We start from the raw sequence: 72,089 nt of genomic DNA, 5'->3' as shown, positions 1-72,089 counted from the left end.
ATTAGAATTTTCAAATCTGGACTCCTCCCCAGGCATTCAAACATAGATTCTGCATCCAGTGTCTGAAAATCTGATGTGTCTCTTGATTGCTTTTCTTCTCTTTTCATTCATATGGTTTTAGATTTTCATTACTTCTCATTCACTCATTTGTTCATTCAGTCAGCAAATATTTGAGCAGTTACCATGTGCTGAGCGTGTTCTATGCTCCAAGTGATACAGCATGTATGGACTTTATATTCCACTTGGAAAGATTGATAATAGTGAGAGAGAGAGGGGGGAGAAGGAAGAAAAAAAGGAAGGAAGGAAGGAAGGAAGGAAGGAAGGAAAGAAAGAAAGAAAGAAAGAAAGAAAGAAAGAAAGAAAGAAAGAAAGAAAGAAAGGGCCAAAGGTACTAGGGGTAGCTATTTCTATAGAATGGACAGATGGACAGAGGGACAAGTTCTCTACCATAAGGTAACTTTGGAACAAAGATATGGAGGGAACAAGGAGACAGGCAGGGCAGACATCATGGATATACTGTCTATGTAATGGTATAGGGCATTACACTTGGTTCAATTCTGTACTGTCACCATCCTGAGATTCTTAATGATTTAACAAAATACATTTTCATTTTATACTGGACCAAACAGACTACCTAGCTGGTCCTGGACCGAGAATGAGCTATGTGATAACTGAGGAGAGAGATCTGCAGGCAAAAGACACCAGTGAGCACACAAGGGCTAAAATGAACAAGGAACAGAAGGCAAGTCAACTGCAGTGGGGCAGGAAGAGGGGAGAGTGACAGGAGATGGCATTGGTGAGGTGGGGAGGGTGCCACAGATGGGCCCATGTAGGGACTTTGGCCGCCACTCTGAGTGAGATGGCAAAGCCATTGACCAGAACAGTGACATGATTTGACCTTCATTTGAAAACAATTATCCTGGATTTGAGATATTTGGCTATTATAGGAGTACAGTGTAAGATTTACCTATTTCCCAAAATAGGCTAAGAGCCATTTTACTAAAATTAGTTCCATAACTTATAAAGAAGCCTTTTTATTTTTTTAAAAGAAATCCAAAATGTTAAACAAACATATTAAAAACTTCATGAATATGACAGATTATCAACTCTCAATGGTTATACAGACTAAATCTTTTTAAAAATTGATTCCTTTCCTAGATGGTTTCAATTTTTAGATCCTCACAGCTGTAATTCCTAGCCACAAATATTCCTGCCCACAGAAATATCCTTTTCTTTATCTAGTTTTACTAGAAGGACCACACATTTCCTAGAGACTGTCTAATATTCTGCTGTACTTCAGTTCCTTTCCTTGAGAAAGAGAAGAAAAAAAAAATCACGCTCCATTGTTGAATAACACCACTGTTTCATGAAAGAAGATGTTTCTGCCAGATGTCCAAAGGAAAGAATCTTAATTCTATTGCTGGTTTCTATTTGATTTATTTCCGAAAACTTAAACATTATAAATTTCAGAAATGAAATCTGAAGATTATTGAGTGTTTAATATATGTAATAAAAAAAAAGAGATTTGATATAAAGCGTGAAAAGAAATTTCAAAGTTGCTGAAGGATGTGCCAGAGTGAAAGAGAAGCACTGGGGACATGAAGGACACTAGAGATTTATATTTGTAGTTATAGAAGTGCCTTTGTAACGTGGGGTCCGAGTGTGTCTTCCAAAGTTGATGGGAAATTATTAGGGGAAAAATAATGTTACCTTAGGGCCGTCTTATGCATGTGCAGTCCTTTTGGCAACACTGCAAGCACTTTCGTATCTTTCATCTCACTTTATCCTCACCATTTCTGAAATGAGTGAGGTGGGTCTTATTTTAATGTGCAGATGAAGAAATGGAGCCTAAAGAATTTAAATAGTAAACTCAAGGTCAATAGCAAACTAACGACATAACCAGGAGTCTAGACATCTTGACTCTTCGTTCAATATTCATTCCATGTCTTCACGCCTGTTCCTTTCATGCTAAGGAGATACAGTGGCAGCTGGATGTGCTTAGTAAAAATAGGCCAAAACGTACCTGCTGAACAGTGGTCACTGATGGGGGTACGAGGTATACAAAGAGATAGGAAAACACACACACACACACACACACACACACACACACACAGTTAAAAGTTATATATAAAAATATAAATTGGACTTCTTCACAATTAAAAACTTCTGCTTTGCAAATGATACTGTTAAGAAAATGAAAAGACACACCATAGACTGAGAGCAAATATTGGCCAAATACAAAGGTCTCATATCCAGAATATATAAATTGCTCTGCAAATTCAATAATGAGGGAACATCCAACCCAATTAAACATGGAAAATATGTGAAGGGACACTCTACCACAAAGTATGGATAGCTAGTAAGCCTGTGGAACGTTGCCCATCTTCGTTAGCCATCAGAAAAATGGGAATTGAAATCACAGTGTGATACTGGTACACACCTAACACAAAAGCTAAAATAAGAATATCAGACAATGCAAGAACTAATAAGCCTATAAAGTGACTGGAACTCTCATATAATTGCCGGCAGGAATGCAAAATGTGGAGTAATTTGGCAGTTTCATATAAGTTATCATACACCCAGAATTGCCACTCCTCGATATTTGTGTACCCAAAGGAAATGAAAACTTATGATCATACAAAGACCTGTACCTGAATGTTTATAGCAGCTTTTTCCACAAGTTGCCTTAGGGAAACAACTCCTATGTGCTTTAAGTAACAAATGGATACACAAACTGTGGCACATCCATGTAAAGGAATACTGTTTGGCAATAAAAAGGAATAAAGTACTGATACCTGCAAAACCCTGGATGAGTCTCTAATACATTCTGCTAAATGAAAGAAGCCAGACTCAAAAGGCTGTGTACTATATGCTTCCATTTACTTGATATTCTGGAAAAGGCAAAACAGATCAGTAGTTGCCAGGGGTAGAAAACAGAGGAAGAGGTTAATTGCAAAGGGGTATAAGGACATTTTTGAAGGTCATGAAGTGTTTCTACATCTTGATTCTGGTAGCTGTCACATTATTTGTAACTAGATGTGTCAAGCTCATAGAACTGCACATTGAAAATGGTCAATGTCATTAAATGTAAATTATGCCACACTCTTTAATTTTTTAATTTATTTGTTAAAGTTTATTTATTTATTTTGAGAGAGAAAGCACAAGTGAGGGGAGGAGGAGGAAGAAGAGGAGGAGGAGGAGAAGAGAGAGAGAGAGAGAGAGAGAGAAAGAGAATATCCCAAGCAGGCTCTGCACTGACAGTGCAGAGCCCAATGTGGGGCTAGAACTCATGAACTGTGAGATCATGACCTGGGCCAAAGTTGAACACTTAACCGAATGAACCACCCAGGCACCCCCTATGCCACACTTTTCTAAAGAAAGGAATATAAATACATGAAATCCAGTTGAAACCAAAAGACACAATATCTAGCTGATAGAAAAAGAAGAAAATATGGCAGACAATAAGAAAGACATAAATTGTATAGAATGTCTCAGATTTGACAGTAAATGTAAATTAGCAGTTGAAATTTCCAATTACTATCTTTGAAAGTGAAAATTAGAAGCCATTTGACTGGGATCAAGTCTATGTTCAAGTTTAAAAACTATGCATCGATGATAATCATAAGAATGAGATCCTAAGTGATCTCATAAGAGTGATCTCATAAGTGATCTCATAAGAAGGTCCTAAGTGATCTAAGTAGCCCTTAAGTATAATTTTTAAAATGAAATGGTAACTAAAAAGACGCCTTGACTTACTAATTGATTCAGCCACACAGAAATAATCTGAATAATCAAGCCTCCAGGATGTAAACCCCCAAATCTTTACTCAGCAAAGGCAGATAAAAGACAAAAAAACATTACCATTGAAGGCCACTCTTCAATTGGTCAAAAGGTATTGTTGGTCTTTAGTCTGGTAACTTTAGTCTTTAGTACTGTATGTGATTATTGCTTATTTGTCCTAAGTGTTTGATACTTTAAGTATTTGACAAGATGCCAGCATGGTAGACCTATCAGTCTTTTCCATATTTCAGGTCTGGTAGTTTTCATGATCCAGTCATGCTAATAGAACAGTTTGATCATCTTGTGGAATCTATTTCCTGGACTTGGTCTTTAATGCATTCGCTGATCTTTTATCAAAAATACAGAGACCTCAGGTTTTGTAAAAACAGTCATACGTTTCCGCAAAGAGAGGAAGCACTGCTTTGTATTCAGGTAATCAGATTTTAAAAATAAAAACGGGAGAATCAAAGAAGTACAAATGAATGTAACCTTGAAATGCCATTTTCACATCTAAAATAACAACAGTAAACAAACAAAAAACAATAGTTCTCAGGCCTGTCAATGATTATGATGAAAGTGGTACACTTACTTTTGCTAAAATGGCCTTAGAAGTTTCTAAAATTATTTAAAATGGAAACACTTCATGAGATCTTAAAAATGTACATTTTGATTAAATAATTCTCCATTTAGGAATTTATCGAGAGATCATTTCATGGGAACAAAATGATGCCTGACCCATATATCATTTCAGAATGAGCTAAAATAGCATTAAAATAGAAAGCTAATTAAATGTACACCATTAGGGGAATTCGAGAAAAAAAGAAAAGAAATTTAGAGGACTACAGGCTGCGGGGACCTCTGAGGTAGCATGAGATTTGGTTTTAGCTAGCTGTAGTCAGCATTGATGGGTGAATATCTCTTGCTTCCTCCCCATACTGCCCTGATAATGGTGCCAAGCACCATATAACAAACTATACATTTTATTTTCTTCTAAACTGTCTCCTTTAATTAAAGCAAAAGCCACCCCATGAGTGGAGGGATTTTTGCCTGTCTTCACTGTTTTATATTTTTTTCTCTGTGCCTAGAGCAGGTCCTGGCACATAACAGATACTAAATAAATATTCATTAAAAAAATAACAAAGCGGGAAGGAAAAGATAGTAAGGATTTTTTCATGGTCTGATTCTGATTCTGTTTCTGGTTTTTGCTTTTTACTCAGTCATTTGTTTAGTTGTTCATGCAACGAATATTTACCAAGCCCTCCTCTGAGCCAGACGTCCTAAGAAATGTTGGTTCATAGATATGAACTGGAGAGTTGTGATCCTGCGGGAGTGTGAAGTTCACTGCCTGATGGGAAAAATGGCCACGGGAGTGTGATCATGAGGGAGATCATGAGGGTAAGTAGAGGGCACCATGGGGATGAATACCTCAGAGAACTCACTGCCTCGGGGATTAGTGATCCTTAGGGATCAAAGCCTTGAGTGGTGAGGAAAAAAGCTCATTAGCAGAGAATGTTCCAGGCCTGGTGGGCACACATGTGAAGGCTCAGAGCCACAGAGCACGACACAAGGAAGGCCAAGGTGGCTGTGGCTGAGGGTGTGACCGTGGCAGGAAACACAGTGCTTGATGAGGGCATGGAGGCAGACAGACTGGAACGGGAAGCCCTGGAAAGCCCTCTTCAGGACTTTGGTCTCTGTCCCCAAAGTGACAGGAAACACTTGACGAAGTTTAGATTTGAACAGGGGAATGATATGATCATATTTGAAGTTTGCAGAGACGGTTGTGGCTGTAGCATTGAACATGGGCAGGAGGCGTTTAAGACTAGAGGCGGCTGGCCCCGAGGGTAACACAAGCGCAAGCTGGTGGCCAGAAGTCCTGGGTCCCCTCCTTGTTCTCCCAGATTCTCCCACATATAAAGGAACTCTCTGTATTCTCCTATGGGGTGGTTATAAGACGTAAAGCCTGCAAAGTGAGGTCAGTGTGACCTGCATTTTGTTTTCCTCATCTGACCTGGAAGAGAAGATCCTAGAAATGAAAAGGAGGCCCACATTTTCTTAGGAATCAGGTGTGAGCTGAGAAATGGCCTCATCCTCCCCAGTGGCCCATCTGGAAAGAGTGTGAAGATAGTTGTTGGATTCCTACTTTCAATTCCTTTGATCAGTTATCACAGCTTGGGGATGCACACCATTAAGTGATCCAGGTTTTCCATTGCTTTTACCACATAGGTTAGTTTGGTGGCAGGGACAGAGGGGATATGAAGAAGCTGAGGCTTGCAGAATTCTTCTGTCTGTCCCACACACGCCTCGGCCCTGATAACAGACCCGAGGGAGGCGGTTTCCCTGGGGAGTGTCCCAGGCTCCCAGGGGCGATGCTGGCTGCCGACTCCTCAGTTCTGCATTTCTAATCAGTGCCTAGCCTGCTGCGGTTTGGGGCCCAGCCTTTCAATTATTCAAGAATTGGAAAGTTATTTGTTGCCTGATACAGGATTTGCTTTTGTTCAACAGAACAAAATCCTGGTAGGTGAGATTCAGCACCCAGGGCGGCCAGGTCTCCAGATGCATGCGGGTTGCCGGCAGAGGGGCATTGCTCTGGGAAGGGGTCCGGTTCAAACGGCATATAGAGTGGATGCAAGAAGGAAAAAAACAAACCACAGAGATGAATAGCGAACATCCTGATTTTGCCTTCTATTTGTCCAGCTAGAAAAGTAGCAGAAATAACAGAAACCTGAGGCTGTGGCTGAGGGAAGAGGCAGCTTTGCAGGGAAGCGGCCCCAAGCCAGGTGGTGAGTGCTCTGAGTTCTAGCTCAGATTCCACCTGCTAACCTGTCCTGTGTCTTCAGGGAGATCATTCTCCTCTTTGGGCCATGTCTCCTCACCTGTGAAATGAGGAAGATGGATTAAATGATCTCTAAGCTTCCACCACACTTCTGTCTTCCAATTTTGGGGCAATGTTCAGGTCCTGGTGCCCACTGTTCCTAGATCCTCTGTAGAGGATGGAGCTGGTGCTGTTATAATCACTTCTGTTCATTGTCACCCATTCAATATTTTATTCTCTCTTTCAACAAACACATACTGAACCCTTGCTGCGTACCTGGGTGGGGGGACCCCTTCAGGGGATCCCAGACTGAAGGTCTCACGTGATGCAGCCAGATTATGAAGGCTGGTGGAATATTACTTCTACTTTTTCTCCTATGAGACTTTGAAGACTGGGTTAGTTCTAGAAGCCACGGGGCCCATTCACATATGCATTGGTTCATTAAACAAACATAGACTGAGCATAAATTATAAGCTAGGTGGCATATAAGGGAAAGTCAAAGATGAGTCAGGTAAATGGCTTGCCCTCAAATTTACATGGTCTTGTTGATGAGGCTGATGTATATAATAAGTAAACTATAAGGCAGATAAATGCAAGGAAAATTATATATACAGGGAATTATGAGGGCACAGAGGAGCAGTGCCACTGAACACTGGAAAGATTGGGGGCACTGCTCAGAGGGGCTGGGATCTGAGCTGAGGGTTATTTTCAAATAGTCATATTACTTTATTCTGATTATGAAAGTTATATACACATGTATATATGCATATATAGCTGTATGTAATATGTATGATTATGTGACACCTGGTCATCTTAATTTTCTTCTTCCTTGAAAGTTCTGAATTTTCCTTCATAAATGTGTATATGTATATGTATTTGTATATTTATATATAAGAAACAAAATTCTAAACATTCAAGAGAAGAAAACTGAGATGACCAGCTATCCCATAGTTCAGAGGTAATAACTAAAAAAAGATTTTAAAAAGGCATATAACTTCAGTATATATTTTTAGGAGATTTTTTTGATGTCTTTTCTGCCTTCTTTTTATTTTTTGACCAAAAAAAATCACACCATAAATACTGCTTTGTAAGTTGCATTTTTATTTGATAATATATCATTGACATATTCACATCAATAAATAAAATTCTTCTTCATTATTTTTAAGAGCTGTATATCATATTCTATTGTATAAATGCCTTGTTATTCTTTTAACTAATGCTCTATTGATAGATTTGGGTTATTCCAATTTTTCAGTATTGTAAACAACATTGTGATAAACATGTTTCTCCTTAGGACAAATTCTTAGAAGCTGGATATCTAGGCCAAAGGATATTTTAAGTATTGACACACATTTCCATATTGTGCTTTAGTTTAAAAGCAGAATTATATGTGTGTGTGTGTGTGTGTGTGTGTGTACTCACAAGTACACGTGTTTGCTTTAGTTAATATTAACTGAGTACTTCCTATGTTCCAGATACTAGACTAAGAACTTTACACACACCATCTGATCTAATGATTGTAATATTTCAGCCCAAACAAACCACTGGTCCATAAACTCATTATAAAAGATATTTCAAGAAAAATAATCCCGAAACACATTTAATTTGCCAACCCAAGAAACTTAGTAGTATTTGGAAGCAGAAGGATTAGCATATTAAGTCCAAAAGGAATAATTAAATCTTTGTATTAGCTTTGTTAAGATGTCAGACATTCTATGCCATTGGCCAGAGTCTATGGCCTGTAAATTTAAATCGCAATGGGGAAGTTGCTCAAGAAAAGTCTGTGATTGTGGCCATGATGAACATACAGCCCTGCAGTAAATCCACTACATTTTTATTTCTCTATGCCAGCTGATATTGCTAGAGTCTGTCCTAGAAATTAGGAGACCCTAGGTCTTGATTTGCCTAGGGTAGTCCTGTTGTCTTGAAATAAATATTGATAGTGCATTCTTTTGTTCTCAAAAGTATGCCAGTTTGGACAATAATTTACTTTGAGGAAACTTGTTGCGGAGGGACAGGCTTGCTGATGAGACAGAAGCAAGTGTGAGCAGTGGCATCTATAAAAGGTGCTCATTCCCTTATGCTCAAGGCAGGCATCTCTATCCCTAACTTTCTAAAGAAACATAATTCCCCTGCCATGCAGCAGGGTATCTGGTCACTTCACTTATCCAGATAATAGCTGAAAATCAGAGAAAAAGCCAAAGTATCTGTGTAGTAAGAATTAGTAAATCCTGTAATAAAGTTCTTGCCCTAGTCTATGGGAAAAATTCTTATTCAAAGCCTGTCTACTCTTCTTTTACTCACAGATCTCCCCAAAGCTTGGGTATCTTATTTCCTCCCCCCAGGTGATTAAAAGGATAGGTTAGAAAAGAGAACAAATGCCTAAGGCAACACTTCAGCTTCAGCAGAAAGAGAGCAAAAATGGCTTATATGAGAGAGGGAAGACAGAAAACTTAAAAGGAAAGGAAAGGACCGCCATTGCAACAGCCCGGGACCTTGCGATGAAGCTGGAGAGAATCAGCACAGGGGGCAGCAATGGGAGTTCATAATGATGACCTTGAACTATCAAGAAAGTGTTTTATGCATTTGGTAGGTTGTATTTAAGAAGGTAGCACAGCCTGAAACATTTTAGATGGGATCTCTATCCAAACTAGTTCATATTGTTGAAATTAGACTTATAAGAGGTAAATCTTCAGCAATCTGAACTCCTTGATTATATGGAATGACTTAACCTTCTGAGAGTCCTGGGCAGGGAAAAAAAAGTAATATATAAGGAAAGGCATTTAAGTCATGCCCTCAGACCTCAAATTCTTACTCATAATGTAAGTTTTTCACTCTTCCTAGATGCCTTTGCATTTTACAAAGGAGTCAAGTTCCAGTAATAGAATTCCAGGCACTGAGAACACAGGAGGAAAGTTTTCAGAGCCAAAGGATTTTTCTGCTTATCTATGCAGAGAGTTTGGCTTTTCTTCCTGTGAAGATAGTCCTGTAAAAAGGGTGGCCTTCTTAGCTGCGCATGTCCTTTAGAGTCATAAACTCCCACCTCTGAGGGACCCTCTGGACTTGAATCAAGTCCGTAAGACAAAGAGCAGAAAGTCAAACATGCTCATGGTCAGACAGAAGGCTAAGGGGTTCCCAGAGCAACTGAGGGTACTACTCAGAACTAATCAGAAACAAAATTATGGATCACTTAAGTGACAAGTGGTCCTAAGCTCTCAGAGTCAAGACCGTTGGGGTTCTGAGAATTCTGGCTGAATATCCAGCAGGCCTCTGCTCATTAATTCCATCCGTGGTGATGTTTAAAGTGTAATGAAAACTCAATGCAAAAAAATTAGAAGACTTGGAGCTGTTAATAGTTATCCCCAGGACACATAGCCTGAAGACAGAGGATGGAGGGAGCAGGAAAGAGAGATGGATAAGGCCACCTCCACTGCCGTGTTGCTCTCCTCATTGGTGCCCCACAGGAAACTCAGCCTAGACTGCAGATGGCTCTCTGGCTGGATAAAAACTCTAGATGAAAGGAGCACCATCTGCCCCATTGGAGAGTCAATCCTCCCCTCTACCTAAAGCCTCAGCTCAACAGAGGAGCTCTGAGGTCTGGGACAGACACTTAAATCTGCAGAACCATGATGCATCCCTGCATGACGTTCCCCAAAGTAATTCTGGTCTACATCTCCCTGCCAGAGGCTCAGTGCCCCTCCCAGAATGTCACTAATCCAATACCCACTCTTTCTCTGGGAGATAGAACCTCGGTTTCTAATGTCCAACCAGGAAAAATAGCTGTTCAGATCCAAACAGTTCTCTGTTGACTCTACTTGCTCTTTTGATGCTTTGGGGGTACCAGTTTCTCATTCTTTCCTGCTGGAGAAAGAAGGACAGCAGGGCCACAGGCAGCTGATTCAGATATGCAGGGACTAAACAAGTTGTGTCCCAGACTTGGGTTGAGGCAGGAAGAGTGGCTGCTTCCCGTGCATGATCTCTTCTTGTACATGGATATCTCCTTTATTAAAAACAGTATCTATTTTCTGTGGTTAATATTTATAATTCCATTATTAGAGGCTTATTCCCCTGTGGCTTGTGTGGGCCCACCTTATATGCCTCATCAATCATTGCACCTCTTGTGCTGCAAGAAAAGGTGTAGAGGGAGGGACCCCAGGGATGCTGGGGACCCTGGGCACCTGAGAACTGGGCCGGGGTGGGGGGGCACTGCGCTCCAGCTCAGGGAGAATGCTGACAACAGCAAAGACACATTCTGCTTCTCAATCCCTGGTGCTTATCTCACACAGCTTCTGTTCCTTTGTCACATGTTTTGTGAGCTGAATTGTGTCTCTCCCAAATTCATGTATTGAAGTCCTAACCCCAGTACCCCAGAGTGTGACTGTACTTGGACGCAGTCTTTAGAGAGGTAATTAAGTTAAAATTAATTCATTAGGATGTACCTTACTCCAATCTGACTAGAATCCTTGGAAGAAGAGGAAATTAGGATACAGATAAGGACAGAGGGAAGGTGATGTGAAGGCACAGGGAGAAAGGTAGCCATCTACAAGTCAAGGACGGAGGCCTTGGAAGAAGCCACCAAAATAAACTCTTGCTGTTTACGCTGCCCATCCTGGGGTAGTTTGTTATGGTGGCCCCAGCAGATGGACGCACTGCATCATATCATCTCCACCTCACCAGCCCAGCCCTGCTGCCATCATGGACTCCTGGAACATGGCTGCTGAGTTTGGCTTAGCTCTGCCACCTGGCCACAAAGTACTACCTGAACACGGAGAGAAAATCCTATCTTCTACTCTGCTCAGAAAAGCCAAATTTAAAATACTTTGGTTCAGGGATTCAAAAGTTAGTGGCTGCGGATAGTACCAAGGAAGCTCAGGAGATTAAGGGTAAAGAGGCCCACCCCAGGGCCAAAACAGATTTTGGTGTTTACTAAAGAGGTGTTAACCACTGTCCTTAGGCCAGGGAAAACCCTTGGTATAGACCTGGATGTAGGGAGTTGTAGAGTCCCTAGGGTAGGTCATGGTTGTTCTATCCCTCAATGAGCTCCAACGAGAAGCAGGGTCTGCTATCCTCCAGGGAGAGCCCAGGCTGAGACCATAAGCCCTGGGGACAGACACCTGGGCTCAATGTACACACAGGTACACACAGATGCACATAGGCATGTACACACACACACACACACACACACACACACACACACACAGAAACCCGAGGCCTGCCTGCCTGAACAAAAGAGTTTCCTGTGGTAGTAAGATGCTCTCCGTTTAAGGAGGTTCAAAACAAGGACTGGGAGATAGGAATCAGAGAAAAATTAAGCCATAAGCTTAATTTTACTTCCTAAAGCAGGAGTGTTGACTGAGCTAGTGTAGCCAGCAATCAAAGAGGCCCCTGTCACCTGTCATATATGCCTGTCCTTCCCAAGGTGCACACCAGGACAGGCCACCCCTCTGTGTAACTCATTTCCACATCATCTACACTTTTCAATAAGCTCTTACTCTATTAGATTGCTTCTTGAAAGAGCCACATATTGAAAATCACTGGTCAGTCAGTTCTTTATTCTGTTAGTCACCAAACTGATTTTTTAAGCTCAGCACCAATAAAGCTGTGACGGCAAAGAACTGATATGGATTTCTCATTCTCACACACTCATATATAATAATAATAAAACTTTATTAAACAAGAGACATGTTGTTTCAGGGAATTTTTCTTTCCCTTCTCCAGTGCCCCAAGGCTAAAATATACAATCTTATTAACTTCCTCAAAGAAATACTCCATTCCCTTGGTGCACCTGCTGAGCATTCATCTTCTTGGACCTGGAAAATGAGACGGGTCCCTGACATGAAGGTGCGTGGGCCACAGTTGTATCCAGGGAAATCTAGGGGAGTGAGCCTGATTAGGACATTCCCAAGGAATCTTAGTGGAGTGCAGGAAGCCCTCTGTAATAGATATTCCTGCATGGCCCAGGCCAGGAAGAAAAAAAGAAAGGATTGGCACAGCAGGACATGCAGATAGGAGGGAGCCTGGAGATAACATTTAGTTCACATTCCCAGACAATAGGTCAGGAGACAGAGGCTCACACAGGGGCTGTCATTCACCCCAAGGCACACAGAATGGATGGTAGAGCAGGAACCAGAGTCCTGGTGTCCTGTTCTGGGCTCCTTCCTTCCTTGCCTTCCACCCCACAGCCCCAGGATTGATCTCAAACTAAGGAGATTCTATTGTGATTTCTACATGTCCTGTGAGATGGCCTCATGCTCCTCAGGAAGGTCAGGGGTCATGTCCGGTCCCCCCGTCTCTGAATACAGCTAAAACAATAGCCATGTAACTCACGCAGGCAGGAGAGTCCCCCCAAACCAGCCCAAATCTGCTGAATGAATGAACGACCCCCATGAATGAATAAGATTATGACTCAGGAATCTAATTTGTATCATCCTACCTGACTACAGACAGCGTGTGGTCCAGGGAAGGCTGACATTCTGAAACAGCCTGACAGTGGGTGGAAGACAAAGGAAGCAGGCTGTCACCAAAGTTACTTTGCAGATTCTCAGAAAGGACTGTCTCTGGACAGCCAGGGGTGTAGGATTAGATCTCTGAGGAGGGAGGAAGGGACCGAGGACCATCTGAAGGGGCGATCCCTAGGAGGCAACACGCAGATCTCAGCCACTGACGGAGCCATGGGGCAGAGGAGCGCGAGACTAGTGGGACCAACTCCATACTGCTCTGCACAACTGAGTCAGGGTTCAGGCTGGTCCCTTGGAGTGGGGGGCTGTTATGGACTGAACTGTGTCCCTCCAAAGCTCACCTGGCAAAGCCTTATCACCCAATGTGATTGCTTTGGAGATAGGTCCTGTAAGGAGGGAATTACGTTTTCTTGAGGTCACTGGGGTGGGGCCCTAATCTGATAGGACTTGCGTCCATATAAGAAAAGAGAACCCAGAGCTCTCTCCCTCCGCATGTGCGCAGAGAAGAGGCTGTGTGATGACACAGTGAGAAGGTGTTGTAAGCGAGTTGAGGAGACAAACACGTGAGACCCGTCCCGCTGGCCCTCGAGGTTGGGCTTTTAGCCTCCAGAACTGTGAGAAAATACATTTCCATCATTGAAGCCCCCCAGTCTGTGACATTTTGTTCTGGCAGCCTGAGTGTACTAACTCTGGGGCTGGTAGTCTCAAGCAGGGGAAGTGCAGAGGGAGTTAGGGCCAGGGGAGCAACAGGGGACTCCCATTCTTGTCGACAGCTCTGTGTGTGCAAGCAGTCTCTCTTGGTGAGCCTTAGCAGAGTGGAACAGCCCAGGGCTTTTCAGGCACTGATGTTCTGTGCTTTCTCCTTTTATGAGGTCCTAAAAACAAGCTGGGATCTTTCTGGGAAAATGGGAAAAGGATCAAGTGGCCTCTGATAGCCATTGTAACCCTAAGACTCTAACTACAAGAGTGACACGCGCAGTTTATCATTGAAAATGGTTTATTGGGGTTTTTTAACTGCAAGATTGGAAATCTTTTCACTCCATATATGAGGGAGTAACAGCGGGCTAATTATAAATGAGTATTTATATATATTTATTTTGGATTATATATTCCGGATGTTTTTCAGTGAAAGCAAGTCAAATGGCTGTCAAATACACATGGTGTTCAGCAGAAGCTGTCTAGGTATTTACACGGTCTGGGAGGTTTTGCAAACGTATACAACAGCTGCAAAGGGCCAGACACATTCTCTGGTTGACCCTCTGCCCACCCACTAGTGGAGTTAATTTGTGGGGACCCTCCCGGGGTCCCTCTGACTCGCACTCAGGTGGTATCGATGCTTTGGCTCTGGACCCTGGGCCCAGCATCCACCCTCAGCCCCTCTGTCTGCTGCGCTCCTCTAGATCCCATTTCAGATCAAACACCAAATGTTGTCCAAGCAATTACCGTGCACCCAGCTCTGTGCTTTGCTGGACTGGGAGATAGTGGCTGAAATGACCTCTGAGGTTACTTCCAGCCAGAGACAGGGGAGGCTGCAAGAATGCACATTCTCAGGGAGCTCGGGTATCACTCCTCCAGGAAGCCTCCCTGATTCTGCAGACAGCAGAAGTGTTTAGCAAGCTCCATTAATTCCCTTTCCTCCTATACACAGAAATAGACGCTACTTTCCTACCGTCCCTTCATAGAAATGCACTCCATGTGACAACGGAATGTGGGTGGGAGTGATATGTGTCACTTCCAAATTTGGCTCCTAGCTGCTCCATTTTTACCTTGTCTGCCAGTGTAAAATGCTGAGGTCCTAGGAATTGGCGGGAGCTGCCTTATCTGAGAAGCCTGGATCCCTCAGTGACCATGTGGAGCAGGGCCCCCACATCTGACTGTGACAAGAGTGAGAAATAAACCTGCACTGAGCTAAGCCTCTGAGAGGTAGAGGTGGTTTGCGCAGCAATTGGCCTGTCCAGGCTGATACACTGGTTGAAAGTTGAAAACAGTGGTCATTTGCTAATTGAACACACCCTCAGGTAGGGCACTCGGGAATATGCCTCTTGGGAATATGCGTGAACAGTTTTCTAATTTGGTAGGGCTATGAATGCAAACCATGGCCTGTCTGACTCCAGAGAGTGTGCTCCTGACCCATTTCTGCTTTGTCACTCTCCAGGCTACAGTGGTAGCCATCAGTGCCGTGGAAGACTGTAAGGGAGAGCCTAACTCATAATATTCCTGAGCTGGAGAGAATTCTAGAAGTTGTGCATATGGGCATTTTTTGTTGTGTGAATTGTGTCTCTATTTCACCTGCGTGTTCCTATCCCGTCCCCTCACCTCTATCCTCCCAAAAGAAACCAAAGCAGCTTGTGAGCTGGGTCTAGAACCATCTCTTGGGGTAACCTTCAGGCCGAAGGCAGCAAGCTCAGAGAGTAGGCTTTTGCAGATGGCCACTGTGGCACTTTCGGGAGCCCAGCCGAGATGCAGAGGTCCGATGTAGTGACTAGGCCTGCAGTCCACAGGCACACAATGGCAGAGGCCTGGTCTTGGGCACCCACGACCCCTGAGGTGCACTTCTATTTAATTGGGAGGTTCGCAAATAGAGAAATTCATAGCATTCTCAGCGGTTCCCTTGCTCGGCTGCCTCCCCAGTCTGGGCCTTGGCAGCACTTGCCTCTGTATAAATCACATTCCATCAGCGTAACTGCGGGGCTTCGGGGATCGTTTTGGAATACCAGGATGTTAATGCATCGGGTTTTGTTCCAAGCAGTGAGCCACCTCCTGGGATTTGGGAATCTCTCTTTTAAATCCAGATAGCACTAATGAGCTAGTAAGGGCTCCTGACCTCCTTGACTCCTTCCCTCACTCGCGTGGCTGCTCTGGGCATTGGAGTCAGCCCCGTGTGCACTGCACTGCAGCCAGCCATGGGCCCGACATAGCCGTGGGCTTTCAGTGCAACTGGTTCCACCTGGAGGCATTCAAACTGCAATTTCTTCTTCCTTTTTTTTCTCCCTAAATTATTGAGTACACCTAAAAGTGCTTTTCACTTACAGGCTCTGGGTAAATGTTTGTGGTTATTTTGACGGCAATTGCACTGGTGTCCTTTATAACAGGGTTTGGCCAGGAGCTTTCCTTTAATTCTATACCCAGGCAAAAATTATGCTGGGGTGTCGAGGAGGTGGTCTGAAAAGGGGAGAGTGATAAGGGGAAGACACAGGCTGACAAGCAGTTAAATATCACTTATCCTTTTAGCTAAGCCTGGCTCTCAGTGCCGGTGACTCAGAAATGCCTTGTGTAACACTTATTATGTGTCAGGGGCTGTTCTAAGTGGGTGTACAAATATTTACCAATCTACTCTTCTGCACTATTTTTATGTTCACTTTACCATAAGAAACCTAGGACACAACAGAGAGGCTAGGGAACTTGTCCAAAGTCACAGAGCTGGTAAGGGGGGCTGCCAGGGTTTGAAGCAGCAGCCTCTGGCTCCAAGGACCACACACTTAATCACTGTGCCGTTTCTCTCCTCCACAGCTATTCCTGCCTCTCAAGCTTGGCTCAGATTGTTCATCTTACCTAGAATGCTCTGTTCCTTTCCTCTTCACACTTCTGAGTTCTAGCTCATCTTTCAAGGCCAGCTTACAACCTAGTTCCCACAAGAAGCCTTCCTGAACATTCTGCACCGTGCTACAGTTGACTAACTCTGAAATCTGGTAGCACAGTGTTTCAGGGCATGGCACTTGGCACTAAACTATATAGCCTTAGATCGAACCAAGCCCTATCTCTATGACCTTACATAAATTAATTAACTTCTGTGAGCTAAGTTTTCTTATCTGGAAGTGAAAATATGTGTTGCCCAACAATACAACCCAACAGGGCTGTTGAGGGGATTAATTGGATTGTCATACCTACGATACTTCGAAGAGTGCTCACTTACTCAGACTTACTCAGATATATGCATTTTTGAAATTATTATTGCTATCATTATTGTCATTATTGCACATTGCTTTTCCTATTGCTCTTGTATCACACTTACACTTTCCTTGTCTGATCCTTATCTCTTGTAAGATTGCAGGATTATTTGCACCTGTTGAAGACCAAGATTGGTTGTGTGTGTGTGTGTATCTATCTATCTGTCTACCCATCTATCTGTCTATTTAATTCCCTGGTACTTAGATTAGTATCCTGCAAGAAGTAAGCATTCATTTAATGGCAATAATTAATTAATGAGTTGAAGGTAGCTAATATTATATCCCTAGGTGCAAGAATTCACAAATCCCTTTCTCTCCCACTGAATTGCATATAAATATAAGTCACAGGTCTTCATTGATCTTGGAATGGTACACCTCGGGGGAAATTGAATCTGTCATAGTTCAAAGAAAACCCACTCCTAAATAAGTTAACAGATGCATTCATTAACTGAGGTGGTCCAGTTAAAATAGGGCACACACTTGGTGGGATTTGAATATCAATAGTCTGTAGAGAAGCATCAGCTTCCAAGAATGTTTGGCTCCTGATGTGACCTTCTTAACCTTTGCTTTCCGGTCTAGTCTTCAGAGAGGCTGCCGCTCATGTATGATGGAGATACTGCAGACATACCGTGCTAGGTCATTGGGAAACCATCTGAAGACTGATGTCTTATCTCTTGAAGCACATGGCAAAGAACCACTTACAGAACCTTCTCTATTATTTCACTATTTAGACCCTTAGGTTCATTGACTTCAGAATAGTTTTACGGAATCACTCTGAAGTCAATAAGTCTCCATGACTTGGAAGGAGGCAGGAAGCTACTGAAGGGCTCTGGGTCTGCAGTTGACTGGCTCCATGCAAGACAGAGGCATGCTGCTCCTGCTGAAAATAGGGACAAGAGTTTAACTCCACGAGGGCGGGCGGCTGGCTCAGCACAAATCGCTGTGCTCAACTTCAAAGGGCAGGGCCTCCTGCAGTCTTCCTGGGAGCAATAACATTCTTCCGTGGTTGTTTTGGGACGCTGGCCTTTGCGAAGGTGGCAGCTGAATAGTTATGGAGAGTAGGACCTACTTTTCTCAGAAATGTGCTCTGGTTTCCCAGGGCATTCCTCCTGGAGCATTGGCATCCTATGCCATCCCTGAGGGCTTCAGCAGAGCTCCAAATAGCCAAGATGAGGAAAATGAAGCACCAGGAAGCAGTGTGAACCACAATGCTCCTTTGCCCTAACCCTCTACTCCCCCCTTTTCAAAGTATTTCCTACCTGCTTTCATATAGAGCCCTGGAGAGCACTGAGATCTTTTCCCTTCCTGTTTAGGGACAAGTTTGGGATGAGCAGGTAGGTTGTCTCACACTTTCCTGGCTGCCCTGAATGAACCATACATTGGATGGCATCCCACAGATTGCTCAGCTTTTCTTTGGCATTCTGTCCTGGCAGGTGTGGAGGGACAGAGATAACTGGGTGGTTCGAGGAAAGGGAAGAGGTCAGTGTTACCCTCCACCCCCATCCCCAAGTGGTTTTGGTAGCAAGGCAACAGTTATCCTGTGGAGTTATGTATGTAACTTGTTAGTGGTTTCTCCAGTTCTTCTAAATAGCACTCCCCAGAACTCTTTTAAGTCATGCTTAGTATTATAAACAATTGTTAAGGATATTCATTTCACCTCAGTACCTTTTCCATAACATTATACGTTTCTTCATCCTTTTTATTTCATTCAGTATTTCATGCACCCTGTAAATCATAGCCACTAATCACCTCTCTGTCCCTGTGTCAACAACCAGGACTCTGGTCCAGTTCTCATCAACTCATGCTTAGATGATGGTGGTTCAACCGGACATTCTCCTCTCTGATCTGGGCATACCAGTTTATTCTGTGCTCCCTGAAGGATTAATCTTAAGCTGCTGCCTGGCTCAAGAAAATTCAGTGGCTTCCCATTGTCTACTAAAAGTTGAGCTTAGCCTAGCTTTTAAGGTCCTTTAGAATCAGGCTATAATCGCTTTTTTTCCCAGGAGTCCCTAATATATACTTCATAATTCTCATCCCCAAATTTTCTCCACACTGCAGATGTTTGCATTGCCACACAACACGTTGTCTCCCTGAAATGCCTGACACTCTTTTGTGCCTCGTCTGCCAAGTCATCTAATTTATTTGGCAAAGAAAGAGTGCTTTCAATACCTCCAACTTTGGCTCTCTTAAAGACCTGGCTTGTCTTAACTACTTCACATCCATTACCCACTGCCTTGTTTTCAGAAATCTAAGTGTCTTCTGCCTACATTACTGGACCATTAGCTTGATGCCGTATGAAATAGAACATCAGCTCTGACACCCCTACCCAGATTTTTTCCCCCAACAGTACTTACCCACATAGGGCCAGGATTATAAGAGCTCCACAAATACTCTAAAAATAAATTATTTAAATTCCACCTTTGGGAACTCGGTGGTTGGTGGACAGTCTTATGCAAAGGAAAAATAACATGTATTTTATAGTCAGTATTATTGGAGGGGACACACCTGGAGATGCCACTTCCTTGATAGAATCTTTCTTTATTTGAAGGGACCCTGAGTGGAAGGAAGGCCCACCCCTGAGTTTCAGGAGGATAAATTGCCTTGCCCTCCCTCACCTTCTTTGCTGTACTCTTTCCTCCACTTGGAATTCCCTTCCCTCCCCCCAACCCTTGATATATTCTTTCCCAGCCTTTGATATTAAACATAAAATATTATCATGCTAGTAAAGCCTTGGCCAGGCCTCAGCTCTCCATTGTCATTTTATGTTATTTAAAATAAAAAGACATAAAAGTTAACACAATTGCCCAGTACATATATGACCTGATTGTTTTGGGAATATAAATCTTACCCCATCTGCGGACCTGTGGTCTGTCTTGAACTGGCCCTCCATGCTGCTTTCTCATTATCATGGAGAGATGGCAGGCTTTGATCACCTGTCCCTAGTTTTTCCTCCATGGAATGCGCTGGCATTCTGGCTTTCTCTGCTCCCATCTGTGAGAATTGCATTGGTATACTTTTTCTGCCTAGATACCAGACACCTTCCTCAAGGGCAAGAACATTGTGATTTATACCTCTCTGTTCTCTCATTGCTGATTCTGGCGTCTAGCACAGCAGTGGGACTCAGTATCTATTCATTCACTGAATAAAGGGATTGAATAAATACCAGCTAGACACTTTCCTAATCATCTTTCCTTATCTTAATTTGTGTGCCCATTCTTAGGTGCATGACTATGTATATATTCCTGATTAAGGAGAACTAAATAGGTCAAGTGACAGAAAGCAATGAATAAATCCATAATTTATAGTTTGGTTTAGGCTTCTTACTCTTTACATAGTAAGGCTCGGCATTAGTAAAACTTTCAGGCATTAGTAGGGAAACCTAGAGACTTTGTTACATCCTAGAAATTCTTATTCCATGCCTCATGCTACTTTCTTCCTTGAAGTAGGGCCCATCAACTTAGTCTACCTTTGTTTCCTTTCTTTTCTTTTTTTTTTTTTTTTTTTACGATCCTTATCCCCAGTATATCCCTTAGGATTCTTCAATGTGGGAGGCACCATCTCTTCCAGATTGTTTTACTCTTTCTATTGCTACAGGGAAGTATAAGGAGGAAATAAGTAACAAATATGGGAAAATTACAAAAGCTTAAAAATTCCAGTCATGTCCTTGACCTCATTCTTTGGCCTTTCTAACATGGGCACTGCTTGTAGCAGGCAGTGTTAACCAATGGTTATTTCGAATTGCTAACTCAGCCACTTGCTAATTAGGAGGGACTTGGGCAGTCTATGTAACCTTGGCACTCTCGGTTTTTCCATCTGTGAAAAGGAGACGCTGAAGCTGCCTCTCAGGGTGCTTATGAGCATCTTGTGGGTTGATGTAAGGGTGCTCCTAGCCCAGAGTGCATAACATTGTTACAGCTTGGACCACTGTGTTAAATGTCACTGAAGCAGATGCTGCTGGAGTTATTGCCAACTGTGGTACGTACTGGACACAGGTGTTACTTTTTCTTCCCAGGGCTGGTACTCCCTGAAATCCTGCTGCCTTCTCAGCTCCATTTCTGGAGTGAGGACCGCCTGAGCTTCCTTGACCTTTTAGGCAAGACCTAATGAACTAGGTGCAGAGAAGTCAAGCCAAGGAGAGCAGAGGTAGAAGGCAAAACCAAAACCCAGCTCAAGGATAAATGCAAAGTGGTTTTCTGTTTTGGGTTTTTTTTTTAAAGTTTATTTATTTTTGAGAGAGAGAGTGAGCATGAGCCAGGAGGGGCAGAGGGAGAGAGGGAGACACAGAATCGGAAGCAGGCTCCTGGCTCCTAGCTGTCAGCACAGAGCCTGATGCAGGGCTCGAACCCATGAACCATGAGATCATGACCTGAGCTGAAGTTGGACGCTAAACCGACTGAGCCATCCAGGCGCCCTGCAAGTTGGTTTTCTTGAGAAGGCCTCTGGAAGGGGCTCAGATATTCATAGTTTAAGCCAAACAAACACGGGGCGCCTGGGTGGCGCAGTCGGTTAAGCGTCCGACTTCAGCCAGGTCACGATCTCGCGGTCCGGGAGTTCGAGCCCTGCGTCAGGCTCTGGGCTGATGGCTCAGAGCCTGGAGCCTGTTTCCGATTCTGTGTCTCCCTCTCTCTCTGCCCCTCCCCCGTTCATGCTCTGTCTCTCTCTGTTCCAAAAATAAATAAACGCTGAAAAAAAAAAAAAAAAAAAAAGACAAACAAACACAGGCGAACAGCAGATACAATTTCTTGATTTGACTGAAAGCTCTTTGGGTGGGATCAAAATCTCTCAGAATACACCTTGCTTATCTCTGTGGGTGCTTGGGCTCTCTTCTAGGCGGCTCTGACTCCTGACTCCTATTGCCCTCCTTAATAGCAGAACAGAAGCCCCAGCCTTCCCAGATATCAAAGATAAAATGATAAACTCTTTTCAATGAATAAATAAATGAGCGAGTGAATGAATGAATGTATACATGAATATAAGAGAGACAAGGCCCCTATGACAAAGCAGAAGCTGTCTAAGACAGTAATCCCAAATCCGGACCTCCAGCCTTCCCTTGGAAGGACAATATATATGTAAATAGAGCCATCACGTTTAGAATGTCAGGCCTCAGAGGGTTCCTCTGGAGCTTACAAAGGCCACTTCACACTTCTCCATGAAATTACAAAACTTGACAGCTTTCTTAACACAGTGATGGTGAGGAATAAAAACTTCAAAAATTATGCTATTTGAAAAGTAAACTATTTACTGTTCAGAGGAAAAGAATCTGAACTTAACTACTTGGCTGCTATCAGAATGTAACCCTATGACACAACAGTGATTTAAAATGTAAAATAGAGCTTTAGGCATGCAGAGAAGGAAGGTGCTATCCCCGCCAAAGCCCAGCTCTGTGGCACCTTCACCTGCAGGGACATGACCGAGGCCAGGCACTCACCCATCACTGCCTGGACCGGATCATAGACTACCTGAATTTGTAGGTTTTTCTCCACCTGCACCTCCTCACTGCCAAGGATGTAAAAGAAACATGACAAATGAAGGCCTGGATATACATTTTCATGAAGGAAGTATGCACTAAGTGAAGTCTAGGTTCATAGCCAAGGCAGGCATTCTTAAAAAACTTAATAAGTGACCTCTAGGAATAAAGGAATAGAAGGTTGTATGTGAAATGCATTGTGCCCCTGTGTGTCATCCCTGTGATAATGAGTTAGCTTGATCCAGGTCTAGAGATGTGCATATGGGCCCATACAAATGGGCTCACACTCTAGAGCTGTGGGCCTTGAGAATGCGTCCTTCAATAAGCCTCACATCTTCCTGTTGAATTTTGTAAGATGGAAAAGACCAGGCAAGGCTCCGCGGTGTGCAGTGGTCAACACAATCTTTATTGGCCTATATGCCCCTCCTTAGTTGTGGGCACCTGCTGCCCCAGGGCCTGGCAGTGTGCACTGGGGTCAGTGCCAGTGCCTGTGGAGCTGGTGCTGTTCACAGTTTCAGTGTGAGTCGGCAGACGTGGCCTCGGGTGGGGGCAGGGACAGATGACCTCTAAGTTCCCTTCCCATCTCAAGACTCTGTGATGAACTCAGAAGACATGACCCCGATATTCTGCAAAATTAAACTGTCACCTAGAATTCTAAAGACTTTTTGTGGGTCTCTCCCACTTTTTTGCAGAAGACAAATCCAAAACGTGTAGCCTATAGACAGAAATGTGATCCAACAGTTTTGTTCTTGTTTTTCTTTTTTGATTGCACCATAGTATTAATATAATTATGTGAAAGCACATGACCAAATATGAAATGTTTCATACACTAAAAATCACAAACACTTTATAACTGCAGCCAAAACACTCAGGAGCTCTAGGCAGGAGTAAGCCAAGCTTAATTTTTAGAGGAATATCAAAGCCAAAGAAGCAAACCAAGGAAGTCGCCTATGGATGTAAAATTTTGGGCACCGTTCAGTTCAATTCAATTCCGTTCAACAAATATATGTATCTACTAAGTAGCCCCAGGGCACTGTGCCTGTTTCTGTTCCATATGAAGAGGGATTGGCATTACACATATGGTTTCATAGAGATGGTGAGAGGTGGATGAGAGCAAGAGCACAAGTAGTTTTCCATTTAATAATCATAATTATAAAAACAATTAGGAAAAGCTACCATTTACCAGAGGGCCAATCATATGCCAGTGTTTATGCCACACCAGGCCCTCTATACGTACGTGAATGCTTGCATACACGATTCCTAATCCTTAAAACAACTCAGCAGAGATAGTTATTCTTATTTCCCGTTTTCTCCATGAGAAAATCAAGTCATAGAGAGGTTAAGTCACTTAGCCAAGGTCACCCAGCTCTCAGGTACTGAGCCAGACTTCAGAGCCAGCACGCTGTGCATCTCACCTACATTAACCTACATTTCACCACCTTCTACTATGGCCGTTACTAGCGGGCAGAAGGGATGAGGCCTGAACCTGGCCTGTGACTTTTGGTGAGAGTGGCTCAGCTGTGCTGCGCCTATCCTCCCAGGCCCTCCTACACGCCGCCTAAGCCAGGAACCTCTCCTTGTTATTCCAAAGGGGCCAGACAGTGGGCCAGGCAGGAAGCAGAGAGACAGCTTCTGAACCTGGCTTTGAGCTTCATTAAATCCTCTCAGTCGTTGGTTAGGGCCAAGTATCTTCCAGCCACCATCATATATAGTCTTCCTTTTTCCTGTTTAAGTCAATTTGACTACAAATGCAACCTTGCTGACGTGGAGTTATCAGTAGCTGAGCAGGGGCTCATCTACCTCGGGGGCAGAGCTTCCTGGGAGTGAGGCTTTGAAAGACAGCTGGCTTGTTCCCTGAAGTAGGTCACATGCTCTCAGCCCTCTCCTCCTCCTCCTCCTCCTCCTCCTCCTCCTCCTCCTCCTCCTCCTCCTCCTCCTCTTGGAGCCACCCAAGGGGAAGCTCATGGGAAAGCAGCAGGTTACTCCCTATCAGCAGAGATACATCTTTGCCCCCTGCAATGGGCTCTGCTGGTCCGGTAGCCACAGGCAAGCTGTGTTTTATTCACGAACATCCCTTCTTGTTTCAGCAGATAATGGACTCTAGTTAGGAGACAACACCATAAACACAGCATAAACATTGGGATGCAAAGCTGGAATGAGTCTGCATATAAATAAGAGTGCTGGGAGCCAGGGAGGTAATAAGTCAGGAATGCAATGGAGAAAGGTTATTAAGAGAGGAGCTTGTAAAAATCTGCAACAAGGCTGAAAGCTGGGAGCATTTCTTGATTACAGAGGACTAAAGGCAGCGGCCTGTCTCATCTGTGCTCTGCCTAGCTGGGTGGCTGGACTCCGCACTTAAAATCCTGCTGTTACTCACTTTGTTCAGTCATGAGGTTGGGATTTTATACACTTAAAACAAAGGAGAGTTGTCGGGCTGTTGTGAAGGTTGTACGTGAGTGAAAGCATTATGAAAAACTGATGTTGCTGCACAAATGGAGGCTTATGTGATTCTTAATTTTGGAAAGTGGCTGAGATGACTCTTTTACGCATCTGAGCCCTCTTCTTGGTTGAATATCAAGCAAAGTTATCTTTTGTAATAGAAATCTCTCAGGGACCTATCAGGTATGAATGAAACCAAGGGTATTTTCTGTTGTGTTATAGTCAAAACAGAAAGGTCCTTTTTATTGGCTTTATGGTCGTCAGGATACGTATGGTAGTCTTTGCGGCAGTAAGAAGTAAATCCCAAATCCCACTGGCTTAACCACAGTACCAGAAAGGAGAATGTTTGTAGCTCTCTGACATGACACCCAGTATGTCTGGGGCATTTCTCCTGTGTCTCTCTTGCAAACAGTGTGTTCTGAGCCCTAGGTTGCTCCTATCCAGTAGCTACATGGTGACTTCGTTCACTGCCTCGGAAAGGAAAGAAAAGGCTGGATCCCATGATGAGAGGTTTTAGATAGTCAAGCCAGGAAGTGGTTTATCACATCCACTCCTATTCATAACCCAGTTTTGTGGCCCCAACCCAACTGCAAGGGAGGCTGTGATGTGTAGAGGAACCCTGGATGTCTTGGTGAGCTCTGTGTCTGCCTCACCTTTCTTAAAGTTAGCATCTGGCTAATGAATAAAGGGATAGCTTGTAGTCAAGGGAGAGATTACACTACTCTGATGTTGCTCCAGTGACATGTAAGTCTCTGGCCAAGATTATGAACTTGCATATTTTTGGGGCTGAGCAAGATTCCCAAAAGGATTTATCAACCAGCTGTAGACTTCTAATATGGTATTGTGATTTTAATTCTGGATACTGGTACATCTGAACCCTGGTTTATTCAGGATAAGACTTAAGTAATTTAGCCATATTTCCAGGCTAATTGTTGCCATGCCGTCTTAGCAGTTATGATATAATTGGGATAGTATTACCTTTTAGCCTTCTAATGCTGAGGCTAATAGCTTTGGTCAGGCATTTTACTATTGATTAGAACACTTTATTAAAAGCTTTGAATTGTGCAAAAAGAAAAATTTGTTAAATTCAGTCATATACATCGTATGGCCTAACATCTGGCATTTTCATAGTCTGAAGTCATCATAGATTGCTGACATTCGTTACCACCTTCAAACTTTCTAAATTTTAAAATGATTCAATGGTATCTTTTAGAGTTGCAGAAGATATCTCAGCATTGAGGTTATTGAGATTTAAGTTAATTAAACAAGGAGGCCATTAGACTGATGTGGCTGTAATGCCATGGCAGCCTATGTAAACACATCAAATTCTAAACCTGTAAATACATCAAGGTTATAAAACTGGAACCTATGGACAATGAATCACACACAGCCAAGTAGGCTTTAATCAGTAGTCAATCAATAATTTCCTTTGCTTCTGCCTTTTCTTTATTCTTTATAAAAGTCTCACCCAGAGTTCTTGTCTGGGGGCGGGGGCGCTTTCCACCACTTTCGATTTGATGCTACCCAATTCGAATCGGTTTTTGCTCAGATAAACCCTTAAAAATTTTAATATGCCTCAGTTTATCTTTTAACAGATTCCAATGTCATATTTTCATTGGAACAGAATGGGCATCTATAGAAAGCAATTGCTACCTTAAAATAGCACTCTGAATTTCAGTTAATTTTTAAATACCTTTTCCAGATGGACAGCCAACTGTTTTCATCAGTTTGGAACTTCCTAGCAGTGAAATGCTGGTGTATAAAGGTTACCCTTTCATTTTGTCTTCAACAATGCAGTCTGTTCTTAGACCCAGTCCATCTTCTCCCAGTTTGTGAGCTTGATGATTTGAATTCACCAATCCTAAACTCCATCTGTTTGTTGCCTGAAAACAGTTGAACAGATTTCAATAAATTTAGAAACTGTAAATAAATTGTTGAATAAGCCTGAATGATGGGTAGGATTTCAGCTCTGAGGATGGACAGCCATTGTATAAGACCTACAGATGTGGATTTGCTCCTGTCTCATCATCCACAGTTCAGATAAGAGCATCCTACTTTCTCATACTCCAAGTGGTGACATCATTTCCTTCCAAAGTTTGCAGAAGAAAGTAAATCTAGACTGAATTTAAACTGAATTTAAACCTCAGGCTTCCCTAGGTTTTTGAAATTAATCATCTATACATTCCTTTTGCATTTCCATCAGTTTTCCTACAGAAGAAACAAATAACAAACAAAGGGAAAAGCTATAACACAGTACATAAAACATTTGTATATTATTTCATTCTTAAAGAATTTGAATATATTCTAACAGCAGAAGTTATGGTTCTTTTAGAGGCATTGTGGAAACACCAGGAATTCTAGGGAACACATGTTGATATAAAACATAAGTCACACAATAAGAGCTACCTTTCTTTTTTCTCCTAACTACTATTTACTGCAGGTATATTATATTTCAAGCATTGCTAAGCATTTTCCATATGGTATTCCATTAATATTTGCAAAGAAGCTGTCATTTATACTTTCTGGTCCTCGTTTAACAGATGAGAAAAGCAAGTCTGGAAAAGGCTAAGTAACTTGCCAAAATCACAAGGCTGGTAGGTAGAGGAGATGTGATTCTAATGCAGGTCTTTATCCTCTCCTTTTGATTTCTTTTGATTTTTTTTATTGAAGGGATTGGGTGGTGCCAGTGAAGGAAGATGCATCTTTCTTCAAGTTCTTTGTTGCTTCCGGAAAGTCTGTGTTGATTAAGGAAAAGAAGATGTTTAAGTTTTTGTTTCACAGACATCCTTTGATATTCCTATTTCAGATCATTCTTTTAAAGGGACAGCTAGGGCATGCATGCTAACTTCCTTCTATAATCACATTACTCAGAGATGGATACAGGCATCTGAACATGATTAGAGTCCTTTTTTTCTGTATTGCTATCATGAAATGTGGGTTCAAAGTACATTTCAGGTCTTGTTTGTTTTCATATTGACAAACCTCCTGTACCTTCCAGTGATTACCTTTTTTAAAAATTAAGTAAGGGGCGCCTGGGTGGCTCAGTCGGTTGAGCACCCAGCTTCGGCTCAGGTCATGATCTCACGGTTTGTGAGTTCGAGCCCCGCGTCGGGTCCTGTGCTGACAGTTCAGAGCCCGGAGCCTGTTTCGGATTCTGTGTCTCCCTCTCTCTCTGTTCCTCCCCAGCTCTGTCTCTCTCTGTCTCTCTCTCTCAAAAATAAATAAACATTAAAAAAAAATAAAAAAAAAAATTAAGTAAACTTTGTTGAGATGCGATTTACATAATGAAGATTTAACTATTATAAGTGTCCAATTCATTGAGCTTGGGTAAATATGGACACTCATGTAACCACAAGCACCATAAGGATAGATATTTCTATCATTCCAGAAAGTTCCTTTCTATCTTTTGTATCTCATCCCTATGACCACATATTTGATATTTGGCTCAGGTAATCATTGATTTTTATGTGATTGTAGATTTGATTTGCATGTTGTAGAAGTTGCATAGGTGGAATCATATAGTACGTGCTCTGCACTTTTTTTCCTTCTTAGAAAAATGTTTTTGAGATATATGCTTTTTAAAAAATTTGTTTTTAACGTTTATTTATTTTGAAGGAGAGAGAGAGAGAGAGAGAGACAGAGCATGAGTGGGGGAGGGGCAGGGAGAGACAGGGAGACATAGAATTTGAAGCAGGCTCCAGGCTCCGAGCTGTCAGCATAGAGCCCAATGTGGGGCTCGAACTCATGAGCCATGATATCATGACCCGAGCCGAAGTAGGATGCTTAACCAATTGAGCCACCCAGATGCCCCCAGATGCCCCCAGATATATCCTTTTTGATGCATGTATCAGTAGTTAGTGCTTTTTATAAGAAGGTAGTATTTATTGTATAGATATAACACAATTTGTTTATCCATTCACCTGTTGATGGATATTGGGGTGGATGCCAGTTTGGGGCTATTATGAATAAAGCTATAAGAACATTTTTGAATACATTTTTTTGGTGAATATATGTTTTCATTTCTCATGGGTAAATATCTAGGAGTAGAATTGCTGGTCAACATGGTAAAGCTATGCTGAACTTTTAGGAAACTAACCCATTATTTACCAAAGTGGTATACTCCTATATGAGAGTTCCAGTTACTCCGCATTCTGAAGAACACTAGGAATTGCCAGTATTTTTAAAATCCTGGCCATCCCATTGCATGCAATAGTTTTTATTTGCATTTCCTAAAGACTAATGGTTTGGGGCATATTGTAAGGTGCTTATATAACATTTTTCCTAATCTTTCTGTTTAACTATTTTGTCCATTTTAAAAATTGGATGTATCTTCATAGGGTTGGGTTGTAAGATACAAATCATTTTTCAGATACATGTATTCTAATGTAATATCACAGACGGTCATCCTTTTATTTACTGCCTTTCAGGGAGTCAGTTTTTAAATTTTGATGAAGTCCAGTATAGCAGTGTTTTCTTTTATGACTTGTGTTTTTCTCTTCAATCTAAGAAATATTTGTCTATCTGAAGGTCACAAAGATTTTTCCTGTGCATTCTTCTAAACTTTTAGAGTTTTCACTTTTCACATTTAAGCCTATAATTATTTTAAGTTAATTTTTATGTATGGTATGAAGTAATGATCAGGTTTTATTTTATATAGATACCCGGTTTTCCAGCACTTTTTGTTGAAAAGACTATCTTTTCCCCATTGAAATATCTTGGCCTCTGAAAACCCATTGATCATATGTGTACAGGTCTATTTTGAGACTCTGAATATGTTCCCATTGATCTATTTGCTTATATTTGTGTCTTACTAGGACTTTATAGATCTTGAAACCAAGTTCTATAATTCTTCCATTTCTCTTCTTTTTTAAGTATTTTTTTAAGGTTTATTTATTTATTTATTTTGAGAGAGAGCCTTATGTGGGGCTCTCAAGGATTGTGAGATCATGACCTGAACCAAAATTAAGAGTTGGATGCTTAACAGACCGAGCCACCCAGGTGCCCCCATTTTGTTCTCAGCAAAGTTTTATAGTATTAAATAAATAAAACTTGCATATGTTTTGTTAGATTTATTCCTAAGTATTCAATTTTGGATGCTATTCTAAATAGTATTATTTTCAATTCAATTTTTAATTTTTTTTCTTAGTATATAATTGATTTTTGTATCTTGTTTCCTGAAACTCAGTTCAACTCATTATTAGCTCTAAGGTTTTCTCTAATGGGTGCCTGGGTGGCTCTGTTGGGTGAGTCTCCAACTCTTGATTTTGGCTCAGACCATGATCCCACAATGGTGAGATTGAGCCTCACATTTCCCGGCACTGAACGTGGAGTCTGCTTAAGATTCTCTCTCTCCTTCTGCCCCTCTCCCCCATTCATGTTCCTTCTTTCTCTCTCTCTCTTAAAATAAATAAATAAATAAATAAATAAATAAATAAATAAATAAATAAATAAAACGATTTTTCTCTAGATGTATTAGAATTTCTTCACATAAAATTTCTTTATCTTTGAATAAAAGCATTTTTATTCTTTCTCTCAATCTGTATGCCCCTTTTTCTATCCTTATTCAGCTGGCTTAGACCTCTGAGTACAGTGCTAAATCGTAGCAGTGAGAGAAAACATCCTTGCCTTCTTTTTGTCCCTAAGGGGAAATAGTTAAATATATTTGTTGTTACCATTAAACATTGTGTTAACTGTAGATTTTTCATAGATACTCTTTACTAAGTTAAAGGAAGAGAATAGGTGTTAAATTTTGTCAAATGATTTTGTTATATCTATTGATAGGATCATATGTTTGTTTTCTCCACTATTTTTTTTTAATATGGTAAACCATATTGATTGGTTTTGAAATTTTATGCTAATTTTCTAATGATTGAATAGGTCCCACTTTGTCTTGGTATATTATTCTTCTTATACATTTCTATATTTGATATGCTAATATTTTGTTAAGGAATTTTGCCTCTATATTCATGAAAGTCTTCAGTTTTTTTTCTTTTTTAATTTTTCATTTAAAATTTTTTTGTTTATTCATTTTTGAAGGAGAGAGAGACAGAGCATGAGAGGGGGAGGAGCAGACAGAGAGGGAGACACAGAATCTGAAGCAGGATCCAGGCTCTGAGCTGTCAGCACAGAGCCTAATGCGGGGCTCAAGCCCACGAACTGGGAGATCATGACCTGAGCCAAAGTCAGATGCTCAACACACTGAGCCACCCAGGCACCCCAGTGTTCTTATACTATCTTTGTCTAGTTGTTTAGGTATCAGGATAATACCAGCCTCATAAAATAAATTGCAAAATATGTCAAGGAAGAAGTAAAACTTTCACTATTTGCAGATGATATGATACTGTATATAGAAAACCCTAGAGACTCCACCAAAAACCTGCTAGAATGGATAAATGAATTCAGTAAAGTTGCAGCATATAAAGTCAATATGTAGGAAATCTGTTGCACTTCTATTCACTAATAATGAAGCAGCAGAAAGAGAAATTGATAAAACAATCCCATTGATAATTTCACAAAAGAGAGAAAAATACTTAGGGATAAACTTAACCAAAGAGGTAAAAGACCTGTACTATGAAAACTATGATGAACTGATGAAAGAAATTGAAGATGACACAAAGAAATGGAAAGATATTTCATGCTCATATTGTAAGAACAAATATTGTTTAATGTCTTACTACCCAAAGCAATCTACAGATTTAATGGAATCTCTATCAAAATAGCAACGGTATTTTTCACAGAACTAGAAAAAAAAAAAATCCTAAAATTTGTATGGAACCACAAAAGTCTCTGAATAGCTAAAGCAATCTTGAAAAAGAAAAACAAAACTAGAGTCACCACAATTCCAGACTTTAAGTTATATTACAAAGTTGTAGTGATCAAAACAGTACGGTACTGGCACAACAATAGATACATACATCAATAGGACAAAATAGGAAGCCCAGAAATAAACTCACAATTATATGGTCAATTAATCCTTAACAAAGGAGGAAAGAATATCTAATGGGAAAAAGACAGTGTCTTCAACAAATAGTGTTGGGAAAATTGGACAGCTATGTGCAAAAGAATGAGACTGAACTACTTTCTCACACCATATATAAAAATAAACTCAAAATGGATTAAGGATGTAAATGGGAGACCTGAAACCATAATAATCCTAGAAGAGATCACAGGCAGTAATTTTGGCATCAGTCATTGCAACATCTTTCTAGATATTTCTCCTGAGGCAAGGGAAACAGAAACAAAAAATAAACTATTTGGACTTCATCAAAATAAAATATCCTGGAGTACCTGGGTGGCTCAGTCAGTTAAGTGTCCAACTATTGATATCATCTCAGGTTGTGATCTTGTGGTTGTGAGATTAAGCCCCACATTGGGCTCTTTGCTGAATATGGGGCCTGCTTGGATTTCTCTTTCTGTTTCTCTCTCTCTCTCTCTGCCCCTCCCTGGCTCTCTGTCTCTCTCAAAAATAAATAAATTAAAGTTAAAAAATTCTTCAGCACAGGAAAGGAAACAACCAACAAAAGTAAAAGACAGAATAGTGAATGGGAGAAGATATTTGCAATGACATATCTGATAAATGGTTAGTATCCAAAATCTATAAAGAACTTATAGACTCAATACCACAAAAACAAATAATCTAATTAAAAAATGGGCAGAGGACATGAACAGACATTTCTCCAAAGAAGATGTACAGATGGCCAACAGACACACAAAAAGATGTTCAACATCACTCATCATCAGGGACATGCAAATCACAACTACAATAAGATATTATCTCACACCTGTCAAAATGACTAAAATGAAAAACTCAAGAAACAACAAATGTTGGTGAAGATGTGGAGAAAAAGGAACCCTTATGAACTGTTGGTGGGAATGCAAACTGGTGCGGCCCCTGTGGAAGACAGTATGGAGATTCCTCAAAAAGTTGAAAATGGAAGTACTATATGATCCAATAATTTCACTACTGGGTATTTACCCAAAGAATATGAGACACTAATTCAAAAGGATATATGCACCCTAAGCTTATTGCAGCATTATTTATAATAGCCAAACTGTGGTAAAAGTCCAGATTTCCATCAATAGATAAATGGCTAAAGAAGTGGGATATATATACTTATATAAAAGAACTATTACTCAGCTATAAAAAAGAACGTGGTCTTTCCATTTGCAACAACATGGATGGATCTAGAGAGTATGATGCTAATAAGGGAAATAAGCCAACCAGAAAAAGACAAATACCAGATGATTTCATTCATATGTAGAATTTGAGAAAAAAAAAACAAAGGAAAAAAAACAAGCTCCTCCCCCCCCCCCAAAAAAAAACCCCACAATAGACTATGAACTATAGAGAACAAACCGATGGTTACCAGAGGGAAGGTGGGTAGGGGGATTGGTGAAAGAGCAAAGGGGATTAAAAGTACACGTATCTTGATAAGTGCTGATTAATTAATGTATGGAACCTGCTGAATCACTATATTGTACACCTGAAATAGTATAACACTGTATGCAAACTACACTGGAATTAAAAATTAAAAAAAAAAAACAAGAAAACAAGAAAAATTGAAAACAAATGAGCTAGCAGTGAGGAAGAGCCAAATAACATGAAAAAGAATTGGAAAATATTCTTACATTTTTCTCTTTAGAGAAAGGGTCTTGGTGTAGGAATGGTATTATTTTTTTCTTAAATGTTTGATAGGCTTCACCAGTGAAGACACCGTGCTTTGAGTTTTTGTTATTAAGAGGTTTTTAATTAAAAGTTCGGTTGTTCAGGGGCACCTGGGTGGCTAAGTTGGTGAAGCACTGGACTTCAGCTCAGGTCATGATCTCATGGTTCATGAGTTTGAGCCCCTCATTGGGCTTTATGCTGACAGCTCTGAGCCTGGAGCCTGTTTCAGATTCTCTGTCTCCCTCTCTCTCTCTCTGCCCCTCCCCCATTCATGCTCTGTCTCTCTCAAAAATAAACATTAAAAAAATTAAAAAAAAAATTAAAGTTCAATTGTTTTAATAGACCTATTGCTATTCAGATTTCCCATTTCTTTTTTCTGCTCTTTTGGTAAATTGTGTTTTTAAAAAAGTTTCTTATTTAAGTTGTTAAATTTATAGCCATATGGCTATTCTTAGTGTGTGTGTGTGTGTGTGTGTGTGTGTGTGTGTGTGTGTGTGTGTGTATTAGTTTTTAAATGTTTTATTTTTATTTTCAAGACAGAGAAAGACAGAGCATGAGGAGGGGAGGGGCAGAGAGAGAGGGAGACACAGAATCCAAAGCAGGCTCCAGGCTCCGAGCTGTCAGCACAGAGCCCGATGCGGAGCTCTAACTCACAGACTGCCAGATCATGACCTGAGCTGAAGTTGGACGCTTAACTGACTGAGCCACCCAGGCACCCCTAGTTTTTAAATATCTATAAAATACCCCAAATTCCAGCAGAATATAGTCTAAATCTATTTCTCACTCAAGTAAGATTTGCTAGAGGTCGTCTTAACCTTCAGGGGCTCCCAAGCATGTACTGAGTCAGTGATCTAGGCTATTAGATCTTGTGGTTCTGCAATCTTTATGCATGGTTCCCATACTCAATGCTGAATGGAAATAGAGTTAGAATATCTTGCAAGGTTTTCCCTTGCCTCAGTTTGGACACGAAACATGTCACTTCCACTCATAACCTTTGGCCAGAAACAGTCACTTGGATTTGTTCAGGTGCAAGAGAGCTAGGAGATATGGTGTCTAGTGTGCCCAGTGAGGAGAGAATACAATACTGATGAGCACTAATGATGTCTACCGAAGCGTTCATCTGTCACCTGACATTATGCTTCTCTCCACCACTGAAGAGAGCACTTCAGGCCATATTACATGCCTGTAATCCCTCCACCTGTTCAAGTGCTTTCATATCCATTATCTTAATGTGTCTCCAAATCACTGTGTGAGTTACGCAGGGCAGACTTTTTTAACCATATTGCCTTGGGCGAATTATGGTGAGTCCAGACACACATCAAAGGGGAGAAAGCAGAAAGAATTTTGCAGTTTTGTTGTGCTGATGATTCCCTGGGCAGAATACAGCATGCCATGCAGGACCAGTCAGGGGAAGCATGAGGGTCTGTCACCAAGGAGAGGGAGGGAAGGGAATGGTGGGCAAGCACCTTGTGATTTTTACAGGAAGGAAAGAGCAAGGAGAGGCAAGCAGATTTAGAATTGCCTAATTTAAAATCTTTCAACAGGATCTGGGTCATAAGGGCTATTAAAGGGTTTTCTGTTACCTGGCCCTGTTACTCACCCTGGAATCAGGTGAGTTATAAGGGCCAGGAGTATGAGTGCTTGATAAGGGAGGTGGTTGGGGTGTGGTCTCAACTGGCTTCTCAAGAAAAGGAACTGATGGGGCACCTGGGTGGCTAAGTCAGTTCAGCCTCCAACTCTTGATTTCAGCTCAGACCATGAACTCATGGTTCCAGAGATTGAGCTCTGCCTCAGGCTCTGGGCTGATGGTGCAGAGCCTGCTAGGGATTCTCTCTTTCCCTCTGTTTCTCTACCCCTTCTCCACTTGCTCTTCCTTTCTCTGTCCCTCTCTTTCAAATAAATAAACATTAAAAAAAAAATAAAAGAATAGGAACTGACTAGCCTCTAGCCTGGGCCTCAAAACTGGGTCAAGATAGCATTAAAAAAAAAAGTATATTACCCAGGTAGTATTTATTGTCCCCACTTTGCATTTAAGGTACTGAGTCACTTTGAGATTAGATCAATTACCTAAGATCATCTAATTATTACCTAGAGAGCCCTAGGCTTAGAACACAAAAACCCGATTCACTGATGGATGTGCTTTACAGTGCATTGCCTTACACATCAGGGAGGTTTAATAAATGCTTCTGTGAATCACACTACCCAATCAGAAGCCTGGGTTCCCCACTCTGTTGTCTCATTTAGGAGCATGGCCCTTCCTGTTCTCACAGAAGGTCATAATCTGTCAGTCCCAGAGGGGCCATTGGACCCAGTTCCTCTTGTGCATCAAGAGGAAGCACACGAGATAGTAGATACTGAATCCAGGATGGCAGCCTTTCGGGGGGTGGCAGCCTTTCGGGGGGTGGCAGCCTTTCGGGGGGTGGCAATAATTAGAGCTGGTGATTGAAGCTTTTCCAAAGCTAGGTTAACCTAGGCCATAGGTTAGCCTAACACTTCAGTGTCATCCTTTTAAAGGGATGTATGCATAGAACCATCACTTTCAATGATGCTTTAGGTCTTTCAAACACTAAATGGCACTCCTCCCTTACCACCGATCTCCCAAGCAACGTTGTCCAAGGCAAGCCTGCTGACTGCTGAATTCAGCTTTTTGGGGAAAAGCTAACAACCAGGAATTGACATGCTGTGCTGTTTAGGCCATATGAATATTAAGACCTATTTGCAAACACTATAGAAAAGCTAAATTGAGTTAATTTCTATTTCTTGAGTTGAAACACTGAATTAAAAAACAATTTAAATGTCTTACTCTTTTAGGAAAAAAAAATCAATGCCTTAAAATTAATTTCATTTTTTAAACTTATTGTTAACTCAATAAAGCCTTTTGGGCTTTTTAAGCTAATTGTCTTTGAACTCATTTTAAATTCAAAAGTTTTTATAATTTTGATAATATTTTAAACACTATCTTCACTATATGGCAGTTCATGTTATAAACCTAGAAGGGTACAGAAAAAATTACCAAGGTCCTTGTGCAAGAACGACACAAATATCTTTGAAGCATTCTTACTGTTTTTGTGGAATAGTAGGAATTATTCTATTTTGTTTAATGGAATCATATGTGTGTGTCTATATGTATGTGTGTGTGTGTATATATATATGTATATGTATATATGTATATGTGTATGTATATGCGTATGTATACATATGTATATATGTATATATATGTATGTATATGTGTGTGTGTGTGTATAGTGAAAATTTATAAACCTGTAGATAAATATCCGAAAGACTGTACACTAGAATGTTATCACTAGGGGATCAACAATGTGGGTGCTTTGCTACAATTTTTATACTTTTGTTTTAACTTGATTGTTTCCAACAAGTTTTTAAGACATTTTATAACTTATAAAACAAGTGATTTGAAACATCTATCAGGCCATGAATCAAACAATTTATTTGAATGTGGTCAGGTTTATTTTGCCCATGTGTGAACTTCAAATCGTTTTCAGATTCTTGCCAATGGCCACAATGGCCATAAAAGTTTGGCCACATATTATGAACATCTTCCATGCCATTAGTCTTCCACAACAGTGACATTTTGAATAGTTTCATAATATTTTACTTTCTAAGTGCATAAACACTTATTTCCAATTTTCCAGTTTTTAGTTTCAGTGGGTACAGTACAGAGGTCAGGCAAAGCCAGGAGTAACATACTCTCTTCTCAACCACCTTCCACCTCCTTCTCTACGTGGACACATTTGTAAAAGTTTAATGCACGTTTTGCTGGACCGTTTACTATTTCCATGCAAATTCAGTCAGTACACGCTTCTTCCCTGTCGTGCATCTTCTTTTCAGTATGTCTATCTCTAATTCTCCCAGTGGTAACCTAGAAATGATTTACTAATTTCAAATATCATTTGTTGATTTGTTCAGTATATGGAATGTTTATATCATTTACACTAGTTCCTTCTCCATTTGATCTTCAATCATCATGCTTTAATTATAAGTGTACTGCTTTATTTTCTGTTTTTGAAATTATATGAAGATATCTGTATCTGGACCTATCTCGATGCAATTACATTTGTCTTTCTCCCTTAGGACTGGGGCTGAAAAGGGCTAGATTCTATATGTTTTGGATTCTGTAGAATCCGTATGGATTCAATACATTTTGCTTGGCAGAATTCAAGCTTATCCAGTGACCCACCTCTTCCTTCTAGAGCAGCCGTGGACCCCAGGCTCACAGATGGCAGACTGCATTCTGACTGATAGAAACCCACAGAGAAAGGAAAGGCAGGGAAAATGTGACCCTAGGGCTCTGGGTTCGTCTTCCTCCGCTGTCTTGAATTCATCTGGGTCTGACTTCTTTGTGCATATGGGCACAAGGCCCATTAAAGGCTTTAAGGCTATGACTAAAGAAAGTATTTATTTTCTTCTTGGGACATGCTCATGAGCAAGAAGGAGGACGAGGTCAGAAGATGTGTCACCAGACGCTCTTTGATATTCCCCCAAATTAATAACTGTCTTCAAAGGGGTGAGGTTACCAAGCACAGAGCTGGGATTTTCTGGAAGTACTTTCTCAGAGAAGCATTATTTCAATGGCCCCATCTGTCAACCTGGGATCACACACAGGCTTTGCAGACAGAGTGGAGTTTCCAATAATTCCTTCTACTTCCAGGCAGGAAGGCAGAGAGGATTTGAAGGACCAGCCACTGCTGTGACTGAGAAGGGGAGGTGCCCCTCACCTTGCTTTGCCTTTTAGAAATAATCCTCTTATTTGTGCACACTTTGCAAGCCTTCCTTAAATGAATCTTCCGGTGCCTACATGGGATTTGCACATCAGTCAGACCTCACTCACCCATTCTGCAGCCAATAGAGCAAGGCTAGGACCCCTTTCACTGCTTGTTTAGAGCTCCAGGGGTGCTCCCTGGAGCACCCCACTGTGCTTCTCGCACTGTGCTCCCGCTGCACTTGTTTCTGCACGGTCTCTAGTTTCCCACTGTTGGCTCTGTCTCTGTTTTTTTGGCAAAATCCTCTGAAACTTTTATGATTTTATTCCCTATCTTTTATAGTTGTTTTACCAACTAATTTGCCTGCCTCTTTTTTTGTGGTTGCCGTGGAAGTCACTCATCTTTATCGAGTCTTTCTTTTTTTTTTTTTTTTTTTTTTTTTTTTTTTCAACGTTTATTTATTTTTGGGACAGAGAGAGACAGAGCATGAACGGGGGAGGGGCAGAGAGAGAGGGAGACACAGAATCGGAAACAGGCTCCAGGCTCTGAGCCATCAGCCCAGAGCCTGACGGCCTGACGCGGGGCTCGAACTCCCGGACCGCGAGATCGTGACCTGGCTGAAGTCGGACGCTTAACCGACTGCGCCACCCAGGCGCCCCTATCGAGTCTTTCTACAGCATTCCAGTTGGTATGCATAAAACAACGCTGTTTGTGTTTATCTTTCACTGGTTTATGTGACATTTAGTTACATCACATTATTACCAGACCATAGGCTGGCATAAATAGGTTGGGGTGCAATCGCAATTGACATGGCTGAGCATCCAGCTCCATTGGTGGAACTGACAGTGTTTGTGTATATCAGAAATTAGCCAACTAGCAGAGGGCCTTCAGTGCGCGGTGCCCTCAGCCAGTGTGATTTACCCAAGACACGGAGAGGATTCATTAAGCGAGTAGTTGTTTGAGGGAGAGCAGTTCAGAGAGATTGCTCTTCCATGAATTCTATAATGGTTAGTCACCAGAACTCTCTCCACATCAAAAGGACACTGCTCTCTGGCTTGTATCCCTGGGACCTGAGTCTTGATTAGCACATGTGTCTAGAACCTCAGCAGACCCTTTTCGGATGTGGGTGGCTGGGAGGAGGTGGGGATCATTCAGACTACCCTGCAATTGTCTTCCCAATACCAGGTTCAATGCCAAGCTCACTAAAACTGTAAGCCCAGCATATCTCCAATTATACCTATTGTGTTAGGCAGAAGCCTTCCCTCCTTTCCCCAAAGATGTCCATATCCAAATCCTTAGAATCTGTGAACATACATTACATGGCAAAAAGAAATTAAGGTTGCAGATGGAATTAATGTTGCTAATCACCTTATCTTAAAATAGAGAATTATCCTGGTGGGCCCAAGATAATCCAAAGGGTCCTTAGAGGTGGAAGAGAGTGAGTCGGAAGGAAATGTGCCTGTGGAGAAGCTCACAGAAATTCAATATCAGAAGAACTCAGTGTGCCATTGCTGGCTCTGAGGATGGACCATGCCACGAGTCAAGGACTATGAGCAACCTCCAGAAGCTAGAAAAGGCAAGATTCTCTCCCAGAGCCTTCATAAAGGAATGAGGCCCTGCCTACTTCTTTGTTCTAGCCTCCTGAGACATGCCTCAGACTTCTGAGATAATAGGATTGTGTTTTTTTAAGTTTGTCATAATTTGTTATAGCAGCAATAGTCATCTAATGCATCTACCCTCTTAATTCTGTGACATCTCCCTTTTCCTAATAAAGGAAATTACATTTAGAGGATTTCTTTAATGGAAGCTCTGAATTTTACAACCCCTTCCTACTCCCCAATGTATTTAAATGTAGTTTTAAAGCTGCTGCTTGTGTCCAGAGAAATGTAAAGCAAAGAGCCAAAACTCTTTACAACAAAACATTTAAAATGCTTCAAATATCCAAGGAGAGCTTTTAAAGGGCAGCTCTGTCATGGATGGAGAAAGAGTAAGGAGACTGAAGTGCTCTGCAACGTATCATGCTTGATAAGCCAAAGTCCTGGGTGAGCAAGCGTCAGACCCACACTTAGAGATGGGAGGGCCTCTCGGGGCAGCCGGCATCCCCTGCCCCAGCCCTGCTTGGCTGGATGGGTCCCCAGAGTGACCTTGTAAACACCAATTGCTGCCAAGTTTGTCTTGGCCAGTGTTGTCTATCAGCACAGAACCTCTTACATTTAGACAGAGAGACCCCAGGGAGCTGCAAGGAGGAGAAATGCCGAAGGGAACACGCACCGTTAAGTCAATAGGGCTTTGTACAGATCACCAGAGGAAGCAGAGCAGGGAGCAAGATATCCGGAGACAGGTGTGAGGCCTGTTGCTACAGGAAGTTAGAGGTCTGCAAGGAGGCAGAACGTTCCCCAGTTCAGAGTCCAACACAGAGGTGCAAACCCCTTATAGGGTGGTGGTGGTGAGATCCTGAGCGAGTGCCCCGGTGCTCAGCCTTCTGGAGTGCAAAGGAGGGTCTTTCGCCATCAGCTCAGGTGTGGGGGCCCAGTGGAAAAAGAACGAAGTGAACAGAAGAGGAGGATGGTGGGGTTCTGCATGGGGGGGCCAGACTGTGAGGAAATACTCCTGCTCTTATGACCCCGGGTCAGCAAGAAGGAATAATGTGGGAGATTCTGTTACGGGACCCCCCTGAGTTAAAAAGCTTGGGCAAGCAGACTGTTGGCAAATTGCTGCTGCTCTTTTCTTCCAAACTCAGATAATGCACCTGCTCTCATTACTAGAGATTCTCTGAGGTTTGTGAGCAGTGGGGTAACAGACATAAGCATTTCTGCAATATTAATAATCTAGAGAGGAAAGAGAGGGTTACCCAGGATGCGTGCATGGCTTGGGACAGGGCATATCACCCAAGACTTGATTCCCTTGTGTAAATGGCATCAGGGAGGCTCCCCTGTATCCTCAGACTTAAGAATAAGAATGGAGGAGTATTGGGGAGGCTGATGGGCTAAATGGATGATGGGCACTAAGGAGCACATTCGTTGCAATGAGCCCTGGGTATTCTATGTAAGTGATGAATCACTAAATTCCACTCCCAAAACCATTATTACACTATATGTTAAATAACTTGGATTTGAAAAAAAGAGAATAAAGTGAGATATACATATTCCGTAAAGTTTGAAGCATTTTGCTTAAGTTATGATTAATATTTTCATTGCTCTTAATAGATTGATTTAAATTTATATGATTTCATCAGAATCACCAAAGCCTTGTAACAATTTTTCTGTCAGAGTATTTTGTGGTGAAAGAATGAATTGATTCCTTTTTGGCCCTTCCTTAGTTATCTTTTATCTGTTCTCCTCCTCGTGACCAAATACCATGTTTCTACTTTCTCACCTGCCATGCATTCATCTGTCCACATCACACTGACCTATATGTTCCCACTGGTTTACTGAAATTGCTTTGGACAAGGTCATTAATGATCTTCTAATTGTCAGATTCCATAATAATAGTAACAATAATAATGACGGTGATAGCTAATGCTTATCAAGGCTTAATTATGTCAGGCATGGCTCTAAGTGATTTGCATATATTAAGTAATTTAAATGTACACTATCTTGTGAAGGAGGTAATGTTATCAATCAGATTTTAATAAGAAGAAAACTGTGGCAGAGAGGCATCCTTGGCGTAGGTCACAGGATTAGAAAGAGGCAGAACCAGGATGCAAACCCAGGCAATCCTGCTCCAACACCACACTTGTAACCTCTACATGATGCTACGTCTTCATTTGACTGCCCTCTGTTGCTTCCACTGACAATCCCTGGTTGAAGATGGGGCATTGAAAAGGAGTGGAGGGCGCCTGGGTGGCTCAGTTGGTTAAGCGTCTGACTCCTGATTTCAGCTCAGGTCGTGATCTCCTGTTTCATGAGATTGAGCCCTTGCATTGGGCTCCGCACTGACAATGTGGAGCCTGCTTGGAATTCTCTCCCTCTCTCTTTGCCCCTCCCCAGCTCATGCACATGCATGCATTCTCTCTCAAAATAAATAAACTTAAAAAAAAAAAAAAAAAAGAAAAGCAGAGTGGGCGGGTATGCTAAGGCCATGCAGCTGGCAGTTAGATCTAGGGATGCCCCTGCTCTTGACATGGAGAAGTCTGTGGCACAGGCCAGGGTTGATAGCCTTTCTGAAAGTCCTTGGTCTGGGGCTGTGACTGGATCAATGCAGAAGGAATGGCTGAAGAGGCAGTCACAGGGAGGTAGGTGGTCCTAGCTAGACATTGGGACAAGTTACCAGCAGGGAGAAAGGGGTCACTATTTCCAGATCTGGGGCATAAGAAGAGTCACAAAGTTGGTCTGTGGGGAACCACAGTGACTTTCAAAGCCTCTTTGTGGCACTTTGGAGGCTTTCAGATCTTTGGTTTCCCGGTGCATAAATGTCCCTGTCTTTTCATCAGGCTCTATGACTAATATGCCTTGGTGATCCACACATCTTCAGGTTCAAATGGCCGACTGGAGATTTTTTTAATTAAATTTTTTAAAATTTTTTAAGAGAGAGAGAGAGAGGGAGAGAGAGGGGTCACAAGTGGGGGAGGGGCACAGAGAGAGAGGGACAGAGGATCTGAAGCAGGCTCTGTGCTGACAGCAGCTAGGCTGATATGGGGCTTGAACTCAGGAACCATGAGACCATGACCTGAGCTGAAGTTGGAAGCTCAAACGAGTGAACCAACTGGGTGGCCCCCAACTGGGGATTCTAGTAAAGCAGACAGTACCCTCCTATACTCTTGTTAGCTTCGTCTCAGCCTCCTTAGGGTACAGTGAAGCTGGACAGAAAAGGCAGAGCCCATTGTAGTCTGCCCGTGGACATGCCTGCATCCTACAGAGATAGGAGAAAAAAGGAGGGAAGAAAAAGTCACATTCTGGAATGTTATGTTGAGAAAAAAAAATCCTCAGAAATGAAACAAAGCTCTAATCAACTTGAATACAAATGTGTTAGCTTGCCTGTTCTGGGATAAGTAATTTTTTCAGATGTGCATAAAGCAATTTAGCCACTCATAAATTTGACAAGTCAAGACATAGTCCCTTAAAAAGCAATGTTGAGCAATTCGCCTGTTATTTTACAGAAACCATTTAGTAATCATATAAAGTAAGTGAGAGTAGGCAGTATAAATATTCCTAGTGCTCCTAATCAATGAAGAGTATCCCAAAGAGAGGACTCTGAGTATCTTGGAACAACCTTGTGTTGAGTGTGCACGTATGTGTGCATGCAGATGTGAATCCAGGCATGAAAGAGAGCAACTTTGTTTTTGTAAAGACCTTTTATTTTATCGACAGAATGAAAATAATTTGACCATGGCAATCTTAACTCTCCATGGCAGAGAAAGTCTTGATTGGTCTTTGTCTCCAGAATAGAACACCTTGGGTCTCTGGAAATGTTATAGCTACTTAAATAATTCATTCAAATGGTCACCATCCAGGACAGTGCCTATTTTGGGAGACCAATGTCTTCAATGAATTTCCCACCTTCCCCAGAAACCCATACCCCTGTTGGAAATATCAGTGAGATGCTCTGCTAGTCCTGTAGAAGCCCTCCAATCTCTGTTCCCTGGGCAGAGTCTCTAATTACCAACCATTATCTTTTCTTACTCTCTTCCTCTTAATAATACAACATTGCCCCCACCCTGAGTTTTAGCTGGGAACATGGCCCACATCCACCCAGTTAGAGGCTGATTACTCAGCCTCCCTACAGTCTAGCTGTGGCATGTAATTAAATTTTGGCCAAGAAAGTGATAATGGAAGTGATGTATGCAAACTTCCAGACTGAGTATAATGAAGCTGTGTGTCTTTCACTCTTTCTTTTCCTCTCCCCTCTGGCTGGGAAATGGCAATTGAAGCTGCTCCTTTGGACAGAGACGGAGGCTTCAAATTGAGGATGGCAGAGCTGCCCAACCTTTCTGGACTGTTTGATGAGAGAGAAGTGAAGTTCTATTTTATTTAAGCCTCTGGATTTGGGGTCTCTTCATTAAAGCAATTTTACCTGTAACCTAAGTAAGACATGACCTAAGAGATCAATAAGTCGGGCCCATTTGTGCCCTGAAGTACTGTGGTTGATATCTTCCCTGAAGCCTCAGTGACCAAAGAGAGCTACTGTGTAAGTGTGTGAGGGCAGAGCTCAGGACGTTGTGGTTTGTTTAAACCATTACTGCCTGGGGAGCTAAGGAATGGAATTCATTGCAGTAGCCTGGAAGAACGCCACCTCGAGATTTACAAACATGTGTTTTATTGTTGCTGATTGTGTAACTTTTTATTTTGATATAATTTCAAGCGTATACAGAACTTACATAAAAGTTGCAAGAAGAGTACAGGAACATTTTCAAATTTTCCAACTGTTTATACTATATCCATTTACTTTATCATTCTCCTTTGTGTGTGTGTGTGTGTGTGTGTGTCAATATAGTCTCTTTAAAACATTACTTGCAAGGAAGGAGACTGTCTTTCATGATCTTTCACATTTTGAAAAACAGCCCAATTATTTGTAGAATGTTCCTCAATCATCATTAGATGTAGTTTGTTTATTTTGTGCAGGAATGTCATAGAAGTGATGTTATGCCTTCTCAGCGCCTCCTCTCAGGAGTCAAGTGATGCTCATTTGTCACTTTGATCACTGGGTTAGGGTGGTGTCCACCAGATTTTTCCATTGTAAAGTTCCTCTTTTTGTCTATTAGTAAATGATGTGTGTTTGGCTACTGTGAAACCATGTAAATATCTTGGGGCGCCTGGGTGGCTTGGTCGGTTAAGCGTCTGACTTCGGCTCAGGTCATGATCTCACGGTCCGTGAGTTCGGGCCCCGCATCGGGCTCTGTGCTGGCAGCTCAGGGCCTGGAGCCTGTTTCAGATTCTGTGTCTCCCTCTCTCTCTGCCCCTCCCCTGTTCATGCTCTGTCTCTCTCTGTCTCAAAAATAAATAAACGTTAAAAAAAAATTTAAAAAAGAAACCATGTAAATATCTTGTTACTCATCATATATTCACTACCAGTTTTAATATCTTTTAATGATTTTATACACTAGGAATTTTAACATGGATTTACTTGGAGAAAGTACATCACCTCAGAGAGGGTTTAGGACTACCTAACTTGGAAGAAGAAGGAGGTCTGGAGTCTAAATTCAACCGATCAACCCCAGGCTTCAGTTTCCTCTTGGGCAAAACAGATAGGTTGAGGAATGGTGGTCTTGGATGAAATGGCTTCTCTCTAGCTTTCTTAAAAAATTTTTTTCAATGTTTATTTTTGAAAGGGAGAGAGAGAGAGTGCAAGAGAGAGCATGAGCAGGGGAGGGGCAGAGAGAGAGACACACACACACAGAATCCAAAGCAGGCTCCAGGCTCTGAGCTGTCATCACAGAGCCGGGCATGGGGCTCAAACTGTGAGGTTATGACCTGAGCCGAAGTTGGACACTTAAGGGACTGAACCACCCAGGTGCCCCTCTAGCTCTCTAAATCTAAGGATCTGGAGTTTGTAGGGACAGGCATCCTGACATCCTGGGAAGGTTAGTTCTTTGAGGTGCAAAACTCTCACATGCTCGGTAGTACCTTCAGCGTCCCTGGCTGTTAATCACTAAAGTCTCAGAAGTTTTCTACACTGGAGAAGTTTTAAAATATGGCTGTTCATTCTTTGACACTTCTCCCATCAGGAGGTGGGGTCTACATATGTCCCCTTGAAGCTGGGTGTGCCTGCGCCTGTTTGTGCCAATACAGTTCAGCCACAGTGACATCATGTGACCTCTGAAGTTTGGTCCTAAAAGGCAAGGTAGTTTCCCCTTTGTTTTCAGGAAGTCTTAATCTTGGAGGTCTGGGACATCATATGAGAGATTGGCTACTGGGACTGCCATGCTGTGAGGAAGCCCAGTCCCTAGAGAGAGACCATGTATCCATAGAGTTGCTTTGGCCGACAGCCCCCGCCAAGTCCAGCTTTTGAGTCATGCTGGCTCAGGTACGAAACCTATGAGTGAAAACATCTCCACGATTCTGGTCTTCAGTTATTTGAGAACTTCTTAGCTATTTGAATCTTTCTAGCTAGAATCTCAAGTGTTGTGGAGCAGAGACAACCATACCCTATCTGAATTCCTGATTCCTCAAAATCTATGAGCATAACAACATGGTTGTTTTTTTTTTTTTTTATGTCATTTTAATTAGGAGGGCTTTGCTATGCAGCAACAGATAACTGGAACATCCACCCCCTTCCCAGTTCCCCTGAGGGGCCTGTGTGACCTCAGGTGGAGCCACTGTGGATTCTAACCTAATGCTTCTCTTTTTACTACTTGTCAACAAAATATATTTTAAATCAAAATATTACAATATGCTGAATGTGGTATGTCTCTCCTGTATCCTCTTGGGAAATGAGACCATGACTTTTGTGGGTTTTTTTGGTAATGTCAGCAGCCCTTGAACTTTAGCCTCATTTACTCTCTGGAGCCTACCAAGACCCCATGGCATGTTTATGGGACACGGACAACTTCCAAACAATAAGTACTTTATAACAAGAAATGTCACTTATACTCTACTTTTTCAGCTGTGCTCCTGAAGAGGTGGTGATGAAATGGAAGCTATAGAGGGAATTGTATTTCTCTAGAGATGTGGTTTATACATTTGGAGATGTATTCTGGAGTCTCTTGTCTCCTTATCCTAACATTGAAGACTGGCTAAGTGGGGAGAGTGAGAGCTTGTGACTTGACTTGACAAATACACTCTGGTCATTTTCTCTTGATATTTAATAGCTGCCAAACTGGAGGGAGACAGAATCCTAAACATTTATTCATTTATTCATTCATTCATTCATTCATTCATTCAACAAACCAGGAATTGTGCTAGGTTTTGGTGGTGGAGCATTGAATAAGGCAGGCACAGTTTCTGCCCTCATGAAGCTTATAATCAACCTGTCAGAAAAGACAATGAATGAGAAATTTATAAGTTTGGTGAATATGATAGCGTTGTGCTTCTCAGACTGTCTATGGCAAAGGGCCTGTTCATTTTTCCTACTTACCTACCTATGTACCTATTGTCTGTATATAGCATTTTTGACTTCCAGTCAGTCATGAATAGGTATATCCTAGTACAGGTGACCAATGTGATTTGCCATCCAAGTTGGACAACTTCCAGATTAATCTGCACACTGTTCAAAATAGATGAGCCTGTAGATTCCTTCCTTGGAAGTTTTGACAATGCCAAATTGCTACACAGGTATTGACACGTTTACTTCTAATGTCTGTATTGATCTCCTTGCAGATCATTGACAGGAAGCTTACACGCTGGCCCTGGTGCACAGACCACACCTCGAGTTGCACAACTATAGATAGGGAGCAGTGTAGGCGGGTGTCGTGCTGTCACTTGCCCTTATTCACACATTTCTCAACGAAACTTAGAAAACTGGAGGGAGTTTTCTCACAATGCACAGACTGACTTATGTTCCAAATTCTTATGCCTTCATTTTAGACTGATCGTAGGAGAACTGATGAGCAGTATCTGGGAGTCACCACCTTACCTTTGAGAATCTACTAATTCCTGCAAGGACATGCAGGTTCCTTCCCCATTGTTTCTCAGGTCATTCCGTTCAGGGCCTGGTGGGGAGGATGCAGAAGACAGAGTTGACTTGTGGTACTCCAGGTTCTCACATACCCAGTGTTGATATCATGGTTCTCCAAGGCACAGTGTTCTTGGGAGGCTGTAATGAAGAAGTGATTCTTTTTTTTTTTTTAATGTTTATTTATTTTTGAGACAGAGAGAGACAGAGCATGTATGGGTGAGGGTCAGAGAGAGAGGGAGGCACAGAATCCGAAGCAGGCTCCAGGCTCTGAGCTGTCAGCACAGAGCCTGACGCAGGGCTCAAACTCACAGACCGCGAGATCATGACCTGAGCTGAAGTCGGACGCTCAGCTGACTGAGCCACCCAGGCAACCCTGAAGTGATTCTTGAAATAGCTTTGGAGTCACTCCTTTTATGATACCCTTAGTGACATCATTTGCATTTTACAGGTAAAGAAATAGTAACATACTAATTAAGGAACTCTCTTGGGTGAACAGATAAGAAAAGGGACTCTCAGATTCTGAATAGATTTTTTTTTTTTTTGGTCAGGATTTTAAAAACTAGAAAAAAAACACTTAAAAAGATTTGAGGAGGGTGGATTTTTATGGTCTAGAGTCTCTTAATGCTTCTAACTATATATTTGAAATACTATAAACATTTTTTTATAAATAATTTCCTTTTGATCGTGTGCCTGGGTGGCTCATTCGGCTAAGCGTCTGACTCTTGATTTCAGCTCAGGTCATGATCTTGCAGTTTGTGGGTCTCAGCCCTGCATAGGTCTCTGTGCTGATGGTGTGGAGCCTGCTTGGGATTCTCCCTCTCTCTCCCTCTCTGCTCCTCCCCCAAAAATAAATAAATAAACTTAAAACACTTAATAAAAAAATTATTTCCTTTGGAAATCAACCCAAAATGCAATGGATTATGCAACAGCAAGGCATGATATTGCCCTCAAACCCTAGTTTACTTTGTGCAAAATGAGGAAAAAAGTGTGCGTCATCCTAGATTCTCTCCACCAGCCTGACATGAGAGGCCTGGCCTTGGGAGCATTCAGGGGCAAGGTCTCTGGGGAAGATCATGTAGCCCCTCTACTTCTCATGTATAACTTGGCCACTGAGCAGAATTTTGCTCAATCAAAATGCAGGGAAATCAGCTAATCATTGACATCGTGCCAGCTGTGGAGTATATTCACTAAGGAATTCGAGCTGGCAAATAAAGTCCTGCTGCTTATGTCCAGATTTATTTGTCTGAAAAGAATCATTCACACCAAAAAAAAAAAAAAAAAAAATCCAAAGAGCAAACAACAACAGCAACATCCAAACAGAACAAGAAATATAAAAGCCACCCAATAGTCATTTCTCCTGCTTTTCCTTCAAAAACACCAGTGTTTATTTAATAGGTCCACAGCCATAGGATGGAAACAAACAGATCAATCACTAGGGTGTTCCATTGTGCCCATCATCCTGATGTCTGTTGATGGGATTTATCTGAGTTTGAAAGTCATCACAGGGGCACAGGTGCAGCTGATGTGGCATGACATTGGTGCTATATAAAGGACTGTGAGTGACAGCATGAAGGTAAAGGAAATTATGCCTGAGCGCTCCAGGCAGCCAGCCCACCTCCCAGCCCTCCTGCCACCCTCTGCCTTACCAGAGTCACCTCTTGGACACGGCAACCATGTCTCATCATTGACTTCAATAGCAGTTGGCACTCTGCTTGCCTCCTGCTCTGCCTGTGGCTAAGGCTGAGATGAATGTCTAATAGGCCAATCTTTCTCTGCTGGGATGAGCTCATTTTTATGTTGCTCCCTAGCATAGGGCTGTGCTCATTTCTCAGACAGGATATAAGTTTCCAGGGAAAGAGTCTGCTCATATCCAGAAGACCAAGACTGAGGCTTGAGATTTATGAGCTAAACAAAACTCTCAGTGGAAAGTTAAGGACACTAAAGGAAGAGTGTTTCTTCAGCATTTTAAACCCTGGTTTATGAATGGAGGAGAATATCTACCAATAGGACCCACATCGAAGTATATACTTTATATAGCTTAAATAAATGAAATGCCACAAAAACCTTGAGCTTGTCCAAGTATGCTGGTGGGCTGGTTGGTTGAGTTGAAAGCTACTCCCTGGGGATTTGACTGGGGTCATTGTGAAGAATGGGCACAGTCAGTATGTTTTGGTGATAAGAAAATAGTCGCCATCTTCCCAGGGTCTCAGAATAAAACCTATGGTAGGAGAATCCTAGAATCCTAAATTTATTGCAACTCAGGTTTGATCTGGATCAGTATCATTTGTCTCATCTATAAAATGCGCTGGCTTTGATGTATGTAAAAGCTCACTAGGTGAGTTACTAGGTTTCATGCAACCTGGTATAAGGTGGGTTGTGTGTACACAGGCAGTTGGGGTGGGGGTATGAATGGGGTTATGTGCCCTGAGAGGGGAACTAGAAACTTAAGCTCTTGTAAAGCTTGCCCAGCACCTGCCTTCAGGAAGACTTCCCTCAGGGATCAAAACTCTGATAGTTTTAAAAGTAGCATATGCTTGCCTTCATTTAGTTACTCATTCAGTAATTGATTCTTGCCTTATTTAACTCAGTAATTCAACAGATATTTATATGTGTAAACAGTTTACCAACACTTCTCACTAGGATATGTATGGGGCCCCAGCTTAAGTTCTTTTGGAAGGTTTACCTATCCTGTTCATTCATTTATTCGTTTAATAACATCCTTACCCTCTGGAGCTTGCATTGTCATATACAGCTCTTTAGAAGAACTAAAATTCTTTGCCCAGGATCTCTGGTATGGAGCTGGGATGATTCATGGCTGCTTAGGAGACACCTAAGCTGGCTGCTTTTCAAGAGTCAGGCACAAGGTTTGCCTCACAGGGTCCTCCAGAAGGGTGGGTGTCTGCTCTGGAGGAGATGTGCTAGGAAGAAGGGCAGTGAGTCATGACTTTAAAACTTCTCTGTGGATGTTTTGCAGTTCACACATGTGAAGGCGTTAAGCAGGAGGAGCAGAGTCATTGTCTTTGAGTTAGTTTTGCCATTGTTAATTACCTACCCTTATGTTGTCCCCTTCATGTCATCAACCCTAGCTGGTTCCCTGTTGTTTTCCTGTTATTCTTTGAGCTTCAGCTCACGTATGCCTCTTCCAGGAAACTCCCTGATTATAGCAGATTGATTATATATGGCTCCTCGGAGCATCGCCATCCCTTAGTATATGTCTGCATATTTCATGGAGACTTCATAGCTCATAGAGGACATATTGTCTCTCTCTGTCTAGACTCTGGTCTCCTTGGAGAGCAAACATTAAGTGCTGTCCCTCTTGTTCTATTCTTGAATAGTGGACACATTGTTCCATGGGCACTGCTGACTTGATGATACTTCAGTGGGCAGGTAGGTAGTTGGATCACACTCTGAGGTTACTTCGGGGGGCTTTCTGTACAGGTAAGAACTTAACCCTGTAGCAGCAAGGCCCATCTTCAGCTGTTTCCATTCTATACATTTCTTGTTAGTGGTGCCCTGAGGGCTCCTGCTGTGTCTCCTCAGATTTTCCTGTTGGAACTTTGCATATGTCAGTTTGCCTGCAGACACTGCTCTGCTATGATGTCACAATTGCAACTTGATGAGAGCAATTTTCCTAAATGAAACAATCCCGGTGATTAGCTCTAGCTCCCTTCTGCCAGCCAGTACAGCTGGGATGGGCTGCAGCGTCTACACACACACAGATGCATGCACACACACAGCCTGGGGGGCCGGTTTCCTGGGTGCTCTAGGACCCACCAGAGCTCCCTCTGTAAGCCCCCCCTCCCTTCCCGAGGTAACAGCAGTGTCCCAGATACATGCATAACAGGTTTCCAATTTATTTCTTTTCAACAGCCTGTGGCAAACATGTCTTCCCCCTTTTCTCCTTTTATTGCTTGCCTTTACTTTATCTGCTAAATCCCTGCTTGTGGGTCTCCAGCTGCCTTTATAGCACCTGGCCTTGTTAATATCTCTGTGTTGTTGCAGTTGCTGCCCTTGGGGTCTTAATGAGGAGCAGGTGGATATTATCAGGTCACTTTCAGGAAAGAGGATAGGAAGGGAACCTATTACCAACCAACACATTATATAGGTTATCTCATTTAAAACCATCCTTGTGCAGTAAATACTATTTCTCTGACTTTATGATGAGAAAAACTATCCCCAGGAAAGTCCCCGGATATCATTCTTTGGAAATTCCCTCTAAGAGTCAGTCTCTCTTCTGCTCAAGTTCTTAACAATGGAGTCCTAGGATCTAATATCGAGTAAAGATCACATTCCTTAGCCTAGTATTCAGAATTCCTTACCATCTGGCCGTCATCTACATTTTCTGTCCCCTTGCTCACTACTTAATATTCAATCATAATCAAATTGAGTTTTTTACTCTTCTGCATAAGTACCTGACTCTTCCCACCTCCATACCTTTGCTCCTGTCATTCTCCCCTTTACAGTGCCTTCTTCAAACCATTTTCCCCACATATACAGATGTTTAAGTTTTAAGAAGCAGCTCAAAAATCACAGGCTCCACATGGACCCACCTGGCTTGCTCAGTTGGAAGTGACTGTTCCCCACTCCCCCAACCATGGAGCCTAACCTGGATCACCCTGTAGTAGTAATCCTCCTTATCATCAGCCCATTTGAAGCCATGAAAGTGAAGAACTACCTCTGGTTTTAATTTATCGTCTCACAATATGACCAGGGCAGTGCCTTTCTTAGAGTTGACAAAACAAAATAAAACAAGATAGTTGTTGAATTAATGATTTGGGGAAAGTGACTTTATCTTCTAACTACCATCTCCATCTGTGGTTAATAACTAGTACTGATTAAGATGCTTCTGAAAACTCACAAACATCACTACCAAAGGATTAGCATCTGAAAATTTTGCTTCATGAGGCTATTTCTTTCATACTTCCCCAAATAGTTTATCTTTAGTAACTATCTTTGTATTTGGTTAAATGGCCATGGGTCTCCTTCAATGTAAACCTGAAATTTCACAATAATAAAAAATTCTTCCCCTCAGAATAGGACATATGCAAATCAGGTGCAAAGTAGGCTAATCCCTTTATCCATGGACAATTGGTTATGCAAAAATGTACACATGAAATATGAATTGTGCTTACCGCAGAAGTTATTTAGTGGTAACTTACCTCTCTTGACCTGCATGTAACTATTCATTTAATTAACAAACATGTGTAGTCCTATATGTTTCCTAAATTTCAGACCTGTGGATTTAGTTATCAACTTAACAACTCTATGTGGATGACTCATAGCCATCTGGAGCCCAGGAAACCTAAAATTGAATTTATAACCCATACACCTGTCCTGCCAACCAAGCCCAGTCACATAGGACCTGTTCTGTCTGCTCTATCTAGATCAGATAGCAGTGCCCACCCATCTCCTTCACAAATCTGGTAATTAACCTCTATTTTTCCTCTTCCTTGTTTTTTCTCATTCCGGCCCAACCAGTCAATTATTCAGTACTGTTGATTATCTTGCAGAGGTATCTGTAATGTATTGTTACCTCCACTGCTACTGAGTGTACCATTTTTGAATAAAACAACAAAACCAAAATGGCCAATTGGCCAATAACTTTTACAATAAACTTAAGGTATTAAGCATCTATGATGTCCTGACAACATACCGGGTTCTTTATAGATGTTATCTCATTTAACACTCCCAGGAAGCCCTTGAAGGAAGGCATTTCAAACAAATTTCTTCTTAAAAGAGGAGATTAAGACTTAGAAAGTTGGGCTGCCTAACGGTTCACAACGGGTATGTGGCAAAAATGGGATTTAAAGTGAGTCTCTGAGACTCTGAAGTCTAATCTCCTTTGCTGTGCTATATTGCCTCTCACTGAAGAAAATGATAGTTTTGATTAAAAACATTCATCAGTTTGTTCAGCAAGACCATTGAGCATGCATATGTTCTGGGCTTTGTTTTAGGCTGATGACAAGGTGATAGTTTCAATCCTGGAGGGACTCCCGGGGCCACCAGCACTGGCCAGGTTGTGCTGCTGTAATAGACATCTGGAACTTCTTAGTCACTTTGAGAACACCTGTTGTACTGCTCAGTCACACCACTTACCTGCCCAGGGCCCGGGATGATAGAGCAGCTACTTTCTAGATCATTGCTGGTTACCTTGATAGTGGGAAAATAGAGTTTGGTGAAGCAAGTGCTACTCTTGAAGTTTCCAACCACGAGTATTGTCATCTGGTTAGAAGCACACACTTCACTGGCCAAAGAGAGCCACAGGCAATAAAGCAGGAAGGTATAGGGAAGGCAGTAAATATTGTTGAATAGGAACACAGTTTACTACAAGTAGCAAACACATAAATCTATAAAGGCAGTCATACACATACTACTGGGAAAGGAAGCTTTAGTCTCCTTTCCCTTCATCAGAAATATCCCGAGAAAGGAAAAGTTGCTAAAATGCCTGATCATTGTTCCAGGCACCTAATCCTGCTGCCAGACCAGGATAGATCCTGTCCTTAAGAAAAATCTAGCTTGTATCGCTCTCACTATATTCTGCCATATTCGATAGAAGTTGCAAACTGAAGTGGCAACTTCTTTGGTGCCCAACCATCCCTTTTTCTCCTTAGTCTGGTCTTTATATGGCTGCTAAGATGATGCTAAGAGGCCCAAGTTTAGACTTCACAAAAGTGGGAGGGAGGAACTAGGAGGCTTGAACCAAACCCACGTCTCTAACCCACTTTTGAGGAGAGCTCAGCGCTGGACAGCGAACTCTGAATTCAGCCCTGGGACACTCTCTGAGCTAACAGCAGAATAGTACTTTGTTACCCATACGGCTACAGTTCCTTCAGACTCTCTCTGCCTGGGTTACCATTGGACAGAAGCCCTGATTAGTAGGATTCATTTTTTTTTTTTCTTTTTTGGACCCTTGCCTTAATACCATCAAATTCCCATCTGTATTCATAAAATGTGCTGATGGAAGCATATACACATTTTATGGATCACAGAGGAAACCAAAATAAACAGTATATTCTGCAGGTGTGTAAGGAAACGAAGGTTGAGTTCCTTCGGTCCTGCAGAGTGGGAAGAAGGAGCAGGGCAGAAAGAGCAGCAAACATACAAGAATGAAGAAAGAGTCTAGTATCGTAGGTGAATAACATGTGAATATAGTGGATTCATAGCAAAGGTTTTTTGGTGGGATTTGTCAAAAACAGAAGCTGGCAAAGCCAGATTATTAAAGGTGCTAAATGATAAAAATCTTAAGCATCTTCCTTTTTCATTTCAGAACCTCTAGTAGTCATTATGCTATCTAGGACAGAATATTCAGGGAATGAATTAATTAATGGAAGAATAACAAGTATAACATGTAGAGGTTATTTACTATATGGAGGCATCAGATCAATATATCTCTATAAGAACTGAATATAATAAATTACTATTGTTATTCCCTTAGTAAAGATGGGAACCCTGAGGCTTATCAATATTAAGAGTGTGATGTATAATGCATCTATTAAGAAGCCTTTGGCTGCAAGTAAAGGTATGCTTGTGAGATAATAAAAAATACATGTATTGGTCTCTGCTCCAGTTCCTGGGACAGAGCTCCCCCAACCCTGGTAACTTCTTAAGTAATAACAGCACTAGGGGCATCTCTTGTGTTAATATTTGGTCTTTGATCTTGGATCCTGACACAGAGTTTCTAAATTCCTTGGGATTTCTGGCATGATAGCAGTGTCTTTTGTTCTAATGAGGTGACTCTTAGTGGGCTCCTGGATGGGGGCTGCTCACCAGAAAAAAACCAAGCCATGATTAAAAGCTTGGACTTTCCAGCCCTCCCTGCCTTTGTCCAGAGAAGGGAGAGGGGCTGGAAATAGAGTTAATAATTAATCATACCTACATGAGGAATCCTCCATAAAATCCCAATAGAAATTTGGAGAGCTTCCAGGTTGAAATGTTTTTGTCATTTCCATGAGCCACTCTAGCAAATCAGTCAAACCTAAAGAGGGGTCACTGTAACTTCTGACCACAGCCAGGTGGCCAGAAGCAAGAGGATAACCAGGGCTTGAACAGGTGTCTGAAGGGGGGAGTCAATCTTGTGGGACTGAGTCCTTAACCTATGGGATCATCGTGTCAGAGTTGAGTTGATGCATTTGTCTAAAAATGTTTTAAATAATGATAAACACAGAAATGCTTATTATTTCTTATGAAAAGAATTATGGTAGTAATTCCTTCTAGGGTTACATTTTTTAGCTCCCAGGCCCTTTGTACTCTTCCATTCTTGGCTCTTGCATTTTTTTCCCCATGGTTACAAAATGATTGCCACAGTTCCAGACATCACATGAAGCATGATAACATCAGCTGACAAAGAGTCTCTGCATGTCCTTATTAGGAAGGAAATCGTTCTTAACCATCTTTAGAAAAATATCTGTTTAGGCTTTTTGGTGTGGCCACGAGGGCATGATCTATCTGTAGATAGCAAAGAGGAGAGCGCTACATTGCTCTGTTTATGGTGTTAGGTAAAATATGGGGTTGGAGTAAACAGAGAAGTGAGAGAGACAGAGAGAGAGAAAAGAGATTAAAACAAACAAACAAAAGGACAGCAAGTTGAGTGACGTTACAGGGGAATTGGGACGCTGAAGAAAGTTTTTGAGAATTAAAAAACATTTTTTTTTTAGTTTTAAAACTTAACATCTTTATATTCCTGTGGTATATGTTCCCTCCATTTTCCTGATTCGTCTCTGCAGACTGAGCATATATAAATTCCACCTGTTTGTTTTGGAGAGAATGTCAAGGAAAGGGAATGTATTCCCTGATCTCAGTTCGTATAAAGCTGTGAATTTAGATTAATGCTGGGAAGATTTAGGGTTCACTCATTACATGAACTTGAAGATTATGCACAGAGAATCATCAGAAATCTTGAGGAAGACGCTGGAATTTCCACAGGCTACGAGATAGAGTCTTGGGATGATTTTATTTAATTTTCAGAAGACAGGGAGGCTTCAGATGGCATGTGGGTCATGTACAAAATGTTGCATTAAGTATTCCTAAATGTCAGTCTTTGCCCGTATTTCTGATAATTCCCTGTCTATAATTTCCCATAAGAGCAATTACTGGTCCAGAGGTTGTGGACATATATAAAATGCTTGAAATGCATTGCCATTTGCTGTGACAGGGCTCTCTTCCCCATACCTTTGCCAACACTGGAAGGTATTGTGATGTTTCAGAATCTTTGAAGGTTTTAAGTGCCTGGGTACTGACCCTGAGAAAATGTCCATGTTTTCTTCTGGAAATCCTTGCCCACCTGCAGCCTCAACCAGTATCCAGTGGTCTGTTTTTGTTTTTGTTTTTGTTTTTGTTTTTTATTGTATCCCCTATCTAGAAGCAGCAGAAAATGTGCAAGAAGGAGGAATAAAGGAGCATGGGACAAATGAGGGACCCAGGATATTTCATGTCTATGAAAGGTGAAAATAGCAAATGGCATAGTCTTTAAGGAAATTGGCCCCTTTCCTGAAAAATTCAAGTTCCGAGAAGGATCTTTAAGGCTGAGATATCTCAGCCCCAAACTTGAGGTTAGGTGCTGTCTCCCAAGGATATTCTAACTTCCTCTCTATTCCCCACCCCCCACCCTCTCTAGTACCAGCACGCACACAATACTCCAGGCTGAGCCACTTTCTGACATTGCAAAGCCGTCGCTTTGTCCTGAAATGCAGATTGCATGATAAGATGTCATCAAAACTCATTACTCCTGAGTAGCTTTGAAGGTAGGACCCCAAGTGGCAACGGGTTGAGTGGAGCACTCCTTTTACACCGACTGGCCCTTTTCCTTTTTAGAAGGGATTCATCTTTTGCCTTTGGCCACCTGGGTTAGAGGCGGATCTACTCCTAGGAAACAGAACCCAGCCCAGCACTAGTGGCCTGGGCTGTATTTTGGCTCCAGGGGAGAAATCTAATGAGGGATAACACTGGGAAGAATGAACTGATCATGTGGTATGTTATGTCTTCTACATCTGCTGCTGTCTGAGTGCCGTGTGCATGTGGGGGACAGAGCAGGGCTTGAGAAATGCTGCTGGGCACCAGATAACTAGAGGTCCTCCTGCAGGGAAGTTCCATGCTCCCATGAGTCTGTTTCCAGAGGACATCTACCAAGCTTCAAAATCCAGTTTGCCTAAATTCATTTAAGTATATATGCTGGTGAGGTTTGGGAGTGATTAATCTTAGGATATGTCGCTTCTGATATGTCATCCTGGTTGTAATCACCATCATCTTCATTTCTCTTAGAATCATAGAAGCCCAGAGTACATTTACAAACAACTGGTGCTTCTGTTCCTCAGTTCACAAATGTGAAGTACCTTGTGGGCAGGTAACTTTCTGCCATCCACCTATGGGATCCTAGCGTTCTTACAAGGCACAGGAAGGTACTCTGCATGTTTTTACTGGACCAATGAGGCAATATGTGCACAGGTGAATAGTGTAGTACTGTTATTCAGGAAAGGTGCCTCTTCTGTTGCATTTAATTTTAATCGCTTTCCTTTCTAACTCCAGTCCCCCTTCCTCCTCCCTAAATACACTCTCTCCAGTGTATTTAGTGTATGTCCTCCCAATTCAACTTCCACATTAATTTATATAAGCTGTATAGCTTAAAAAAATCTTTTATTATGTATATTTAATTCATATAAATAACATTGATTAAGTCCCTCTCTTTTTACTTATTACTCCCATGTTATTCTATGCAAAACTAGTTGACAATTTCTGGCTGTTGCAGACAGAGTATTTCACCGTGGGCTTATACCACGTTTCATGTATCTATGCTCTGGTCATGGGCATCTAGGTTGCCTCCAACTTCCTGCTGCCACAAATAATGTGGCCATCCTCATAAATGTCTGTGAGAGGGTTACTCTGGGGTGTCCACTCAAGGATGGCATGACTGGGGCCCATGGTTTATGTGTATGTTTAATTTCACTAAGTTTTGTCCGGATGCTCTCCAGAAAGCCACCAGCAGTGCATGGATATTTCTATTTGCAACATTTGGTTTTTCCTACTTATCAGGTTTTGTTTTGCAAAGTGATACTCACTGATAACTACTGGGTATGAGCATCTATTATTAGTCTTTGGATCCCCTCTGAGTTGCCTATTCTTATCCTTTGTGTATATTGTATTGGGTTTATTATCTTTTCTAGATGATTTATAGAAATTCTTCATACATCTAAACAGTAATTCCTTATTAATATCTTCTTCCAGGCTTTTCTTATTATTGGCTCTGCACAGAGTGACATTTGAGGTACAGGAATCTTTTTCTGTTTAGCTTTCCCCTCATGGTTTATGTATTTTGAGTTTTGTTTAACAAAGCCTTTCTCACTATAAGGTAAATACCTGTCCAATCTTACGTAAATATATGTTCTACTACATTTTCTCTGTTAACTTAATACTATTGCCATTCACAATGTTTTTTTAATCCACGTATATGTCTGAACTTGGTATATGACAGACATATCATCACAAACCAGTGGAAGAATGAATAGATCATTTAGTAAAGCTTTGGAAAAAAAATCAGCTCATTGTTATAAGAAAATAAAGTCCAAGTAGATTTAAGAACTGTTTTCCTTTTGGTGTGTATTCTATCTTTTGCTATTGGTTGGTCCATTTGTTGTCTTTTTTTTATGGTGTATATTGTCTTCAGATACCTCACTTTTCTCTATGAGCTTGTCTTTAATACCCTTGGGACCACCAGCTGTCTTGGCTAGTATGGAGGAGCAAACCTTAGGTCCTAGATTTTTCCTCTTCGTGAGTTTAGGAAGATGTGGAGGCTCTGGTGTTGATATTTATGTTTAATCATCCCTTGTACTCTTTCCCAGAGAATTTCCCCATGCTCTCTACTGTAGGGCATTCCCCACCCCGGGCCGGCTCTGGTACGCTAACTGGGGAGATAGAAACAACTGCACTCTTATATTAAGCCTTGTGTTAAAACAAGCCCAAAAATGATATGCTGGGGCCATAGTGGGACTCAGAGTGGTAAATCAGATATTTCCTAAGTGAGTCCTGGCTTGCCCCTTGTTAGGCCACTGCCCAAACTCAACTACCAATCTTCTGTCTCCCCAGAAACTTCACACACACTTTAATTTTTGAGTACCCCCCCACCTTAAATACACAAGCTTCTTTTTTTCTCTTCTGGTGTCTTCATAGCTGGTTGGGGAGGGTGCCAGCAGTCTGTATTTGTTGGCCGTGCTGTGGAGAACTGAAAGCCTGTCAGCAGCTGTCTCACTGGGCATCTGGTATTGGAGATTTGTGCATGTAAAGCATAACTGCACAATGCTTTATGAGCTTTTACTACATTTGTTTTCTTCAGATTATATTTGTCATCTTTTAAGTTAAAAAAAACCTTTCCATATTTAGTCCTACTTGTTGGACACATAATTATAACAACAGGTTTTTTGAGAGTAATAATGTTAACTGACGAGTAATCTCCATGAAATTCTGTGTACTCATAATTAATCATTAATTTGGTCATCCAGCATCTTTGTAAGAGCAGTAGGTTCTCTGTCTTATTTTACAAATGCAGAAACCAGGGTAAAGCTGCAAGGCATGTACTCAAAGCCATAATAGGTATTGGTGTCACCTGAGACAAAATTGTGGCAGTCTCGGTTAAAAGCTTTGTATTTCCATAACATGCCACGGGCTCTCCGGGCTAAGTCCTGCAGCCAACCTGGCTCTATTTCTCAGGCTTATGGAAGCTGTATTCAACATTTAGCTTCAGTAGGAAGGAGAAACCCATTGCCCATATCATCCCCACTTAAGATATGTGGGGAAAGAGTCTAGGAATGAAAACCCAGAAATGTGGCTTCTAGCCTTGGTCACATGACCACTTGGATGCATAACTTTGGGCTTGTTTTTTAATCTTCCTTGCTCTTACATCTTGCATTTCCAATTTGTGAATGAGGAAGCTGACATGATACATCTCCCTTGTCACTCAGCTCTAAAGAGGTTTTTTTTTTAATGTATTATTTTGAGAGAGAGAGACACAGCGCGCTCATGCCAAGGGGGGGGGGGTAGGAACAGAGAGAAAGGGGGAGAAAGAGAGAATCCCAAGCAGTTTCTACACTATTGGTGTGGAGCTCGATGTGGGGCTTGGATTCAGGACCATGAGATCATGACCTGAACAGAGGTTGAATGCTTAACCACTGAGCCACCCAGGTGCCTCAGAATTTAGGGTTTTTGATTGGGAGTGGGGTTCAAGCAGTTCCTGTCTTTCATCCAGAAGAAATGAGTTTACTTCCCCTCCAGATGAGGAAATGTCAGTATTTAAGGCTGAGATTCCTTTTGCAGTTGTGGGAGTCTAACATGCATTAGGAGCAGACATCTTTTCTAGCATATTCCTAGATTTCTCCAAGTGTTTCCTTTCTTTAGGAAATCTGCCCCAATTGCTTTGCTTCTCTTCTTTCCTGCCTTCACCCTTCTAGTAACCTTATGGTTTCCAGAAGCTGCTTTTGCAAATGTGCAGCCTGGCACAGGGCCATGCCCACAGAAGGTGCTCATGAAATATCGGGTTGCGATGTGCTCATCGATCCCATTTTTTGCAGCTTTAATCTATGATTATCAACTCTGTCAACACCTGGGCCAGCTTTCATCCTTAAAATCCAGGCAGATGTTAACCTTTTAAAGGCCCCCAGTTGTGGAATGAGCTCGAATGGGGTGGGAGGAGACCAGATGATATCCAACACTGGATGGAAGGATGAGAAGGGCAGCAGAAGTGAGCAGAAAGTCTGCCCCGGGCAGAGAGCCTCTGATGTCGGTGACCAGCAGGGAATAAGTGGAGATCTCAGTATCCCAGCTTTTTGGGTTATGGCAGAGCCCCTGCTGGGGCCCACGTGACTGTTCCCTATCTGGAGGCAGCAGAGAGGTAAAGGAGATCTTTAAAACTGCGCAGCAGACAGCCACTCCATAGGAATATCCATTTTGACAAAATAAACCATGGATGTGTCCGAAGAACTCAGGCAGCAGGGCTGGTGGCCTCCTCCCCGGTTTCATGCTTGAAGACTTTTTCTCCCAGTAATGAGAGCGCCGAATGAGCAGGCCTTTCCCCCACAGTGCTGGCAGCAGGACGACTTGTGCCCGGGATGGATTTTTCTTCATTGATTCTAATCTTCTTCCTGACTGTCTGTCTTGGCTGCTTTGACATATTGAACACTGAATAGTCCCTGAGTAATTCTTGAACATTTGGGGATCGTTTTTATTTTTACAAGACAGTAGAATCCAATGGAGTGATTTATACATGTACTGGAAGAAAATGAAGAAAAAAATAACAAAGTGGTTTCATTCTGGGAATAAACACAGACTCAATGGCGATTAAAAAACCACGCCAAACAAAAGGTTCGCACCCAATTTTCGATAATTTCATAATTTTGGAAAGATGCACAGAATCATGTAGAGATGAACAGTAACGGATAAAGGGCTTTCACAGCTGTGGCTTCAGCCATGATTGATGAGAAAATGCTACTGGAGGGAGAAAAGGAAAATGAATATTTATTAATGGAATAAAGTGTCGGGGGCTTAAAATCTAAGGAGATCCATCATTTCATATTCAAGGTTGGATGCATTCAAAACAGAAGGTTCAATACCATGGCCCTGTAGCTGAGCCATGGACCAGAAAAATTCACAGGCGCCACCATCATTTGGACCATGGGGGACTCTCTGGAGATGTTATTCCCACTTCAGCCCCTATTAACGTCATCCTAACAGGGCAACATTACATGAGTTATCACTTCAACGATACTAGGACAATTGCCTTCACATTTTAGAACACCCAGAGCTATGTGGTCTGGTCGTTCACCCAGAAATTAATATATCATGTGTGCATACTTTCTCTGTATATGGTAGTTACGGTCTCTGTGCTGACAGCTTGGAAATTATTAGTAAGATTTTTTTTTTTTCTACCATGACTTCATCAGTTCTCCCTTGCACCTTATAATGGCAATATTTAACCAATTAATAGCACTTCTTCACATCTCCTTGCATATATCTTCTCCCCATAGAACCCCTAACCTGCAATTGCTCTGTTTAAGTTGGTCAATTAGTTAACACTCAAAAAAAGGCTGTTTCCTTTTGGTGAGATGTTACTCACCTGACCTTAACATCTTAAAAAAAAAAAAATTAAAATAGGAAATCCAAGGAAGCACTGTGGATCTCTTTTGTGATGGTATTATTTTTCCATGTAAGCACCTTGTTCAGACAATTAACAATAGTGATATTGTAGCTTGTTTTGACAGGGGAGGAGAAATTAACTGATGGCATTTTGCTGCCTTAATTTAACTTAAGGTGTTGAAGTTGTACTGGAAGTTTCAGTGTGTAGATTTCAGGTAGTGGGTATCCCCCAAATACATCACCCCTACTCACATAACCATATGCACAAAATGTAGCTCCCCAGGTTTCATTGGGATCTATATTACTTTATTATAGAATATAGCAGTGGTGGCTTATTGGTCCAATAAATCCACCTACACGAAGCTTTTGAAAACACTGTCCTGATAAACAGTCTGAGTCTTTACACTGTCACACTCATGTTATTTCTAGATGTTACTTCTAGGTGGCAAGACTTGGACTACAAGAGCTGGCTATTACTGGTTGGTTGTGTGTGTTATGCTGGAAGAAAAGTTGCTATTCCATGAGACAGTGTTTTTCAATTTATTTTAAACCTTTGATTGTATCAAATCCTTATCAGTAGATTTGAATGAGTTATCTCTGTTGGCCATCTTTGGGAGAAGGCCAAGAGAGTATGAATTGTATTATTATTTCTTTTAGATCATGTATACTTCCCACCTCTCAAGACAGAGAAGTTTAGTCCCTAGGAAAGGGCTAGACTGAAAGTAGGTCCCCAACAAATATTTAACGGGTTAACTAATTAGTACAGTTCATTATTTGGACAAAAAGCAATATTGGAGTTTTAATCTGTCTGGAAAAAAAGATTCACATCCACTGATAATTATGCAGCAATGGCCAGAAGCTATGTATTCAGGGAGGCTGCAAATCTCACAGGATATAGTTGAAAAAAAAAAATGTTCTCTTCAGAGAGTTGTTTTGAGTGACTACAAATAGGATATTGGGCAAGTGAGCAAGAATGTTGAGAGATGAAGCTACAAAAGAGTAGTTAGGGACAAGACCCAGAATATGGTGGTAGTTTCTGGCTAGAGACTTTCAATTGTGTCCTAAAAGCAATGAAGCATTAAGGATGTATGAGACCAAATGAAATAGACAATGCCTGATCAGATTTGCATTTTAGAAGTATAACTAATAATAGATGGAATGGAAGGTGGCAACAGTGGAGGAAGGAAAAATGATAGAAGACTATTTCTGTAAGCTAAGACAGCAACCATATCGTTATGGACTTAGTTGTGTCTCTTCAAATTTCTTATGTTGAGGCCCTACTCCAAGTACCTCAGAATGTGTTTTTGGAGATATGGTCTTTAAATAAGTACTTAAGTTAAATGAGGCTGTTAGGATAGGTTCCAATTCAATCTGCCTGATGTCTTTATAAGAAGAAGAGGTTAGGACCCAAGAGATGCACCAGGCATGGGCATGCCCAGAGGACACAATGAGAAGGTGGCCATCAAGAGAAACCAAATCTGCTGATACCTTGATCTTGGACTTCCAGCCTCCAAAATTGTGAGAAAATAAACTTCTGTTGTTTAAGCCACCTATTCTGTGGTATTTTGTCATGGCAGCTATATTAGTCATAGTTTTCCATTGAAACAGAACTGACAGGATATGTCTGTCAGTCTGTTTGTTTATATCTATCTACTCATTAAACTTATTTCAGGAATTGATTCATATAATTATGGAGGCCAAGACGTTCTTAACCCAGCAGAGCCAATGGTGTAATTCCAGTTTAAATCCAAGGGCTTAAGAACCAGGAGAGCAGATGGTACAAGTTCTAGTCCAAGGCCAGTAGGCTTGAGAACCAAGAAGAGCTGGTGTTTCATTTCAAGTTCAAAGGCAGGGAAAAACTGATGTCTCACCTCAATCAGTTAGGCTGGAGGATTTCCATTGTATTTGGGAAAAGGTCACCCTTTCTGTTCTATTTAGGCCTTGAACTGATTGGGTTAGGGCCACTCATACTGGGGAAGACAATCCACTTTACTTGGTTTACCGATTCAAATGTTAGCCTCCTCCAAAAACATGCTCAGGGATGCACCCAGAATAGTCCTCGACCAAATATCTGGGTGCCCCATGACACCGTCAAGTTGACACATAAAATTAAACATCACAGCAGCCCAGCAAACTAATACATGTAGCAGTAGCCAAGAGAATATGCCAGGAGAGATGGAGCTGAGAAATAGTCTAAGTGAAATCATAAGGTCTGGGTGACTGATCAGATGTGAGGAGTAAGGGAGGGTGATGAGTCAGTAATGTCTTCAGCGTTCCCATCCCAGATGATGGAGTGGGAGACGTGCAGAGGGAACACGAAGCAGCACACCTACACACACCAACCTCTATTAGATACACATAAAATTAAGGGATAAATTGAACTTTAATCACGTATCCAGAGTTCAGCATTTTTCCTATTAGGAAAACTCCTAATAGGAGTTCACCTTTTTTTGCTATTAGGAGCAAAGCTATTTAACTATAAGTAAGAATCCATGCAAATTAATAATAAAGGTAAAGATGGGAAAATCATAGGAGAGAGACTGTGAGATCTTTAGTCAGAACCTTTAAACTCATTTTGCATAGTTATCTTTTGTTGTTGTTGTTGTTGTTGTGTATTTCACCCTAAGCCCACATCTGATGGGAAACACTACATTCATGAGAAGTGTGTGAGAGTATATATATCTGTGTGTTGCATACAGGAGAGAATTCTAGTCAGGTGGATTAACCATATGTGGACATGACTGCCAAAACCCAGTTCTGAGAGACGGGCACAAATCTATAGGAAGTAGTACATGAGCATACTGGCACAAAAATTTGAGGCCGTTTTGACCAGGAACAAGTAGACACACACACTCAGTGGTCCTGAGGTCACTGGTGACTGAGTCATCAGTAAAAGGGTATATGTGACCATCAGATCTATTACCTAAGTAGTCAAAGAAATAATTAGTAGGTTTTATAAATAAAACAGAAATGAGTTTTTCAGTAAAACTAAAATGTGGTGTTACAGCCATTGACAGGGGAGTGAAAATGTTGGTGGAAGTTCCCTCATGATTGGGCAAAAGGGCCAGAGTGGGGGCAGTGGGTTAGGGAAGAAACTTCCATACGTGGCTCATCCTGGGGCCCAGACTTCCTTCTGCTGTACTTGCCACATTACTCATCTGCAGGATGTCTGTCCTGAATGATGCTGCCGCAAATCCCCAGCTCCACCTCCATGGTCCTTTGACTGGTGGAGGGATTTGATGAGCTTCAACAAACAGAAAAGTATGGGGGAAATAAAACACATCTTGTCCTAAGAGGCTTTGCCTTTCCTTGTTATTTCAAAAGCTGCAGCTTCACATTTAGTCCAGTTGTTCTTCCGGCGATCTCTTGGGTGGAATGAATTGGTTGGCAAAAGGGTGGACACCTGTTTGTGGAGAGATTGATGACTTAGTGTCCAGAGGCCATTGACATTCTGCTGTGCTCCCTCTTTAGTCTTTAATCTGTTAGTACAATTTCAAGTGAAAACTCACAAACAATTGCATTACAAGCATTTTTTTTTCTTTTTTTTGTAGAACTCACATGTGATACAGGGAGGCCAGTTCTACATAAGCTTCTGACTCAGTCTTTTATAAAATAAAAATAAATTTATCCTTGATTGAAGGCCTGTGTGGGGAGAAGGAGGGAGCAGGGAGGGAGGGAAGGGGAGTGGTGAGCACATGTAAATTCAGGGTGAGTCATTTTTCCAGTTACTGGAAAAGGTACTAGCAATATTTGTTAGAATTGTCTCATTATCATATGTACATAGGTACATACAGCAAAGTATTTACCATGCGAGTGAGCTTGGGAACAGATCCTGCCCTGGTTGAAACTTTATATGACTGCTCTGTTGACCTTGACTGCAGAGCTGTGAGACGGAAGATGTGGCTAAGCCACATGTGGACTCCTGACCCACAGATGCTGTGAGATAATAGATGTGTGTTGTTTCAGGCTGCTGAGTTATGGGGTAATTTGTTACACAGCCATAGATAACAAATACACCACCTGAGATTTTGGGTAAGTGTAACGTAAGTGAGGGCTAAGTTAATTACAGCAAAGAAATTTCTGTTGATTCAAGGCATATTCACCTTCAGGCTATCCTCCTCCACCTCCCAACTCTACCGTTTTTCTATCCAGGAGTGCACGTGGCTCACTTAGGTTGGTATGCAGAATCTGTTTACTTAGGATGAGGAGGCAAAGTGATGGTCAAAGTTTTTGTCTTCAGGGATTCCTTTGGTTATATGTTAATCTTAAACTTTGTTTGTTTGTTTGGGTAAGAAATTAGGCCTAATCATCACTGCAAATGGTACCCAAAGCTGATAATGAATCAGTTAAGCCATACTTACTAGCCCATTTAGAGACACCAGGTCAAATAAACCATTAATATGAATGAGCCCTGCAATGATAGAAAAATACAAGTTAAATCATGACAGCTCCTGCTTAAAGAACTTCCTTTTTTTTTTTTTTTTCCTGTTCACACATCAAAATATGATAAATACTTCTTGGCACTTTTCCTGCTTGGGGCTTAAGATGGTCAGCGATCCTGAGGCTGTGGTAATAGTCACACTGTTTATTTATTACTCTTTAGACTCGGACAGCAGTCCCAGGCCTCAGAGCTCTGGAAAAATGAATATGGACATCTGGCCAGAAAATGACTCTCATGCCATCACAAAGCTGCCTGGCTCTGGCATCTGTTTTTTTTTTTTTTTTTTTTTGCTTTTGAGTATGTATGATGCTCTTTTTCCTTCTGGGGAGTGAGAAGACTGACATCCTACTCTCTCTAGGAAACTTAGTCTAGAACTGTGCTGTCCAGTAGGAGTATAATGTAAGCCACAAATGCTATCCCCATATGGAATCTTAAATTTTCTAGCAGCCATATTAAAAAAGTAAGAAGAAGCAGTTGAAATTAATATATATTTTATTTAACCCAACATATCTAATGTTTTATCACTGCAGCCTGCAATCAATGTAAAAAATCATTAATGAGATAGTTTACATTCTTCTTTCCACACTAAATCTTCAAAATCTGCTGTGGATTTCTATTGCAATGATAGCACATCGTAACTCATGCAACACACGTTTCAGGTGCTCTATAACCACATGTGGCCGGTGGCCTCTGTACTGGACCAGCCAGGTCTAGAATGTGTGCAGAGCCCCTGCCTCCTGGGCTGCTTAGAGCCCACCTGCATGACATTCTGTGGTGTCCTAGGGAACTGCCCTGTTCTTTCTTCCCCATAGCATTCTTGCTCTGTGCCCTCTTCCTCTGTCTTTGAAAGCTCTTTGAAAGTTTTGACTTTCTCATGTTGCATAATTTGGCTACACCTGGGAATGATAATTCAACATTAGGTTCTTGGGATGTTCCTCTAAAGCTCTCTTTTGAAACAGGAAACATAATAGGATGTACAGTGTGGCAACATTCAAACTGTTCGTCAATTATCCATTACATCTGCCATCTCCCTTCTGCCAATCAAGGTAACTATGTTATTACCAAAAAAAAAAAAATCTTATTTTAATTATAATCCAATCAGAAGATGCATCCATTATGTAGAGTGCTTTGGCATGTTCTAAAGATTTAATTTCTACCTAGATAGCAGAGCAAATGCTGCAGAGAGGAAAGAGTTTGTTCATGTCTTCATGAATTCAGTCATTAAAAAAATACATACAGAGTACACGCTATGGGGAGGCATTGTGTTTGGTGGGGAGACACATGTTATAGACTGAATCCTCAGCTCTCATGAAACTCACAGCCCGAAAGGGACCTGAAAAGATGTCCAGCATGGCTGTGTGTCACTAGGAGGGCTCTGACTTGGGGGCACTGGGGAGACATTTTGGAGAAGGTGAAATTGCACTAAGTATGGAAGGCGTGGGTAAGATTTTGATGTGTCACCATGGATGAGAAGGGAGAGGCAGGGAGATTATTTCCAACAGAGACTGGCATGCTTCTGTGATGCAGGCAGGTAAAATCACATTGAAAATATGTGCAAGGATACATCTTTTTCATAGGTGAAGCATAGAAGGGGTTCAAGGACCCTGTCCTCAGTGAGTGTGCACAATTAGGTCATGCCAGATTGTGGTGGGATTTTAGTGCTGGCTCAGAGACTGGGTCTCATTTCTGGGCTGTGTGGAGCCATGGAAGATTCTAAACAGAGCTGTAAGAGGATCATAGCTATGCTTTGGGGATGGACCTGACGTGAGTGTGAATTTGTGCACTGAAATCTGAGGGAAAGTGGGGGGTAGGATTCTGAACACTGTCTCTCATGGGAACAAACAATATTCAAGTAATGGGTTTATGCATTTTTTGACCTTTAAAAAATGGTATTTTCTGCAAACTTCCTCCTCCCCACCTTACCCTTGTTAAATATTTCATCTCAACTGGAAAATACCCACAACAATGATTTTTTTTATGGTTTTAGCCTTTCAGTAATAAACCAAAACAAACAGTGGGGAGCTTAAAAGGCCTTTCAGCTGAAAAAGATAAAAGCAGATGCCTCTGGTTTAGATTATTGTTAGAAAGTGCAAGAGTCCATTTCTTCTGGAAATCCTGTGAGGAAGAGAGCAGGAGAAAGGGCTGGTGCCATGACCATCCCGTCCCTGACCTGACATTTTGGAAGCATTTCTTACTTGGCCAGAGTTTATGCGTGCACCCCAGAATCTCATTATCCGAAGTACAGTCCTGCTTTCCCTCCCTATCACTAGGACCCATTTGTTTCTCAGTGTATAGGGAAAACCCCAGCAAGAAGCTTGTAGGAATTGGGACCCTTGGGGCACCTGGCTGGTTCATTCCATGGAGCATGTGACTCTTGATTTTGGGGTCATGAGTTTAAGCCCCATGTTGGATATAGAGATTACTTAAAAATAAATTAAGAAAAAGAAATTGGGACCCATTTTTCATAACACTAGTGAGAAAGCAGCAATGCCTTCATGACTTAATGTCCTAGGTGCAGCAACAAAGTTACCTTCAAGCTGGAGGGATGGTTTCTTAACACAACTCTTTGCCTAGACCACTGACTTAAGATACATCTTGTCACTCTGACCTGGAATTGCCCAGGGAGACACACACTCCTTGTCTGCTTATACCACTCTTTCTCGTGAGCCTTTGCCCCCTCCATTTCTCCCACCTAGCCTAGCCTGCCAATTCATTTGTTCAGCCAACATTTAATGAGAACCTCCTGAGTGTTAGAGCCCAAGGATTCAGAGATGAATAAAATGTGGTCTTTTATGGGTTCATGGGCAAGTACACAGGTATTAAAATAACTCATGGCAAGTGCCAAGACTGACATCATCTTTAAGGTTGTGTGGGCGCTCAGCCCAACCCACAAAGTCAGGGAGGTCTTCTCAGAAGAGAAGATGTCTTCTTCTCAATTAAAGACCTAGGAGATAACCTTCCTTCTAGATCCCTCCATATTCAACACATCTCCACTAACCTGGTGTTTCCTCCCTCTGAGCATGGCCACTTGCCCACCACATGCTTCTTGTTACGTTTACTTTTTAGACTGTCACTTATCTCATTTATTGGAACAAACGAATGAATTTATGGGTATTTTGACTTTTTAAAGAATAATAATTTCAACAAACTTCTTATCACTCAAGTCTTTATTAAGTACTCTGTGTCAACTGAATTTCACCTGATGTCACTTTGTAAGGGGGCCATCAAGATTGGATTAGTTTAAATGAACTCATATTTTCACTTAATGACCACACTTTAAGCACCTCTGTGTCTTGTGGTGTTTACAATATGAACAAAGCCAATCATAGTCCCTCCCCTCATAAAGCTTACATGGTAGTGGTAGTAAAAACCGTAGATTAAAAACAACAACAGCAACAACATCAAAAACAAAACCTGGTGAGAAGCAAGTGCTATGAAACAAAATAATGAAAAATAAAGCTTTTGGGGAGGTGGGCCTATGGTTTTTCTTCTCTCACACTGTACTCGTTTTTGTCAGTGTCTATGTTGGTCACTTCCATGGCCTGTGGGGAAGATTTGGTGCTGATGAGTGCAATGCATGGACTTATGGGAAGGGCTCTGTTGGGGGTGGATAGTGGGCACAGGCTTAGATCTACTTCTAGGGACGCCTGCTGAATTGATGTCAACTCTGAAGGATGTCCTAAGGTAGGAACCTAGGCATCCAGAGCTCCGTGAGGGTCCCCTGGAGAACAAGTCCCCCTTGCAGTCAAGTCCCTTGACTGCAATGTGCTAGGACATTCCCCTACTTTCTCTACACTTTCCTTTGTAAATACAGCATCCCATGGGATGAGATTGGGTCCATTAGAGACTCCAGCTCCACCCCTCCCCCCAGTTGCAAAGTCAGTTTTAATTTCTGACAATTTCTAAGGAGATGTAAATGAAAACTACAAACTACCTGCTTTGAAAGAGGGCCTATTTGGTTGCCAGGAGAGGGGACTTAGTGCAGGCTGCTAAAGCAACACTCAGCCATCCCCATGATGACCACAGCCTGGCTTCAAATGGATTTCTCCCCCTTTCCCTAAGGGAGGGATGGAAAGGGTTGGGCAGGCACCTTGAATAGTGAGGAATGTTTGCCATTTGCCTGCTGTAATTGGTATTAAGGACCAGCAGAATTACTTACCATATTGAAGCAATTTATAAGCCTTTTTGTCTGGTGGGAGAAATTTTTTTCCGGCTTTATTAAGATATAGTTGACATATAGCATTGTATTAGTTTCAGGTGTACAACATAGTGATTTGATATTTGTATATATCACAAAATGATCTCCACAGTAAATCTAGTTGGCGTGATCATCATGCATAGTTATAGATAATTGTTCTTGTGATGCGAACTTTTAAGATTAGTCTCTCAGCAACTTTCAAACGTACAAACCCGTATTTCACTGTAAGCTATAGTCACCGTGCTATACATTACATCCCCAGAACTTATTTATCTTATATCTGGAATTTTGCACATTTGACCATCTTCATCCACTTGAAACTTGTTTAAAATGAGTCTCAAAATGTCCCTTGTCCATTTTGATAGAGCTCACAATCTTTAGCGGGAAGGTGTGAAGCTTGAGGGAAGACCAGAAATGCAGGGATGTCCCCTAGCAGAGGTTGTAAGAGAGCAAGACACTGACTGTGGGCTCTTGGGGCTGTTCCCAGGACCCCAG

The 72,089-nt window shown here is 41.7% G+C and overlaps 1 long non-coding RNA gene and 1 other non-coding gene across 5 annotated transcripts; one reads left to right on the top strand and one right to left on the bottom strand.

The window, feature by feature from the left end:
- Nucleotides 1-17,421: 17,421 nt before the first annotated feature.
- On the bottom strand, nucleotides 17,422-51,382 carry LOC147582283 (uncharacterized). 4 transcript variants are annotated; one of them, XR_015248928.1, is made up of 5 exons: nucleotides 50,566-51,382; nucleotides 47,800-47,979; nucleotides 27,482-27,638; nucleotides 26,597-26,786; nucleotides 17,422-17,877 (listed from the first exon to the last, which is right to left on the bottom strand). It is a non-coding gene; the product is annotated as an uncharacterized LOC147582283 (long non-coding RNA). The 4 variants fall into 4 exon arrangements; XR_015248930.1 differs by having other exon boundaries at nucleotides 17,422-17,874; XR_015248931.1 differs by having other exon boundaries at nucleotides 50,894-51,382.
- On the top strand, nucleotides 36,530-36,634 carry LOC112864429 (U6 spliceosomal RNA). Its single transcript, XR_003223972.1, has one exon. It is a non-coding gene; the product is annotated as a U6 spliceosomal RNA (small nuclear RNA).
- Nucleotides 51,383-72,089: the final 20,707 nt, after the last annotated feature.

This window comes from Puma concolor, chromosome A3 (genome assembly GCF_028749965.1).
Source record: "Puma concolor isolate L17-30 chromosome A3, mPumCon1.1.hap2, whole genome shotgun sequence".
NCBI lineage: Eukaryota > Metazoa > Chordata > Mammalia > Carnivora > Felidae > Puma > Puma concolor.
Note: the sequence above shows the minus strand (reverse complement) of the source record. Positions and strands in the feature narration are given on the sequence as shown.